This window comes from Oncorhynchus masou, chromosome 29 (assembly GCF_036934945.1).
Source record: "Oncorhynchus masou masou isolate Uvic2021 chromosome 29, UVic_Omas_1.1, whole genome shotgun sequence".
NCBI classification, from domain to species: Eukaryota; Metazoa; Chordata; class Actinopteri; order Salmoniformes; family Salmonidae; genus Oncorhynchus; species Oncorhynchus masou.
The window spans coordinates 47,008,484-47,080,572 of record NC_088240.1 but is presented as its reverse complement, the minus strand read 5'-3'; the positions used below and the strand labels follow the sequence as shown (position 1 = coordinate 47,080,572).

General features: G+C 42.7%; 1 protein-coding gene across 1 annotated transcript; it reads right to left on the bottom strand.

The window, feature by feature from the left end:
- Positions 1-38,423: 38,423 nt before the first annotated feature.
- Positions 38,424-70,098, bottom strand: ppp2r3b (protein phosphatase 2, regulatory subunit B'', beta). The gene is made up of 4 exons (XM_064945133.1): positions 69,189-70,098; positions 65,018-65,118; positions 64,333-64,435; positions 38,424-42,506 (listed from the first exon to the last, which is right to left on the bottom strand). Exons 1-4 carry the CDS (start codon positions 69,201-69,203, stop codon positions 42,468-42,470), a joined length of 258 nt encoding a protein of 85 aa, XP_064801205.1. The 5' UTR covers positions 69,204-70,098; the 3' UTR covers positions 38,424-42,467.
- Between the last annotated feature and the right edge of the window lie 1,991 nt (positions 70,099-72,089).

The window sequence follows — 72,089 nt, the reverse complement described above, 5'->3', positions numbered from 1 at the left end:
ACAGGATGTCCTCGCAGGGGCAAACCACGTGTAACATCTGCACAGGATCAGTACATCCAAACAAAACACCTGCGGTACAGGTACAGGATGGCAACAACTGCCCAAGTTACACCAGGAATGCACAATCCCTCCATCAGTGCTTACACTGTCCGCAATGCACTCTGGAGCGGGATCGATTTGGAGGTGGAGGGTCCGTCATGGTCTGGGGCGGTGTGTCACAGCATCATCGGACTGAGCTTGATGTCATTGCAGGTAATCTAAACGCTGTGTGATTTCCTTCAAGACAGGAATGTCAGTGTTCTGCCATGGCCAGCGAAGAGCCCGGATCTAAATTCCATTGAGCACGTCTGGGACCTGTTGGATCAGAGGGTGAGGGCTAGGGAAATGTCCGGGAACATGCAGGTGCCTTGGTGGAAGAGTGGGGTAACATCTCACAGCAGAAACTGGTAATTCTGGTGCAGTCCATGAGGAGGAGAAGCACTGCAGTACTAATGCAGCTGGTGAGAGAATTATGTCATAGCTTTAGAAGCTTCTGATAGGCTAATTGACATCATTTGACTCACTTGGAGGTGTACCTGTGGATATATTTCAAGGTCTACCTTCAGACTCAGTGCCTCTTTGCTTGACATCATGGGAAAATCAAAAGAAGTCAGCCAAGACCTCAGTAAAAAGTTGTAGACCTCCACAAGTCTGGTTCATCCTTGGGAGCAGTTTCCAAACGCCTGAAGGCAATACGTTCATCTGTACAAACAATAGTACGCAACTACAAACACCATGGGACCAAGCAGCTGTCATACCTCTCAGGAAGGAGACGCTTTCTGTCTCCTAGAGATTAAAGTACTTTGGTGTGAAGAGTGCAAATCAATCCCAGAACAACAGCAAAGGACCCTGTGAAGATCCTGGATGAAACAGGTACAAAATAATCTATATCCACAGTAAAATAAGTCCTATATCGACATAACCTGAAAGGCCGTTCAGCAAGGAAGAAGCCACTGCTCCAAAAAAAACATAATAAAGCCAGACTACAGTTTGCTACTGCACATGTGGACAAAGATCACACTTTTTGGAGAATTGTCCTCTGGTCTGATGAAACAAAAATAGAACAGTTTGGCCATAATGACCATCGTATTGTTTGGAGGAAAAAGGGGGAGGTTTGCAAGCCGAAGAACACCATCCCAACTGTGAAGCACGGGGGCGGCAGCATCATGTTGTGGGCGTGCTTTGTTGCAGGAGGGACTAGTGCACTTCACAAAATAGATGGTTTCATGAGGGAGGGAAATTATGTGGATATATTGAAGCAACATCTCAAGACATCATTCAGGCAGTTAAAGCTTGGTTGCAAATGGGTCTTCAAAAATGGTCAATGACCCCATGCATACTTCCAAAGTTGTGGCAAAATGGCTTAAGGACAACAAAGTTAAGGTATTGGAGTGGCAATCACATAGCCCTGACCTCAATCCTATATAAAATTTGTGTGCAGAAAATGTTTAAAATATTAAAAAGCGTGTGCAAGCAAGGAGGCCAACAATCCTGACTCAGTTACACCAGCTCTGTCAGGAGGAATGGGCAAACATTCACCCAACTTATTGTGGGAAGCTTTTCGAAGGCTACCCCAAATGTTTGACCCAAGTTAAACAATTTAAAGGCAATGCCTCCAAATACTAAATGATTGTAGGTTAACTTCTGACCCACTGGGAATGTGATGAAAGAAATAAAAGCTGAAATTAAATCAGTCTCTCTACCATTATTCTGACATTTCACATTCTTAAAATAAAGTGGTGATCCTAACTGACCTAAGAAAGAGAATGTTTACTGTGATTAAATGTCAGGAATTGTGAAAAACAGAGTTTAAATATATTTGGCCAAATTGTATGTAAACCTCCGACCTCGACTGTACATATTTTGTTTACACATATATGCATATATATGTATATGTATATAAACTGTCCACTTTGGAAGCAACACTGATTGACAATAAATTTCACATGCTGTTGTGTAAATGGAATAGACAACAGGTGGAAATTATAGGCAATTAGCAAGACACCCACAATAAACAAGTGGTTCTGCAAGTGGTGACCACAGACTTCTCAGTTCCTATGCTTCCTGGCTGATGTTTTGGTCAATTTTGAATGCTGGCGGTACTTTCACTCTAGTGTTAGCATGAGACGGAGTCTACAACCCACACAAGTGGCTCAGGTAGTGCAGCTCATCCAGGATGGAACATCAATGCGAGCTGTGGCAAGAAGGTTTGCTGTGTCTGTCAGCGTAGTGTCCAGATCATGAAGGCACTACCAGGAGACAGGGCAGTACATCTGGAAAGTGGAGGAGACCGTAGGAGGGCAACAACCCAGCATCAGGACCGCTACCTCCCCCTTTGTGCAAGGAGGAGCTGGAGGAGCACTACCAGAGCCCTGCAAAATGACCTCCAGCAGACCACAAATGTGCATGTGTCTGCTCAAACGGTCAGAAACAGACTCTATGAGGGTGGTTTGAGGGCCCGACGTCCACAGGTGGGGTTTGTGCTTACAGCCCAACACCTTGCAGGACGTTTGGCATTTGCCAGAGAACACCAAGATTGGCAAATTCGCCACTGGTGCCCTGTGCTCTTCACAGATGAAAGCAGGTTCACACTGAGCACGTGACAGACGTGACAGAGTCTGGAGACGCCGTGGAGAACGTTCTGCTGCCTGCAACATCCTCCAGCATGACCAGTTTGGCGGTGGGTCAGTCATGGTGTGGGTTGGCATTTCTTTGGGGGGCCACACAGCCCTCCATGTGCATGCCAGAGGTAGCCTGACTGCCATTAGGTACCGAGATGAGATCCTCAAACCTCTTGTGAGACCATATGCTGGTGCGATTGGCCCTGGGTTCCTCCAAATGCAAGACAATGCTTGACCTTATGTGGCTGGACTGTGTCAGCAGTTCCTGCAAGAGGAAGGCATTGATGCTATGGACTGGCCCGCCCGTTCCTCAGACCTGAATCCAATTGAGCACATCTGGGACATCTTTTTCTTGCTCCATCCAGCAACACTACGTTGCACCACAGACTGTTCAGGAGTTGGCAGATGCTTTAGTCCAGGTCTGGGAGGAAGTCCCTCAGGAGACCATCTGCCACCTCATCAGGAGCATGCCTAGGCATTGTAGGAAAGGTCAAACTCCCTAGAAATGCCAAAACCTAGGAAGAAACCGAGAGAGGAACCAGGCTATGAGGGGTGGCCAGTCCTCTTCTGGCTGTGCCAGGTGGAGATTATAACAGAACATGGCCAAGATGTTCAAATGTTCATAAATGACCAGTATGGTCAAATAATAATAATCACAATAGTTGTCGAGGGTGCAGCAAGTCAGCACCTCAGGAGTAAATGTCAGTTGGCTTTTCATAGCCGAACATTAAGAGTATCTCTTCCGCTCTTGCTGTCTCTAGAGAGTTAAACAGCAGGTCTTGGACAGGCAGCACGTCTGGTGAACAGGTCAGAGTTCCATAGCCGAACAGTTGAAACTGGAGCAGCAGCACGGCCAGGTGGACTGGGGACAGCAAGGAGTCAAAATGCCAGGTAGTCCTGAGGCATGGTCCGAGGGCTCAGGTCCACCGAGAAAGAGATAATTAGAGAGAGCTTACTTAAATTCATACAGGACACCGGATAAGACAGGAGAAGTACTCCAGATATAACAAACTGACCCTAGCCCCCCGACACAAACTACTGCAGCATAATACTCGAGGCTGAGACAAGAGGGGTCAGGAGACACTGTGGCCCCTTCCGATGATACCCCTGGACAGGACCAAACAGGAAGGATATAGCCCCACCCACTTTGCCAAAGCACAGCCCCCACACCACTAGAGGGATACCTTCAACCACCAACTTACCATCCTGAGACAAGGCCGAGTACAGCTTACAAAGATCTCCGCCACTGCACAACCCAAGGTGGGGGCGCCAACCCAGACAGGAAGATCACGTCAGTGACTCAACCCACTCAAGTGACGCACTCCTCCTACGGACGGCATGAAAGAGCACCAGTAAGCAAGTGACTCAGGCCCTGTATTTGGGTTAGAGGCAGAGAATCCCAGTGGAGAGAGGTGAACCGGCCAAGCAGACAGCAAGGGCGGTTCGTTGCTCCAGAGCCTTTCCGTTCACCTTCACACTCCTGGGCCAGACTACACTCAATCATATGACCCACGGAAGAGATGAGTCTTCAGTAAAGACAAAAGTTGAGACTGAGTCTGCTTCTCTCACATGGGTAGGCAGACCATTCCATAAAAATGGAGCTCTATAGGAGAAAGCCCTGCCTCCAGCTGTTTGCTTAGAAATTCTAGGGACAATTAGGAGGCCTGCGTCTTGTGACCGTAGCGTACATGTAGGTATGTACGGCAGGACCAAATCAGAGAGATAAGTAGGAGCAAGCCCATGTAATGTTTTGTAGGTTAGCAGTAAAACCTTGAAACCAGCCTTGTCTTAACAGGAAGACAGTGTAGCCGGAAAGTAAAGTGCTAGCACTGGAGTAATATGATCAAATTTATTGGTTCTGGTCAGGATTCTAGTAGCCGTATTTAGCACTAACTGAAGTTTATTTAGTGCTTTTTCCGGGTAGCCGGAAAGTAAAGCATTGCAGTAGTCTAACCTAGAAGTAACAAAAGCATGGATAAATTCTTCTGAATAATTTTTGGACAGAAAGTTTCAGATTTTTGCAATGTTACGTAGATGGAAAAAAGCTGTCCTTGAAACAGTCCTGATATGTTCGTCAAAGAGAGATTAGGGTCCAGAGTAACGCCGAGGTCCTTCACAGTTTTATTTGAGACGACTGAACAAACATTAAGATTAATTCTCAGATTCAACAGAAGATCTCTTTGTTTTTTGGGACCTAAAACAAGCATCTCTGTTTTGTCCGAGTTTAAAAGTAGAAAGATTGCAGCCATCCACTTCCTTATGTCTGAAACACAGGCTTCTAGCGAGGGCAATTTTGGGGCTTCACCATGTTTCATTGAAATGTACAGCTGTGTGTCATCCACATAGCAGTGAAAGCTAACATTATGTTTTCGAATTACATCCCCAAGAGGTAAAATATATAGTGGTCCTAAAATGGAACCTTGAGGAACACCGAAATGTACAGTTGATTTGCCAGAGGACAAACATTTCAGAGACAAATTGATATCTTTCCGACAGTTAAGATCTAAACCAGGCCAGAACTTGTCCGTGTAGACCTATTTGGGTTTCCAATCTCTCCAAAAGAATGTGGTGATCGATGGTATCAAAAGCAGCACTATAAGGTCTAGGAGCATGAGAACAGATGCAGAGCCTTGGTCTGACGCCATTAAAAGGTAATTTACCACCTTCACAAGTGCAGTCTCAGTGCTATGATGGTGTCTAAAAGCAAACTGAAGCATTTCGTATACATTGTTTGTCTTCAGGAAGGCAGTGAGTTGCTGCACAATAGCTTTTTCAAAATCATTTGAGAGGAATGGGAGATTCAATATAGGCCGATAGTTTTTTATATATTTCTGAGCTTTTTCAAGAGAGGCTTTATTACTGCCACTTTTAGTGTGTTTGGTACACATCCGGTGGATAGAGAGCAGTTTATTATATTCAACATAGGAGGGCCTTGAACAGGAAGCAGCTCTTTCAGTATTTTAGTTGGAATAGGGTCCAGTATACAGCTTGACGGTTTAGAGGCCATGATTATTTTATCACTGTGTCAAGAGATATCATACTAAAACACTTGAGTGTCTCTCTTGATCCTAGGTCCTGGCAGAGTTGTGCAGTCTCAGGACAACTGAGCTTTGGAGGAATACGCAGATTTTTAGATTTGTTATCTTGTTGTTATTAGTTTTTATTATTCCCATCCTTCAACACCATTCAAACTCTCCCATCTATCTCTTAACACCATCCATATTGGATTTTTATCATTTGACTAGTTTCTACGACCTGTAACGGAACCTTTTTTGTTTTTGTTTGGAGGAATTGCTCGTGCTTTTTGAGGATTGAATGCTGGGCTGAACAAGCTAACAACAAGTGACAAAATGATGGGCTTTATGGAACTTTATGGAACAAAGCAGTCATTTATTGTCAACCTGGGATTCTTGGACCTGCCTTCTGATGAAGATATTCAAAGGTAAGTGAATATTTAGTGTTTTTTGGAGCTTCTGTTGACGCCAAAATGGCGGCTATTTCTTTGGGTTCTGAGCGCCGTTCTCAGATTATTATTTTACCGTAAAGTTTTTTTGAAATCTGACACAGCGGTTGCACAGAGGATACATGTATCTTTAATTTTGTGAATAACACTTGCATCTTTTATCAATGTTTATTGTGAGTATTTCTGCCAAATCATCGGATGTTTTGGAATCAAAACATTACTGCACATAACGCGCCAATGTAATTGAGATTTTATATATATATATATATATATATATATATATATATGCACATTATTGAACAAAACACACAATACATGTATATCATGATGTCCTATGAGTGTCATCTGATGGAGATAATCAAAGGTTAGTGTCACGACTTCTACCGAAGTCGTTGCCTCTCCTTGTTCGGGCGGTGCTTGGCGTTCGACGTCACCGGTCTTCTAGCCATCATTGATCCTTTTTTCATTTTCCATTGGTTTTGTCTTGTCTTCCCACACACCTGTTTTCAATCCCATTCATTACCTGTTGTGTATTTAACCCTCTGTTTCCCCTCATGTCTTTGTCAGAGATTGTTTTATTGTCAGTATAGTGTGATTGTTGTATAGGTGCGCGTCGGGTCCTCGTACCCATGTTTGGTTTGTTTGTACATTTAGTGTTATGGAGCATACTCTTGGAACTTTATTAAAAGACTCCATTTTACACTCAGTTTGACTTTCCTACGCCTGACTTCCCTGCCACCTATTACACCTATGCTAGACAGAATCTCTGACCAATATATATGAAGTCAGCAGGAGAGGACACTATGCCCATGGACCTGGAGGAACGCGTTCAGGAACAAGCGAGGGAGCTTGACTGTATCAGCTCCGTCATGGAGCACATTGTCCAGAAAATGGATCGCTGGGAGAGACAGGGAGTTTCTCCAGCGCCACCACCACCACAACCGGAATCTCCCGTCAACGTTTTTTCCTCTCCGGAATCAAGGATCCATTTATCTCTACCCACGGGATACAACGGAGATACTGCCGGCTGCCAGGGTTTCCTCCTCAAACTGAACTTATATCTAGCCATGGCCTCCCCAGTACCATCTGACCGTGAGAAGAGTTATGCCCCCGTCTCATGCCTCACCGGGAAAGCCCTGGAATGGGCCAGCGCTGTGTGTAGAGGGGAGGATGCGGCGTTGGACCATTTTGAGTTCACCCGCCAATTCCGGATAGTATTCGATCACCCACCTGAAGGCAAAGCAGCGGGTGAGCTCCTCTATCATCTGAGGCAGGAGACGAGGAGTGCCCAGGATTTTGCTTTGGAGTTTAGGACCTTGGCTGCCGACGCTGGATGGAGCGACAGGGCCCTGATCGACCATTACCGTTGTAGTCTACGCGAGGACGTCCGTTGGGAGCTGGCCTGTAGAGACACCACCCTCACCTTCGACCAGCTGGTGGACATGTCCATCAAGCTGGACAACATGCTGGCTACTCGTGGACGTCTAGATCAGGGTCTGGTTGTTCCATCCTCCCGCACCCTCTCTGGTGCGCAGGGAGACCGGAGGGGGTTCCCGCTCGAGCACCATTCATGGTCGCAGAGGGCACACTGCTGATCGGTGCCGGGTTGGTTCCTCTGGGAATAGAGAGGGCAGGCAGGGCATTCTGGCGTCACCCCAGGTGAGTAGGCACCATTCTCATCCAGAGCCCTCTGCTGCACTAATGTTTGTCTCTGTCTCTTTTCCTGATTTTTCACTGCATTCCCAGTATAAGGCACTAGTAGATTCAGGTGCGGCTGGGAATTTCATTAATAAAAGTCTAGCTCATAGTTTAGGGATCCCTATTGTTCCTGTGGATATGCCTTTCCCTATTCATGCCTTAGATAGTCGACCATTAGGGTCAGGGTTTATCACGGAGGTAACCGCACCTTTGTGTATGATAACGCAGGAGGGTCACAAGGAGAAGATTAGTCTTTTCCTTATTGATTCTCCTGTGTATTCTGTGGTGCTAGGCCTACCCTGGTTAGTTTGTCATAACCCCACTGTTTCTTGGCCACAGAGGGCTCTCACGGGGTGGTCACGAGAATGCTCAGGTAGGTGTTTAGGGGTTTCCGTTGGTGCTACTACGGTGGAAAGTCCAGACCAGGTCTCCACCGTGCGCATTCCCCCGGAATATGCCGATTTGGCTCTCGCCTTCTGTAAAAAGAAGGCGACTCAATTACCACCCCATCGACGGGGGGATTGGGCGATAGATCTCCTGGTAGACGCTGCATATCCCAAGAGTCACGTGTATCCCCTGTCGCAAGCGGAGACGGAGGCTATGGAGACATATGTCTCTGAATCCCTGCATCAGGGGTTCATTCAGCCATCCATTTCATCCGTCTCTTCGAGTTTCTTTTTTGTGAAAAAAAAGGATGGCGGTTTACGCCCGTGCATTGATTATCGAGGTCTCAGTGAAATATAGTTACCCGCTACCTCTGATCAATACGGTTATTGAGTTAATGCACGGGGCACGTTTTTTCACAAAATTGGATCTCAGGAGTGCGTACAATCTGGTGTGTATTAAGAAGGGTGATGAGTGGAAGACGGCATTTAGCACTACCTCAGGTCATTATGAGTACCTGGTCATGCCATATGGGTTGATGAATGCTCCATCAGTTTTCCAATCATTTGTAGATGAGATCTTCAGGGACCTGCACGGGCAGGGTGTAGTGGTGTATATCGATGATATTCTGATATACTCTGCTACACGCGCCGAGCATGTGTCCCTGGTGTGCAGGGTGCTTGGTCGCCTGTTGGAGCATGATCTATATGTCAAGGCTGAGAAATGCTTGTTTTTCCAACAATCCATCTCCTTCCTAGGGCATCGGATTTCCACTTCAGGAGTGGAGATGGAGAGTGACTGCATTACAGCCGTGCGTAATTGACCGACTCCAACCACGGTAAAGGAGTTGCAGCGTTTTAAGGGGTTTTCCAATTACTACCGGAGGTTTATCCGGGGTTTTGGTCAGGTGGCAGCTCCCATTACCTCACTGCTAAAGGGGGGCCCGGTGCGCTTGCAGTGGTCGGCTGAGGCGAACAGGGCTTTTGAGCACCTGAAGACTCTGTTTACCTCGGTGCCTGTGCTGGCTCATCCGGATTCATCATTCCAAATGAACTCCATAATATTGACAGAAACATGGCAAATGTTGTTTAGAATCAATCCTCAATGTGTTTTTCACATATCTTTTCGATGATATATAATTCGTGGCAGTTGCCTTTCTCTTCTGAACCAAATGAAAACGTGCATGCAGCTGGAGATTACGCAATAATTTCGACGGAGGACACCAGGCGGACACCTGGTGAATGTAGTCTCTTATGGTCAATCTTCCAATGATATGCCTACAAATACGTCACAATGCTGCAGACACCTTGGGGAAACGACAGAAAGTGTAGGCTCATTCCTTGCACAATCACAGCCATATAAGGAGACATTTGAACACAGCGCATTCAAAATCTGGGGCATTTCCTGTATGAATTTTCATCTTGGTTTCGCCTGTAGCATTAGTTCTGGGGCACTCACAGACAATATCTTTGCAGTTTTGGAAACGTCAGAGTGTTTTCTTTCCAAATCTGTCAATTATATGCATAGTCGAGCATCTTTTCGTGACAAAATATCTTGTTTAAAACTGGAACGTTTTTTTATCCAAAAATTAAAAGAGCGCCCCCTATATCGAAGAAGTAAAAAATGCTGAGCTAACTAACGTTAGCTAGACTAGTTAGCGCTAGCTAACTAACTAACACCTGTGCACTTGTTACGACTTACTGAAGCTAAGCTCAAAATAGGAATTGGCTGAACAAACCATAGTTCACATTAGCTAGCTAATTAATTTATCTTTAGCACGCTTGCATTCGCTGACCTTATCTAACTAGCTAAGTTAGCTGTCTGGTCGCTATTCGCTACTAGGTTGACGATTCTCAGTAAACATGGCTATAGTACAACTTCAAATCACAAAATATTTTACTCATGAACTAATGAATAGCCTCCATTTCATTGTAAGAATACTCACATTTCCCTCACCGCTACCACTTTCTCAATGTGAGGGTGGAAAAATGGTGCCCAAAATAATTTCAACAGGTCTTTATCAAAATATCCCAGATTATCCAATTAACACTGCTGGGAGCTGACCAACTTGAACTGTGATTGAATACCAGACTCTATTGTTAATTTATCCTGTAAAAACACCGGAATCTCAACTCTTGGACTCCAAATTAATTAACACCATAATTTTAACACTGACGATTTTGCTGTGCAGGTTGGGTTCCATGTAGAACCGTTTCCACAGAGGATTTTACCTGGAACCAAAAAGGGTTATCCTATGGGGACAGACGAATAACCTCTTTGGAACCCTTGTTTCTCAGAATGTAGTGTTTGGACTACTCAGAGTGTAAGAGAAATACAGTAAAACACGAAGAAGTTTGTTCAACACTCCATTACACTAATCTACCAATGAGCAACTGAACTTTCACAATATTAATTTTTCATGTTAATTTCACAGCAGCTGAATCTTGCATGTATTTACATATGAGTAAGCAATGGCATAAAGTGTATTTCTCAACCTGTCAGAGCCTGTCGTAAAATGCAAGCTAAGCATTTAAACACTCACAAAGCAGCACAAAACACACCACCGAGCCTTCTGGTATTATAGACAGACACGCACGCACACACACACTCAGAAACCTCCCATCGATGGCTAGCTAACTTTTTCTTTTGTCCGATTGAGGATCACACACATTGTTATGTGTACCGTCACATGCTTTCACGTTTGGCCCCATCTGTTTTTGCCTAGGTCTCTCCTTCCAGTGGCCCTCTCTTATCTCATTACACACTGTTCAAGCTTTGTGTTAAATTATGTATTAAGGTCAATGTCAAAACATGGAAGATGTGTAATCTGAAGGGAGTTCCCTTTTATTCATTATTACAGTGAAGGCTGAGCACAACTGTCAGCCAGCCGCTTGTGGGCTCAGCAGGGCCCATCAAAGCCCTTCTATCTCTTTCTCTCCTTCTCTCCTCCTCTCCCTCGGCTCCCTCCTTCCCTCCCACCTCCTGGTCGGACCCCTGATAGATTTACCCAGCTAACCCGTCTCTCTTCTACTGCACCAATCTGAGAGCTGTCAAGTGCACCTTTAAGCCCATGTCATAAATCTGAGGGAAAACGTGTACCCCCAAGACCAAGGGGGAAAAATAGGAGGGAGGGATGGAAAACGAGAGAGACAGGTTAGGAGAGGGAGATGTCATGCCATGAGCTTGTAGTTTGGGGAATTTATCTAATGGGAATGTTATCAGAAAACAGGTAGGCTAAACTGAACTGTAGGCACTCACAAAATGTTGTGTGAGTGTGTGTGTGTGAGTGTGTGTGTGAGTGTGAGTGTGTGTGTGTGTGTGAGATTGTGAGAGAGAGTTACGTTCCTCATTTTATTAAATTAAATTAACGATAAACAGACGTTCAAAGCTTGTGTGTTGATGAGACAACATATTGTCTCTTTTTAGACTTCAGTCTGATGTCCAGAGGAATTTGGCGGCAGTGGTTGGATCCTCCCTCAGCACAGGGTTTCCCAAACTTGGTCCACTGTTGAAATAATCAACTAATCATCAAGCTTTGATGATTTGAATCAGCTGTGTACTGTAAGGGTAAAAACAAAAGTGCAGCCCTTGGCGTCCCAAGGACCAAGTTTGGGAAACGCTGGCTTAGCAACATCTCAACTAAAATGCAATGCTTGCATGTTTCTCAATAGCTGCCAATCAAAGTCATAGTCCCTGAAACAGATCATATACAGTACTTACTGACAGACAGCTGGTAAACCAATATTTGAAGTGTGTAGAGTGGCTTTAACGTTATAGGAGACTTTTATTCCCCTCAATAATCACACATGGAGCTGGGTAACAGTTTAATAAATCATCCATTGCCTGTTGTCAGGCCAGTTATTATTTTCTGATGAAATTAATGCAGTTATACTGCAACCCTTTACCATGCCACCAGCACACCTGAGAGACACTCAATCATGTTAACAATGTATACAATTACCTGATCTCTGCCTATAGTCACAGAATATAAATGTGGTGAAAAATATATATTTAGTATACTTAGTGTATTTAGTACACAGACAAACACAAATGCACACACACCGCTCTTATTGCTTGCAGGAAATGAATGTATTGGTCATCTAAAAATGATATCACAATCAAATAGCCATTGTTCAGATGTGATATTTCTCATTAAAACACAACACAACCTAAATACTTCATAAGTGAGACATGTCAATGAATGTTCCCCATCAAATATACAGTAATTATTCCACTCGTGGCATGCAAATCACAGAGTAAATTAAAAACGCTGCTGTGAAAAGCTGTCCAATCCATTTGTATTTCCAGTTTGTGTGAAGTGTCCATCCAGTGTTACTATCTAAAATTTCAAAGCACTAGCTTCATGTTCTTGGAGCGGTCAGGCCAAGGACATTTTCATGCTGTTCCTAGTTCATAACCCACAAAAAAATTACTATAGAAGTGAGGGGAATTTTTGTTTGGGTAAGCGCAAGGGACAAGGCCTAGCTCCAGATCTCAATCTCAATATTGCTTGTCCAAATCAATGAGGAGAAAATCATCTGGGTTGTCATCGATGACCACAGAGACCCTCATGCACTCTGGAGCTTGTACAACTGTTGTACCACACATTTCCTCGGTAGGCCGTCATTGTATATAAAAATGTGTTCTTGCCTAGTTAAATAAAGGTTACATTTAAATTAAATATAATGTACGCCCACACAGTCCTAAGGGAAAACCGACATATCTTAAACATATCTTAAACAATAGACACAGGATTACTGTAAAAATGTATAAAATTGGTTGGTAGGACGCCTTCAGTCCCGCAAAGATCCCACAAAGATCATAGATTACTGTTTTGAAATATGTCACTCAAATTGAGATGAGATTAAAAAGAAGTGACATACAGAGACAGAGAGAGAGAAAGTTGACAAAGCCAACAAGCAATAATACAAAACATTTTGACACAGAATTATGGGAAAACCAAACATTTTGTCCACCTATGACAAAACTCAAAACTGCCTGTGATCAACTGCATTCAAGAGCATCCTACTTTGTCCATCTCCGTCCTACATATTTATTTGTTTTCTTAAAATTCTTTATTAGTTGTAAAAAAATGTATTGATTCACACTCAGTAGAAGGGACAGGAATTACAGGAGAGGACATTCTCAAATAAGCAGTAGGAGAGATTCAAACATCTAATTATGCTTAGTAAATCAAATACAATTTTATCTCATGCGCCGAATACAACAGTGAAATGCTTACTTACAAGCCCTTAACCAACAACACTTTAAGAAGGTATGAAAAAAATAGTATTAAGTAAAAAATAGAAAATAAAAGCAGCAAATAATTAAACAGCAGCAGTAAAATAACAAGTGAGGCTATACACAGGGGGTACCGGTAGAGAGTCAATGTGTGGGGGGCACTGGTTAGTTGAGGTAATTGAGGCAACATGTACATGTACATGTAGGTAGAGTTAAAATGATTATGCATAGATTGTAAACAGAGTAGCAAATAAATCAAAGGAGGACATGGTTGTGTTTTGATTTAGAAGGTGAGGCAGATTGAATAAGTGTGAAGGAGAAACAGAGAGAGAAGTTGAGAGCATTGTAGACTGAAGAGAGATAGAAGGGCAAGGTTGTGTTGTCCTCATTCACAACATTTCCCCTTCTCTTGCCCTCTCTCAGTGGTAGCATCGCCACACTCTTGACCTCACGTGTTCACGGTGGGGAAATCAGTCTTGACTGGTGGGCCTAATTACCGCTTCATCCCAGCCTCGTCAGAGCATTCTCGCTGGAGCTGATTCAACATGAGTCTGGCTGCTCCCACTCTGTCCAGTACCTCTGCCTAATGAATACTAATGTGACTCATTATGTCGTTTCTCTGGCATCACGTCCAACCACTGGAACACATGCTAATCTGGCCTTCATACCATCATGGCCACCTAATCATCCCCAGCTTACAATTGACTCATTCATCCCCCCTCCTCTCCCCTGTAACTATTCCCCAGGTTGTTGCTGAAAATGAGAATTTGTTCTCAGTCAACTTACCTGGTAAAATAAAAATACAGGCCCCTGTACACATGGATAACTAACTTCCGTAGCTTAACTCCGACTCAGCAAGGCAGTATGGGGATAGAGATCTACAGCCACCGGGGCCAAAGAGGGGGATTCAAGGTTAAGGAGAACATGTATACTGTGGCAAGCACAATGTTAAGAAAAAAAGAAGGTTTGAAACCTGCACTTTAAACCCGTTTCAGTTAATATATCCGAGAACAGTTAGCTAAGTGATTTTTAAGTCATTACTCAAAATGGATAGAGTCACTGTGACACTGTAGGAGGTCCAGATTTGAGTTGTATCAGTTTGAACATTTTGATTTACGGCATACCTCCAATATAATTCCCCAGTGTTCTTTGCCTTTTCGGGTGAATTGTAGAGTTACCATCCATAACTGTTAGTGACAGAAACATTGTTGAATTAATTCATTTTCAGTCATGTGGCCTTCACCAAGTGAGTTCCTAGTTGAACCTACTTATTTTAATTAAACTCTTTATGCCATTACATATCTCAAAATGCCTTATTTTGAGGCCGAGCAGAATTCTTGTAACTTTACCAAAATGTCCAGATTTTCAAAAAATCTTTGTTGAAGGATCTCCAGGAATCTTCCAACCGGGACTCGTGGAAAAACGTTGCAATCATACCTGCAAGTCACCTTATGCTGGTATGTGTAATATGTATGTAATTCTTAGAATAAACTGAGTGGTTCGAGCCCTGAATTCTGATTGGCTGACAGCCGTTGTATATCAGACTGTATACCACGTGCATGACAAAACATGTATTTTTTACTCTTCTAATTACATTGATAACCAGTTCATAATAACAATAAGACACCCCATGGTTTTGTGGTGTATTGCTAATATACCACAGCTAAGGGCTGAATACAAGTACTGTGCGTTGTGTGTACGAACAACCCTTAGCCATGGTATATTGGCCATATACCACACCCCCTCGGTCCTTATTGCTTAATTATAATCCATCTAGAGTTAATTTTTATTCACCCACAACCTGCATTCATAATAAGTATTAGGAAGCTAAATGATTGGATTAGTTTATAAAACAATTACGTTATTTATCTTTGTGTAGCATAAGATTAACCAATCTTGCAAAAACCCAGATATTAAAAACGATTTTTAAAAAAAAACTGCAGTAGAGGATGCTGGGAAAAAAGTGAATTTGTTATCATAACTTAAAACGGTTTTAGCTGATGTGACTTCCCATTTATTTTTGAGTCAGTAACATAAAAATGTTAAGTCATAATGACTTTCATTTACTTTGAGTTCAACTAGAAGTATTTGAGTTAAAAATGCCTTGAGGTTTACAATGTGCAGGAAGAGATATGTAACACTGCCATATCCCAAGACAGTCCCACTTTAAATGATTAACTTTAAAGGCTTTTTGAAGCCTTCATAAACCCTGTAGAATACCGGAATAGATGCTTCAAAAGTCATTCATAAGTGAATTACATGCAATAAAGGATGGAGAGAAGGCTAATTCTATATTAGGCAAAGCACCAGATGTAAACACCTTTCAAATCACCCTTTATGTTGGTAGACTTGGCTTAGAAATTATTTGAATTCACTTAAATGTATGGCACTCGAGGTGGGGCAGCCCCTGTACCAAATTTCGCTTTGGGCCCAAAATTCTGGAAAAGTGCCTATGAAGACATTATGAAAGCCCTATAAAGCTGCGGCATAAGTTTAAGTTTTTGTTATCCCTAATGCCAAATACATGCCTTCGCCTCAATCCAACATCTGCTCCTGTCCACACAGGTTTCCGCAGAGATTTGCAGGCATGAGTGGAAGTTCAATATAATTTTTTTTAGCAAACCTAGCAGACAGCGTAGAAGTGGAAGGTGTAAATTAGGCTGAGGACTGATGTGGTGTTATAAAACGATATATCCAACAACATTTCACAAGTGTTTTTCATCAGAATTGATTGCTAATGTGTGTGTAAAATACCACTGTTATGAGATGTTTTTTATTCATAGATTTTAGATATGTAAGAAAATGTTTTTTTGTTGAAAAACATTACTATACACAGTTAAAGACTGAATTTCATATACACTTAGGTTGGAGTCATTGAAACTCGCTGTTCAACCACTCCACAAATTTCTTGTTAACAAACTATAGTTTTGGCAAGTCGGTTAGGACATCTGCTTTGTGCATGACACAAGTCATTTTTCACTTACACATTATTTCACTTATAATTCACTGTTTCACAATTCCAGTGGGCCAGAAGTTTACAAACACTAAGTTGATTGTGTCTTTAAACAGCTGGGAAAATTCCAGAAAATTATGTTGTGGCTTTCGAAGCTTATGATAGGCTAATTGGCATAATTTTAGTCAATTGTTGTTGTACTTGTGGATGTATTTCAAGGCCTACATTCTAACTCAGTGCCTCTTGCTTGACATCGTGGGAAAATCAAAGTAATCAGCCAGCACCTCGGAAAAAAATTGTAGAACTCCACAAGTCTGGTTCATCCTTGGGAGCAATTTCCAAACGACTATAGGTACCACATGCATCTGTACAAACAATAGTACGCAACTATAAACACCATGGGACAACGCAGCCATCATACCGCTCAGGAAGGAGGCGCATCCTGTATCCTAGAGATTAATGTAATTTGTTGAGAAAAGTGCATATCAATCCCAGAACAACAGCAAATGACCTTGTGAAGATGCTGGAGGAAACAGGTACAAAAGTATCTATACCCACAGTAAAACGAGTCCATAACCTGAAAGGCCGCTCAGCAAGGAAGAAGCCACTGCTCCAAAACCGTCGTAAAAAAGCCATACTACGGTTTGCAACTGCATATGGGGACAAAGATCATACTTTTTGGAAATGTCCTCTGGTCTGATGAAACAAAAATATAGCTGTTTGGCCATAATGACCATTGTTATGTTTGGAGGAAAAGGGGTGAGGATTGCAAGCTGAAGAACACCATCTCAACCTTGAAGCACAGGGGTGGCAGCATCATGTTGTGGGGTTGCTTTGCTGCAGGAGGGACTGGTGCACTTCACAAAATAGATGGCTTCATGAGGAATGAAAATTATTTGGATATATTGAAGCAACATCTCAAGACATCAGTCAGGAAGTTAAAGCTTGGTCGCAAATGGGTCTTCCAAGTGGACAATGACCACAATCATACATCCCAAAGTTGTGGCAAAATGGCTTAAGAACAACCACGTCAAGGTATTGGAGTGGCCATCCCAAAGCCCTGACCTCAATCCCATAGAAAATGTGTAGGCAGAACTGAAAAAGCGTGTGCGAGCAAGGAGGCCTACAAACCTGACTCAGTTACACCAACTCTGTCAAGAGGACTGGGCCAAAATTCACCAAACGTATTGTGGGAAGCTTTTGGAAGGCTACCTGAAACATTTGACCCAAGTTAAACAATTTAAAAGCAATGCTACCAAATGCTATTTGAGTGCAGGTAAACTTCTGACCCAATGGGAATGTGATGAAGAAAATAAAAGCTGAAATAAAGCATTCTCTCTACTATTATTATTTCACATTCTTAAAATAAAGTGGTGATCCTAACTGACCTAAAACAGGGATTTTTTACTGGGATTAAATTTCAGGAATTGTGAAAACTGAGTTTAAATGAATTTGGCTAAGGTGTATGTAATCCTCCAACCTCAACTGTATATGTTATATTTGATATTCTTCAAAGTAGCCACCCTTTGCCTTAATGACAGCTTTGCACACACTTGGCATTCTTTCAACCAGCTTCATGTGTCAGTCACCTGAAATGTATGTAACAGGTGTGCCTTATTAAAAGTTTGAATTTTTTTCCTTAACCTCTAGCGACGAGCAATCCCGTATCCGGGAGCGTAATCATAGCCTCAAGCTCATTACCATAACGCAACGTTTCCTATTCATGAAAATCGCAAATGAAATGAAATAAATATATTCAAACACAAGCTTAGCCTTTTGTTAACAACACTGTCATCTCGGATTTTCAAAATATGGTTTTCAACCAAAGCTACACAAGCATTTGTGTAAGAGTATTGATAGCCTAGCATAGCATTAAGCCTAGCATTCAGCAGGCAACATTTTCACAAACAAGAGAAGCATTCAAATAAAATCATTTACCTTTGAAGAACTTCGGAAGTTTTCAATGACGAGACTCTTAGTTAGATAGCAAATGTTCATTTTATCCAAAAATATTATTTGTGTAGACGAAATAGCTCCGTTTTGTTCATCACGTTTGGCTAAGGAAAAGACCGGAAAATGCAGTCACTTACTTTTTCCAAATTAGCTCCATAATATCGACAGAAACATGGCAAACGTTGTTTAGAATCAATCCTCAAGGTGTTTTTCACATATCTATTCGATGATCTATCAGTGGTGGCAGTTGGCTTCTCATCAGAAGCAAACGGAAAAATACTGCATCTGGAGATTACGCAATAATTGCGACGGAGGACACCAAGCGACGACCTGGTAGATGTAGTCTCTTATGGTCAATCTTCCAATGATATGCCTACAAATACGTCACAATGCTGTCGACACCTTGGGGAGCGACAGAAAGCCTAAGCTCATTCGTGGCCCATTCACAGCCATATAAGGAGTCATTGGCATGAGGCAGTTTCAAAAAATGCGGCACTTCCTGATTGGATTTTTATCTGTTTTTTTCTGTAACATCAGTTCTGTGATACTCACAGACAATATCTTTGCAGTTTTGGAAACATCAGAGTGTTTTCTTTCCAAAGCTGTCAATTATATGCATAGTCGAGCATCTTTTCATGACCAAATATATTGTTTAAAACGGAAACGTTTTTCATCCAAAAATTAAAATAGCGCCCCCTAGTTATAGAAGGTTAACCACAATATTTGTTGTATTATTTGTTCTGGCTTTTCAGGTGGATTAAAACCTGTTAGAGATTGTGCTACTTTTTTCAAAATTCTGTTAAAAATCGCGCAACATTTCAACGTCCTGCTACTCATGCCAGGAATATAGTATATGCATACGATTAGTATGTGTGCATAGAAAACAATCTGAAGTTTCTAGAACTGGTTCAATGGTGTCTGTGACTATAACAGAACGAGTTCCGTTGTCAAAATCGCAAGAAAACCTCATCACAAAATCTACAAAGAAAAAATCAATCCGCCAGTGTTTGTATTGTCTAAGGCTTGTCATAAATGATGGAACTGTGTTTGCAATTCCTACAGATTCCACACGATGTCGCCAGTGTTGTGATTACCAGGGCACTTTATCCTTGGTTAGATTGGTCAATAACACAGCCAGTCTTCAGGTGCGCAACACAAAAAAAAAAATGTCCGTGAGGAACTGGAATTCGTTTTGTAAACTTCTAGCTATTGAATACAGATCTCTCCGTGATCAATTTGATCGTTTATTAACGTTTACTAATACCTAAACTTGGATTACAGAAGTAGGTTGAAGTGTTTTGTCAAAGTTTATAGGCATCTTTATGAATTAAAAAAAATTACGTTGCGTTGGGAAAGGTGCCTTTTTACATGGATTTCACGGTGTTCATAAATGGACATTTTGGGTATATATGGACCGATTTAATCGAAAGAAAGACCCAATTGTGATGTTTATGGGACATATAGGAGTGCCAACAAAGAATCTCGTCAAAGGTAATGATTGTTTTATATTTTATTTCTGCGTTTTGGGTAGCGCCGGCTACGCTAATTTTTTTTTTACGTCCCCTTTGTGTGTTTCTGGGGGCTGCATGCTATTGGATAATAGCTTCTCATGCTTTCGCCGAAAAGCATTTTACAAATCTGACATGTTGGCTATATTCACAACGAGTGTGGCTTGAATTGAGTACCCTGCCTGTGAATTTTGATGAAATTTGAGTTTTAACGAGTACAATTAGTTGGCGCTCTGGAATTTCCGCTGATTTGGTTCCTGTACAGGAACAAACTCCTGAAGTTGTTTAAACTGAAATTGCAACCAACTTTCTAAGTCTTGTTTAAAAAAGAAAGATATTTTGGAGATTATTTCCTTTTCAAACAATCAAAAGTGGGCCGGTGTCATCTGACTAAAGGGAAAAAGGCCCTTCCTGAATATAGAATGAGACATTCGTACCAATTTACTAGAGAACCAGTTTGGATTTAAGTATAACTTTTGTATGACTGATGCCTTTAGTGAGAGGTAAATAGGCCCTTTTAATATTATCTGGCTTGCCGTTCCAAATAAAATTGAATATTTTATGTTCATATAATCTAAAAAGTACATCTGTAGTTTAATAAAGCCACAGTACTCTAGCACTAGTCAAGTTTTTTAGTGGATGTCAAATTAGCTTTTGAATTTCCTGTCTTTTTCGGCTTCAGACACAAGCTAATATTTCACAAAATACTTTTTTTTGTTTGTTTTAATGTACAGTATACACATGTATAGCACATTATAATGCAGTCATAATGTATTGTAAGACTTGCCATACAGAAATAGGATCTTAATTTGAGGCAGTTTGCTACATTAGGAAAATAATAATAATAAATGTGAATTTATATGTGGATTATAATTCATTAAATGTTTTGTAGGGTGGGGGGGGCTCCCTAGTGGCGCAGTCTGGAGCCCCAAGCAAAAATATAGTTTGGATTTCAGAGCTCTACGCAATGACATTGTTGGTTCTCAAAATCCATTCCTGGAGAGCAACCTTTCCTTCTGTAACACACCCGATTACAATGGCCTCCAAAGTGGCGCAGTGGTATAAGGCACTGCATTTTAGTGATTCAGCCATCACTACAGACCTTGGTTCGCTTCCGGGCTGTATCACAAACGGCCGTGTTCGGGAGCCCCAGCATCATCCGGGTTAGGGGAGGGTTTGGCCAGGGGCTTTACTTGGCTCATCACGCTCTTGCGACTCCTTGTAGCGGGCCGGGCTACTGCAGGATGACCTTGGTCGTCAGGTGAACAATGTTTTCTTTGACACATTTGTGCAGCTGGTTTCTGGGTTAAGTGGTCGGGTGTTAAGAAGTGCAGAGTTGCAGCGATGAGACAAGATCGAATTTGGGTATAATAATATTTTGTAGTGGTTGATACATTTTCCCAGGTCCTGTTACCCTCAAACAACAGCATATCCCTCTTAATTATCAGAATGAATTCTACTGGTACTGGATTTTCTTTTTGTGTGTGGATGGGGGGGGGTCTGTTGGTGGGCGGTGTACAGTGCACTCTTTCTCAATGCTTTTTTATGCATCCTCCTTGTGAGGAAATGTAAAACTTCTGGGTGTGTAATTTTCTTTCTGCTGTTTGTTCTTTTGATGTGTTGTGTACATTATCTCCAGCTCTTGAATTTAAATTTTACTGTCATGTAAGCTCTTTTCATCACTGCCGACGGTTGCAGCTCTAGTACTATTAAACATTTAAGTCACTGTGGAATGCTAATTTAATTTCTATTTCAATTAATATGTCCTACAGGTTTGCATATCAAATTAGTTGCACTTTGATTAAATAAATTACAAAAAAGCTCCAAAATAAAATCACTTCAAAAAAGGGAGAGATTTGGAAGACAGGAGTAGAGTGCATTTGAACTGTGTTTACACAAACTGCTTATTAATCAACTGAATGACATTTAGCACATTGTGGTGGTTTTGAAGCTTGTTATCAGGCTTGTTTATATGTTTGTGTTGTTATTAAAGGTCCAATGCAGCAATTATTTAAAAATCTCAATATCGAATCATTTATGTGTATCAATGAAGTACCTTACTGTGAATGTTTTAAATTAAAATAGTCAAAAAGAAACAAAAATAGTTCTTCGCAAAGAGCAATTCCTCAAGCAATAATTTTTATAGGACTGTCTGGGAGTGGTCTGAGCAGGGAGGGGAAATAGAAAACTAGCTGTTATTGTCAGAGATGTTTGGAACACTCTTATTGGTCTATGAACTCAGCCAGACCAAAACTCACCACACCAGCTGAAAATTTCAGGCAGTCTTTTCAAACAACTCTTACACTAAAAGGGCGTTGTCATAATATTCACAATTTCAGTGTATTATTCAAACCTCAAAGAGGGGAAATATATATAAAACACAAGAAAATCTAGTTATTGACTGCACTGGGCCTTTAATATATCCACACATGCTAGCTACAAAAAAGCCTGCTTGGCTAATTATTGTCAGGGACAGAGTTAAACGCTATAAAATGCTGTGACATAAGCACTTGTGTGTATTAATAGTTGAGTGTGTGTGAATGTGGTGGCATCACTGAGCTCATGTTTACAAGTGCTTATGCAGTATGTTGTAGTATCATAAGTAATACAGCATATCACGTGATGGTGTGTGTGTGTGTGTGTGTGTGTGTGTGTGTGTGTGTGTGTGTGTGTGTGTGTGTGTGTGTGTGTGTGTGTGTGTGTGTGTGTGTGTGTGTGTGTGTGTGTGTGTGTGTTGGCCTGCCCCCTCAAATGCTTGTTTTGTCCGGCAGCTCTCTGTGTGCCGTTCATCATGTTGAGTGGGAAGCAGTGCACCATGGGATATGAGCACCTCTGTATTCCTCTCGTATAATCAAAGGTCACACTGGGGGCCGGGTATTGAGATAGTTTTACTTCACAGCAACACACACACACACACACACACACACACACACACACACACACACACACACACACACACACACACCTGGTGCCATGCCAAAAGGAACTGACTAAAGCTGTAATTTAACCTAGATATTATTTTTCTCAGTAAATTGTTGCTCTTTGTCTTTTGGTTGGCATGGTTCCAGGTGTGAAATAATGATAATTTTTCAGTTTAATTTTAAACATATTATAAATAATGAAAATAATTGTCCAATGTCATTTCAAAGGTACTTCAGTATAATTGTTAAATAATCATCTATCATCAATATCGTTTAAACTACTAATGATAAGCTTAATGAAACTCATGTGATCCCTTCTGAAACACTTTCCACTTCATTGGGAAATGCGTCACCCTCCTTGCTTAACTTAATTGATTCAATATAATTTTCTCAGTAAACTGTGGATCACAGAGACGAACACTGAGTGGACAAAACATTAAGAACACATTTCTGTTTTTGAGTTGCACCCCCCCCCCGCCTTTTTTAAAACAACGGCACAATAATATACCTTTTTTAACAGCCCAGATTTACAAACCGAACATTTGGAATAGTTGCTCACCTACTTTTAGGCCTACATGAGGAAAACTGATATTAATGGACAGATTAAGAAATATTTGGGTGTTTAATATACTTTAAAAAGAAGTGATGTGCATCTCACTGCGAGGTAATTAATATGGGGAAAATCTTGAATAAAAGATGTAAATCATGACACTTTGGCAAGGGGGCCAGTAAGGGACAGTGGTCTCTAAGGTCTGGATTATTCTTAGAGTATACCAATTAACTCCATGTATCTTCTTTTATCTTAACTTAAATTAAGGCCCTTTACAGTTCAATGCATTTTTTTCTCTGTAATTAAAGAATGATGCAGATGCAGATCAAAGCAGTGAGCTGCCGTCCATGCACCATAGTTAACGCTGTTTTGCACACAGAAATCTGCATTTTGCTGTGAACATTTTCATTTAGTTTCACATGAATTACAATGCAGGATGGGTTGTTGGTAGCCTGAGAATGGGAGCGGAGTGTGCACATATGCATATTTGATTTATTCTACTTTTTGTTTGGGAGGGAATGAGTCTCGTCTGTTCTGTCAAGTCTACACCAATACAAAGATTAATGTAAAAGTCAGTATGGAAATAATCTTTCCATAAACCCGTAAAACATTGGAAATAACTTCAAAGCAACTGCTCTTTTGCGTTGGTTGAATTACCTAAAATAAATGATCACACAGATAATAATATAACAAACAATGAGCTTTGGTTTCAAGAAAAATACCGTACCTCAGGCTTTAAAAAAAGTGTCCAGCCCTGTAAATGAGTGCAGTGAACTCAAGTGACCTTAGCCACATAATGTTTGTCCGTTATAAAGTGTAGCATAAACCCAGTCTCTATCATACAATCAAAATATCAAACTCTTTTACCACACAACCATAAAGGAGTATCAAATCTAAGGTGTCTTCAACTACAACTGACCACGTAAGTCAACACGGTATAAATCTCACTAAAACAATTAAATACCGTGTGCAAAAAAGTTGTAGTCAGACAATCTGCCAACAGATCTCCAGCAGAGATAGGCCATGAAGAAACAGCTGAGACTAACTGAGATGTGTAGTCCAAAGGAAGAAGCGAGTGGATCCATCCTGGTTTAAACTTAAGATAAGGCTACACAGCAAAACAAATGGAGTAAAGAAGCTTCGGAACCGAGGGTTGAACACATCCTCATTCGCACCATCATCACAACTCACTTTTGTGCAGCTGATGCTGGCTATTTAATATGGAATTGAAATGGGAAGCACCCTATTGTAAGGAGAAGCACTGAGACGGTTCAGACAAATTCAGGGCCGTCACACACCCCCTCCCCTGGAAAAAGCCAACCATTGCCCTGGAATGCACATCTTGTTCTGGGAAGATTTCCTCTACCAAAATATTCATGACTTTGTGGGCGCTCACGCTCTTCAGCTGTGCTGTAACAGGCCTTAAGGCGTGAGACTTCTAGGTTTGGGAATCCGAGAAAAGTCTCATCACTTTCCTCTTCAAAGATATCCAAGACCTTGCGACGCTCAATCTCCTCCAATTCTTCAGCCGAGGGTTAATAGGCCTTAAGGCGTGAGACATGGACAACGTGGATATCTACACCTGTGTCCTCTTTCACCACTCTGTAGTTTAGAGGGCCCATCTGCTTTACAATCCTATATGGTCCTTGCCATTTAGTCTCCAGCTTGGCTGAGAATAATTGTTCAGCTTTTGAGGATGGATGAGCCACACCCAATCACTAACCTGAAACTGGATGTCTCATCTCTTATTATCATAATTTCTCTTCGGTTTAAGACAGGCCTTGATCATGTTCTTTGAGACAAGAGCACTCTAGTCATGAAGATGGCCTACCTGGTCATAGCATGCAGAGTCTGGAGTAACCTGCTGGGGCTGTAGCACCATATCAAAGGGTCCTCGGAGGGGACGACTCAGGTTCAGCTCTGCAGGGGTGACTCCAGTGGACGCTTGCACAGCAGAATTCAGGGCAAATCGAAAATTGTGAAGGTGCTTGTCCCAGTGTTTGTGATGGGTCCCTACATAGGAAGCAACCATTGTCTTCAAGGTTTCATTAAATCCACTCCCAACATTTCCCAAGGTTGGGTAACAGTTTGCTGCAACATGCCAGCAGTCTCTTTGCCTTCTGGTTTGTACATTTGACAAACTTGACAGTTTCGTATGTGTGACTTCACATTCATGCTCAGATGTGACCAGTAAAGGAATACTTGCAACCGCTTGGTTTTGAACCTGCCCAAATGACCAGCTAAAGGGTCTTCATGGAAATGTTGCAGCAGTTGAAGGCTTAGAGATTCAGGTATGTACATTTGGTAGAGTGTTCTGTGAGGTAGTTCTACAACTCGATAAAATGTGTCTTCAATGATGATCAGGTTTGTGGTAGGATTGACCATCTTTTCTCCATCTTCCAGGATAGTCTGGAACAAAGCCTATACTTCTGGTTCATCCGGTTTGGACTTCCATATGGCCTCAGAGATGGGAAAGTCAGTTTTGGGTGAGTCGACTGCTAGACAGGACAGTAGCCCATGTAATATGAGGGCCACTGTTACCATCAGCAGGAGCTCTGGATACGGCATCTGGAACAGTGTTGTACTTTCCTTTCCTGTATTCTACAGCAAAGGTGAACTTACAACTGTAGAGCCCATCTGACGAGTCTGGTGCTTGATTTGTTTGTCTTGAAAATCCACACAAGGGAGGAATGGTCAGTGACCACAGTGAAGTATCATCCCTCCAGGTAATACCTCCACTTTTCCAAAGCCTAGAGAACTGCAAGAAACTCTTGCTCGATTGTGGAATAGTTTCCGTTCCGGTCCATTCAATGTCCGACTGTCGAACGCTAGCACATCTTCATTGCCAAGTCCAGTCTGTTGGACTAGGACAGCACCAAGTCCAACATTACTTGCATCAGTGTAAACAACAAAAGGGCAGTCAAAGTTGGGATGACCCAAAATGGGAGGTGTGACAAGGTGTCATTTTAGGGTTTCAAAGGAGGTCTGGCACTCTGCTCTCCATTGGAATTTCGCTCCTTTTCGCTTCAATGCGTTGAGTGGTTCTGCGACCTGGGAGAAGTTCAACACAAACCGATGGTACCATGCAGCCATCCCAAGAAACCGTTGAAGGGCCTTGAGGTTGGTTGGCACAGGGAAGTCTTGTATAGCCATGGTCTTGTCGTGGTAATTTCCTGTATTACTAAATGATGAGAGTTACAAACCACACACCGGTCAGAGTTATGCTTAACTTGTTATGGCTGCAATCCCACTAATGGTATAAGTGTCATCAACAACCGCTGAATAGCATAGCGCTACATTCAATAAATATAACTATAAATATTTATATTCATAAAATCACAAGTGCAATATAGGAAAACACAGTTTAGCCTTTTGTTAATCCACCTGTCGTGTCAGATTTTGAAATTATGCTTTACAGCGAAAGCAATCCAAGCATTTGTGTAAATTTATTGATCGCACGACAAAACATTAAGTACACTTAGCATCAGGTAGCTTGTTCACAAAAATCAGAAAAGCAATCAAATTAATCGTTTACTTTGATCTTAGGATGTTTTCACTCACGAGACTCCCAGTTACACAACAAATGTTCCTTTTGTTCCATAAAGATTATTTTTATATTCAAAATACCTCCGTTTGTTTGCCGCATTATGTTCAGAAATCCACAGGAAAGAGCGGTCACGACAACGCAGACAAAAATCCCAAAAAGTTTCCATAATGTCCACAGACATTTTTATAATCATTCCTCAGGTTGTTTTCAAAATATATAAATCGATAATATATCAACCGCAAATGTCTTTCACAGTAGGAGAGGGAAAACAATACCTATCCAAACCCTGTTGCGCGAGCAAAACTCATGTGACCACTTGACGCAATGTTATCGTTCTGGCACATTTTTCAAAATAAAAGCCTGAAACTGTCTGAGCTCTGTTGACACCTTGAGGACGCGATAGGAAAAGGAATCTGGTTCATATCCCTTTAAATCCAGCAAAGGGAGGCTATGGAACATGGAGTTTTCTAAATAGAAAACTGGTACTTCATATTACCAAAACATTACCTCATCCAATGGCATATATCAATTGTCAATTCTAGATACTCCAATATCAAATACACCCCCTCCTGGACAAGCTCACAGAGGAGAGTGAGCCTCTAGGTCATATACTAGGTCAAGAGAAGGGCAACATCAGAGGGGACATACAATGGTTCCAGACACTGGCAAACTCCTCCCCCCAATGAGAAAAGGAGGGAATGACTGGAGTACAGACATAGTGGAGCCCTTCACATGGTTTCACAGATATATATTCATTATGAAGACAATGTTCAAACCTGACTTCTCCCTTTCTGATATGCTGCCTTATTACCAGACTTGTAAAAGACAAGCCTGACCTCTCCCCACTCTGGGCCCCAAGTGACTTTTCCCTAGAGAGAAAGGAAAATGCACCTGCCAACAGTATAGTCCAAAAGAAGACATTCTAATGACAAGTATAAAAATAAATAAAACATCTAATTCATCTATGTTACCTAACTAATTCTGATTCAGCTACGACAGTCTTTACAAGATCCACATGGATGCCGTCAGAAGACAATATGGCCAAGAAACATCAGGGAGGTTTAGCAGAAGTTGCTCTTCTTTATGTTCAATGTCAGACCAGTTTCTCTTAGCTTGTTCAACACTGCTTGAAGATCTTGAAGGTGTTGGTCTGGGAGTTGATAATTATATTGTCCAGGTAGACAACAGATTTTCCCATAGAGCTCACCTAATGCAATATCCATCATTCTTTGGAAAGTGGCTTTATTCCAAAAGGCATCACTTTAAAAGGAAAACAGGACCACAGCACAGACAAAAACAGTATTGTCCTTGCTTTCCTGGTCCATCTCAACCTCAAAATAGCCAATATTGAGGTCAAGGTCAGTGAACACAACAGCGCCTTGATCTCTTGGATGGTGGGAAGAGGATAGGCATCAGTCTGGGAGACGTTGTTGGTCTTCCTATAGTCCAGAATTTAACACCACCGGTATTTTTTGGTATGAGGACAACAGGATAGGCCCAATGAGAGAAGGAACATTCAATAATACAGTATCTTGTGTCAACATATTATCAATCAGTCCCTTTTGGATAATTAGATTCACTGGAGACAAACGATATGGCTTCTGCTTGATCGGCATTTCCTGTGTAAGGAATATTTTGTGCTTCAGGAGCCCTGTGCGCCCCAGCTTTGAAGTGCATACCTCATAGTTATTCTGCAGCTATTCCAACAGCCTTAACTCCTCTGGCTGTTCCAGCTGAGCTCTTCTCGCAGCCTGTAAAAGGAGATCATTGGAAGGATTACCAAGGGTTAGCTGTACCAGAAAAAACTGCCACACTTGATTGTTCTGAGGTGCCAGTTTGGCCCTCAGTGGTCTGACCAGAAGTGGACACCAAAGAAGCTCTGTGCAAGGAGCTGTGCCTAATGGAGGCCATGTCAACAGACACGTCATTCCAACATTTTACCACATTTAGAGAGCTCTGTCTGCTAGTGGTCTACAGTGTTAACCAGAGGAGAAAAAGCATAATTAACGTATTTGAGCATCTCAGTGTGGTGATCAAAACTGCCTGTTCATGGCACCAGTAACTTCCTGTCTTTCACTCTCCCTGAGCTCTGTCAACGTGTGGGTTAGAGTGTTCAGCGAGTCTCTGAATTCTGTTGCACTCTGTTGCTCTTTACTCAGACATTAGAATTTATGGGGGATTAGGAGGTTTGGAGATGTTGTTGAGTCCAACGAATATCAAGTCTGTCACCTTGAAGTTGTAAGACAACAACCAGCAATGGAGGAAGGTTGGGTGTCAGAGGGAGGGCTAGCTCAGAACTTCCACACAGGTACATGTCAATAAGTGAGAAACTAGTTTGACCTCCTGTGGCCTGTGGTCCAGACCAAGCATTCAGCTTACCAGGGCTCTGTCCCAAATCAACTCCATTCACATCATCAGTATTCACTTTGATTTGCTTTGTCAGCTCCATTGTCAGAATGACCCTGTGTATTCTTATTGACAGGTATGATATGGATAAGCACATTTTCCTGGGGGGAATCCATTGTTTAAATTCTGCACAAAAGATTTGCTTCGGCTATTTTTCAATGTTCAGGAGGTTGCATCTGGGGTGCCATTTTTCATGTAACGGAAGTTGTTTGTTTGTAGGGGTGCCAGGAAAGTTTTGCCTACTAGAGAAAATATATATTTTTCCTTTTTGTTTGGGAGGGAATGAGTCCTGTCTGGCCTGTCAAGTCTACACCAATACAAAGTCAGTATGGAAATACTATTTTAACAAACCCTTAAAACATTAAAAATAACTTCAAAACAACTGTTCTTTTGCATTGGTTCTATTACCCAACATGAATGATCACACATATAATAATATACCAAACAATGAGCTTAAGATCCTAAAGAAAAGTCCCATGCCTCGGGCATAAGCAAAGTGTCCTTCCCCAGTAAATGAGTGCAGTGAACTCAAGTGACCTTAATCATGCAATGTGTTTCCGTTCATAAAGTGTAGCTAAACCCAGTCTCAATCGTACAATCAAAATATCAAACTCTTTTACCAGTCTGTCACCAGACGTACCGGGCTGGGGAGACGCACTGGAGGCCTGATGCGTGGAGCCGGCACAGGTGGCACCGGACTGGTGACACGCACTTCAGGGAGAGTGCGGGGAGCTGGCACAGGACATACCGGACTGGGGAGGCGGACTGGAGGCCTGGTGTGTGGAGCCGGCACAGGGTGGCACCAGACTGGTGACACACACTTCAGGGAGAGTGCGGGGAGCTGGCACAGGACCTTGCCGGACTGGGGAGGCGCACTGGAGGCCTGGTGCGTGGAGCCGGCACAGATGGCACCGGACTGGTGACACGCACTTCAGGGAGAGTGCGGGGAGCTGGCACAGGACGTACCGGGCTGGGGAGGAGCACTGGAGGCCTGGTATGTGGAGCCGGCACAGGTGGCACCGAACTGGTAACACGCACTTCGGGGAGAGTGCGGGGAACTGGCACAGGACGTACCGGACTGTTGACACGCACTTCAGGAAGGGTGCGGAGAGCTGGCACAGGACTCACCAGACTGCTGACAGGCTCTTCAAGTCGGATGTCGTGCAGAACATTTCTTTCATATCTCTCTCTCCCATCTTCTCCATCGCCTCCCTGACGGTCTCTGGCTCTTCAGGGTGAGTACAGGGAGCTGGCACAGATTGCACCACACTGAAGGCACCGCACCGCCCGCTCTTCCATTCTTCGCTGCTCCGCCGACAACCCCTCATGCCCCCCCCCCCAAATAAAATCTTGGGGTTTCGGTCCCCGGCATCGTCGCTGTCATTCCATCTTCCTTGGTGTCCCCTTCCAAGGAAGGGTCTCACAACCTCCCATAATTTCTTCCCAGGTCCAAAACTACTTTACCTCCGTCACACGCTGCTTGGTGCTTGCTTGTTTGGATATTCTGTCACGATCGTTGTAATGAACAGACCAAGGCGCAGCGTTATTGAAGTACCACATCTTTATTACGGTGAAACTTTTAACAAAAACAATAAACCAATAACGAAATGTGAAAGTAGTGGTGCACATGCACAAACAGAAAACATTATCCCACAAACATAGGTGGGAAAAATGGCTACCTAAGGGCTCTCTATGGTCATGGCGTGACAGAAACAGCGCCCCTCTGTCTCTCTATGTGTAGGCCATCTATCTGAAGCTGTCTTGTCCAAACGAGTATGACATTGTTGCCGTGCGTAGCATTGAAGCCAAGGGAAGTCAGCGAGCATCTGGCTTCCCATGATAAAAAATTTTTGAGCAGAACTGTGTCCTGGCGCACCAAAACAAAGTGTGAAGGGAAGCTAGCTTGGATTTGACATCACTGCTATCAAATCCCATTGAGAGCATAAGTCATTGACAGAAAAACTTGAATTGTCACATCTCATTGTGTTGTCCTAGTAGCCAATGATTACAATGGCGATTTTGATCCAACCTTTATTTCATACATTGTTGTACCCTGTTACGACAAATGAGTGAGGAGGTGTGGAGTCAGGCGCAGAGAGCAAAAGATGTGGGAAAAAACACGCTTAAATGTCCAGGAAAAATAACATGAACAAAAGTAGGAAAACAATTGATCAGAAATAATAATGGACAGCGCGAAACCCAAAATACAAACAAAATACACTCAAACACAGAACAGACGAACAAGCCCGCATGAAAAAGAAGCGGGCTGAACAAACTATATATAACCCCACCCTAACAACCAAACAAGAAACAGGTGATACCAATCAGGCAAAACCAAAGGAACACAGAACAACGGATCGGTGATAGCTAGTAGACCGGCGACGACGACCGCCGAGCGCCACCCGAACAAGAAGGGGAGTCACCTTCGGTAATATTCGTGACAGTACCCCCCCCCTGACGCGCATCTCCCGCAGCGCGCCGACGCTGTCCTCGGGGACGACCCGGGGGCCGAGGCGCCGGGCAATCCAGACGGAGGCGATGGAACTCTCTCAACATAGATGGATCTAGAATATCCCTCACCGGAACCCAGCACCTCTCCTCCGGACCGTACCCCTCCCAGTGAACGACGTACTGCAAGCCCCTCACCCGGCGTCTCGAGTCCAGAATAGCTCGTATCGTGTACGCCGGGGACCCCTCGATGTCCATGAACCTCCGGAACCTCACCTTCCTGCATGGGACCAGGTACCACCGGCCTGAGAAGAGACACATGAAACGATGGGTTAATACGATAATACGAAGGAAGTAATAATCGATAACAAACCTTGTTTATTCTCCTCAGGACTTTAAATTGCCCTTATACACTGCGGACCCAGCTTCCGGCAGGGCAAGCGGAGGGGCAGGTTTCGGGTCGAGAGCCAGACCCTGTCCCCAGGTGCAAACACGGGGCCTCACTGCGGTGACGGTCAGCGCTCTTCTTCTGCCTTACACTCGCTTGGCGTAATGACTCTTGGACAGCCCTCCAGGTCTCCTTAGAGCGCTGCACCCACTCCTCCACCACAGGAGCCTCAGTCTGGCTCTGATGCCACGGTGCCAGGACTGGCTGGTACCCCAACACGCACTCAAATGTTGACATGTTGGTAGAGGAGTGGCTTAGTGAGTTCTGGGCTATTTCTGCCCAGGGAATATATCTCGCCCACTCCCCTGGCCGGTCCTGGCAATACGACCGCAGAAACCTACCCACCTCCTGGTTCACTCTCTCCACCTGCCCATTACTCTCCGGGTGATACCCAGAGGTCAGGCTGACCGAGACCCCCAGACGTTCCATAAATGCCCTCCATACACGGGAGATAAACTGGGGGCCCCGATCAGAAACTATATACTCAGGCACCCCGTAGTGCCGGAAGACATGGGTGAAAAGAGCTTCCGCAGTCTGTAGGGCCGTAGGGAGACCGGGCAATGGGATAAGACGGCAGGACTTAGAGAACCGATCCACAACGACCAGGATCGTTGTGTTACCCTGAGAGGGGGGAAGGTCAGTAAGAAAATCCATCGATAGATGGGTCCACGGCCGTTGTGGAACGGGAAGAGGTTGTAATTTACCTCGTGGCAGGTGTCTAGGAGCCTTACGCTGGGCGCACACCGAACAGGAGGAGACATAGAATTGCACATCCCACCTCTAAGTGGGCCACCAGTACTTCCTCTGAAGACCTCGCACTGTCCTAAAAATCCCTGGGTGACCCGACGAGGGTAGACAATGAGCCCATCGAATCAATTGATCACGAACAGCAAGCGGCACGTACCTACGACCCTCCGGACACTGTGGAGGCGCAGGTTCCTCCCTTAGCGCCCGCTCGATGTCCGCGTCCACATCCCATACTACTTGTGCCGCCAGCTTAGCTGCCGGAATGATGGGAGTAGGATCGATTGACCTGTCCTCAGTGTCATAGAGTCTTGACAGCGCGTCGGCCTTAGTGTTTTTGGGAACCTGGTCTATACGAGATAGTAAAACGAAATCTGGTGAAATACATGGCCCACCTTGCCTGATGAGGATTCAGTCTCCTAGCTGATCGGATATACTCCAGGTTACGGTGGTCAGTCCAGATAAGGAAAGGGTGCTTAGCCCCCTCAAGCCAGTGTCTCCACACCTTCAGGGCCTTAACCATAGCCAACAACTCCCTATCCCCCACATCATAATTCCGCTCCGCTGGCCTGAGTTTCTTCGAAAAAAAGGCACAGGGGTGGAGCTTCGGTGGCGCACCCGAACGCTGTGAGAGCACCGCTCCAACCCCAGCCTCGGATGCGTCCAAAGAAGGGTCTGGATGCGCCAACACCGGCGCCTCAGTGAACTTCGCCTTCAACTTACGAAAAGCTCCGTCCGCCTCTGCTGACCACTGTAAACGCACCAGCCCCCCCCTTCAGCAGTGAAGTAATAGGGGCAGCTACCTGACCAAAACCCCGGATAAACCTCCGGTAGTAATTGGCAAACCCCAAGAACCGCTGTACCTCCTTTACCGTGGTCGGAGTCGGCCAATTACGCACGGCCTTTACGCGGTCACCCTCCATTACCAACCCAGAGCTGGAAATGCGATAACCCAGGAAGGAAACTGATCGTTTAGAAAACTCATATTTCTCCGGCTTCACATACAGGTCATGCTCCAGCAGTCGTCTAAGAACCTTGCGCACCAGAGATACATGCGCAGTGCGGAGTAGATCAAAATATCGTCAATATACACCACTACACATGTCCGTGCAGGTCTCTGAGAATCTCATCCACGAAGGATTGAAATATAGCTGGAGCATTCTTTAAACCGTATGGCATGACGAGGTACTCATAATGGCCAGAAGTAGTGCTAAATGCAGTTTTCCACTCATCTCCATCCCGAATACGCACCAGATTATAAGCACTCCTGAGATCCAGTTTAGTGAAGAACTGCGCTCTGTGAAATGATTCCACTGCCGTAGCAATGAGAGGTAGTGGGTAACTAAAACCCACCGTGATGGAATTTAGACCTCTATAATCAATACACGGACGCAAACCACCATCTTTTTTCTTCACAAAAAAGAAACTCGAAGAGACAGGTGACATGGAGGACCGAATGTACCCCTGTCCCAGAGCCTCGGTGATATAAGTTTCCATAGCCACCGTCTCCTCCTGGGACAAAGGATACACATGACTCCTGGGGAGTGCAGCGTTTACCTGGAGGTTTATCACGCAATCCCCCTGCCTATGGGGTGGTAATTTGGTCGCCTTCTTTTTACTGAAAGCGATAGCCAAATCGTCATACTCAGCTGGAATGCGCACGGTGGAAACCTGGTCTGGACTCTCCACCGTTGTCGCACCGATGGAAACCCCTACACACCTGCCTGAACACTCATCAGACCACCCCTGGAGAGTTCCCTGTTTCCACAAAATCGTAGGATTATGAATAGCTAGCCAGGGAATCCCCAGCACCACTGGAAATGCAGGTGAATCGATAAGGAACAAACTAATTCGCTCCTTGTGATTCCCCTGCATAATCATCTCCAACGAAATTGTAGCTTTCCTCACCAGCCCTGACCCTAATGGTCGACTATCTAAAGAGTGAACGGGAAAAGGGGGGTCTACTTTTACTAACGGAATCCTCAACCTCTGAGCGAGTCCACGATCTAGAAAGTTTCCAGCTGCGCCTGAATCTACCAGTGCCTTATGCTGGAGAGAAGGAGAATAATTAAGGAAACAAATTAATAAGAACATGTGACCAACAGGAAACTCTGGGAGAGTGTGGTGCTTACTCACCTGGGGTGACCGAGGAGTGTTCTGCCTGCCTTCTCGATTCCCAGATGAATTCCTCCAGCACCGACCAGACGTGTGCCCTCTCCGGCCACAACTGGTACAGGAGGAGCTTCCTCCTCCGATCTCCCTAGACGCGGTCCCTCCTAGCTCCATCGGGATAGGAGCAGGAGGGTCAGGAGGTAGAACTGACAGGATCCTTTCAGAACGTCCGCGAGCAGCTAGCAGATGGTCCAACCGGATCGACAGGTCTATCAGTCCATCCAGGTTAAGTGTAGTGTCCCAACAGGCCAGCTCCCTGCGGACGTCCTATCTCAGGCTACACCTGTAATGGTCTATCAGGGCCCTGTCGTTCCACCCTGCTCCAGCGGCCAAGGTCCGGAACTCCAGCGCAAAGTCCTGCGCGCTCCTCGTCCCCTGTCTGAGATGGAACAATCTCTCACCCGTCGCTCGACCTTCTGGAGGGTGATCGAACACGGCCCTGAAACGGCGGGTGAACTCCGGGTAATTGTCCTTTGCTGAGTCGGGCCCGTTCCAGACCGCATTAGCCCACTCCAGGGCTCTACCCATAAGGCAAGTGATGAGGACCCACACTCTCTCCTCGTCCGAGGGAGCCGGCCGAACGGTGGCCAGGTAGAGGTCTAGTTGAAACAGGAATCCCTGGCACCCCGTCGCTGCTCCATCGTACTCCCTCGGAGGCGTAATGCGCAGAGCGCTGGAACCGGATCCAGATGGGGGAGATGGTAGAGTTGCTGGTGGAAGGGTCGGTGGGGTAGTAGGGAGACCATTCCTCTCCCAACGATCCATCCTCTCCATCATTTGATCCATCGCTGATCCTAGGCGATGGAGGATGGACGTGTGATGAAGGACTCTCTCCTCCATAGTGGGAAGAGTAGTGGTCGCTGCTCCTGCTGACTCCATATCGTGGTGCGGGCTTCTGTTACGACAAATGAGTGAGGAGGTGTGGAGTCAGGCGCAGAGAGCAAAAGATGTGGGAAAAAAACACGCTTAAATGTCCAGGAAAAATAACATGAACAAAAGTAGGAAAACAAATGATCAGAAATAATAACGGACAGCGCAAAACCCAAAATACAAACAAAATACACTCAAACACAGAACAGACGAACAAGCCCGCACGAAACAGAAGCGGGCTGAACAAACTATATATAACCCCACCCTAACAACCAAACAAGAAACAGGTGATACCAATCAGACAAAACCAAAGGCACACAGAACAACGGATCGGTGATAGGTAGTAGACCGGCGACGACGACCGCCGAGCGCCACCCGAACAAGAAGGGGAGTCGTGACATACCCCTTACGTTGATTGGACTAAATGTTTCTGGTATATTTTAGTTCTCACTGTATTAGACTAAGCAGAGGTGATTTGAAGATGTCAAAATGTTGAATATGAAATGGTGCTGGAATAGTGAAGGCAGCTTCTGTTTTCTTTGTAACTCTCTGTGGTTCTAAATCAATAGTTGTTTAGTGGTCCAAAAATGTTGGAAACATTAACTTGCTTGACCAAGTTGTGGGTCATGTCTGTTACTGTACATGCAATATGCTTTGTGGACTTCACTGGACAGAGATTGCTAGCCGGTTTTGTGATAAAACAAAGGTTTGGTTCAATTTATTCTGCCATTATGTCTTCTTATTGTCTGGGCCTTTAGGCCTATATATCACAGTCGCAAGGCATGTGAATTAACAGGTTATAGAGCAAACAACACATAGGTTGTAATTAAGCGTCCTGAGTCATTTTACCAAAGCACCACTACTGCTAATGACTAGCATAATGTGAAAGCTTGATCTCTTTCAGTATGCCTATTGTTATTAAGATATTAAGTGGTAGATCTCGTGTCCACATCTGGTCCATTGAACATATTAATGATGGTGTTTTGTTCTTAAAAACCTCCTTGGGCTAGAGGTTCGACAACATCCTGTGAAACTGCAGAGCGCAAAATTCATAATACGAAAATCACAATATTAAACATTCATGAAAATACAAGTGTCTTACATCGTTTAAAAGCTTAACTTCTTGTTAATCCAACCGCGTTGTCAGATTTCAAAAAGGCTTTACGGCAAAACAATACAATGCGATTATCTGAGGACAGCGCCCTGCATACACCATAATTTTAAAAAATGTTTCAAACCTGCAGAGTCGTCACAAAAATCAGAAATGCCTTTGAAGATCTTCCTCTGTTTGCAATCCTAAGTGTCCCAGCTACACAACAAATGGATGTTTTGTTCAATAAAGTCCTTCTTTATATCCCAAAAAAAGTCAGTTGAGTTAGCACCTTTGATTCAGTAAACCACCCGTTCCACTCTTTCAACATGCAGACAAAGGAATACCAAAAGTTACCGGTAACCTTCGTCCAAACAAGTTCAAACAACATTTCTAATCAATACTCAGGTACCCTAATATGTGGATAAACGATAACATTTAAGACGGAATGTAGTATGTTCAATACCGGAGATAAATAACAAAGTGCTCACTCTTATCCACGTGCACCACAAGACTGCAGTCCCAATGAAAGACACCTTGAAAAACGACAACTACTAGCTCATTTTTCAAAAAACATCTAGTGGAAGCCATAGGAACTGCAATCTGGGTGGAATTCCTTTGAATATCCCATAGACAAGCATTGGAATGGCCTTTGACCTCAAAATTATTCCGGGTTGATTCTACTCAGATTTTCGACCTGCCATATCAGTTCTGTTATACTCCCAGGCATTATTTTAACCATTTGAGACACTTCAGAGTTTTCTATCCAATACTATAATTACATGCATATCCTAGCTTCTGGGCCTGAGTAACAGGCACGTCAGGGGCACTTTGGGCACGTCAGTCATCTGAACTTCTGAATACTTCCCCCTAGCCTTAAGAGGTTTTAATATTGTACTTATTCACAGAGATTTCCTCCCATGCCTAGTTCATATTTTCTCACATGTACCGCGCAATTATTGGAAAATTGGTCCACCAAATGCAAGTCAAATAAAACCAAAAACAAACAAAAATGGGTTGTTGCATATTATCACCTTCAAACAAAGACACAAAGAGACTTAACCTGTTGGTGTCTACAGTGGTGGAAAAAGTACTAAATTGTCATACTTGAGTAAAAGTAAATATATCTTAATAAAGAAAATACTGAAGTAAAAGTGAGTCACCAAGGAAAATGCTACTTGACTAACAGTCTAAAAGTATCTGGTTTTAAATATACTTAAGTACTGTGGTGTAAAAAGTACTCAATCATCATTCTTGAGTAAAAGTCAAAAGTAAAAGTAAATGTTATACATTAAATTCCTTATATTAAGCAGTGGTGGATGTACTTAAGTTTCATAAGTAAAAGTATGAAATGTAAGAGCCATAAATCCAAAAAGCAAAACAGCCAGACCTTTTATTTGGTTTGAGCTTTTCTGAAAAGTAACTTATGTGGATTCTCAAATAGGCATCACTTCAAAATACATCTCTTACAGACAAAATACAGTTATGCCTTAATAATTAAACCTCTTGAAACTCTAGGGGCGCTATATCATTTTTGGATAAAAAGACGTGCCCGTTTTAAGCGCAATATTTTGTCACAAAAAGATGCTCGACTATGCATATAATTGGTAGCTTTGGAAAGAAAACACTCTGACGTTTCCAGAACTGCAAAGATATTTTCTGTGCGTGCCCTAGAACGTGAGCTTCAGGCAAAACCAAGATGAGACGGCATCCAGGACATGAGCAGGATTTTTGAGGCTCTGTTTTCCATTGTCTCCTTATATGGCTGTGAATGCGAGAGGAGTAAGTCTGCCCTTTCTGTCGTTTCCCCAAGGTGTCTGCAGCATTGTGACGTATTTGTAGGCATATCATTGGAAGATTGACCATAAGAGACCACATTTACCAGGTGTCCGACCGGTGTCCTGCGCCGAAATTGGTGCGCAAAAGTCAGCGGCAAGTATTTTTCCACAGAATTCAGAGAAGAATGCAGGCTTCCACGAACGATATATCAATGAAGAGATATGTGAAAAAACACCTTGAGGATTGATTCCAAACAACGTTTGCCATGTTTCGGTCGATATTATGGAGTTAATTCGGAAAAAGTTTGACGTTGTAGGTGACTGAATTTTCGGTTCGTTTTGGTAGCCAAATGTGATGTACAAAACGGAGCGATTTATCCTACACACAGACGCTTTCAGGAAAAACTGCGCATTTGCTATGTAACTGAGAGTCTCCTCATTGAAAACATCCGAAGCTCTTCAAAGGTAAATGATTTTATTTATTTGGTTATCTGGTTTTTGTGAAAATGTTGCGTGCTAAATGCTACTCAAAATGCTAAGCTAGCTTAGCATACTCTTACACAAATTAGTCAATTGCTATGGTTCAAAAGCATATTTTGAAAATCTGAGATGAAAGTGTTGTTAAGAAAAGGCTAAGCTTGAGAGTAGGCGCATTATTTTCATTTTATTTGCGATTTTCAGAAATCGTTAACGATGCGTTATGCTAATGAGCCTGAGGCTTTAGTCACGATCCCGGATCCGGGATGGGGAGTTTCAAGAGGTTTTAAGGAATATAGCCAGTAAACCTAAGCACTTACAAACACAGTCACTTTGCTTTGGAAAAAACATCCTAAAAATAGAACCCTATACATAGGGGAAAAAATTGAACTCATCAAAAGTACACACAACCTCACTGTAGGAATATGAGGACAGGACAACTGATGGAAATGTATCAGAAATGAGTGTGTCGGGTCAAGCCTTTTAACAAGGACAACTATAACTTGTGAATTTTACACATAAATTAACAAAATGCATGAGGCATCCATGTCCTTGTGCTTGCTAGCATTAAGCTGTCATTACTTGAAGTTGAAGAATGGAATGTTCGTCATCAGTAAAAATTGTTTTTCAAAGTTTCTGGAATCCAGCCTTGCACTCCTGGGACTGAAAACAAGTCCTGCAGTGCTGAACAGCTGATGCAGGTAAGGGTGTGTTTAACCTCAGAGACAGCTTACAGACTGCCGGGAAGGACTTGAGCAACTCAATTTGATCAGCTAAACAGGCCAGGTATCCGTCCAGCTGTTTGGAGCTTTCTTGTGCTTGAGACGTTTTCATGGCAGAGAAGAAGTCCTCCTCATCTGATGAACTGGTGCCATCACCTAGCTGCAGTGAGGGTTCTTCCAGGTGGTCCTTGATGTAGTCCATTTCTGAACTACAAGGAAGACGTCAATATAAATCATGCAGTTATGAGCCTACATTAATCCATCCCCATCCCATATCCTCTCACTGTCAACTGCGTTTATTTTCAGCAAACTTAACATGTGTAAATATTTCTATGAACATAAGATTCAACAACTGAGACATAAACTGAACAAGTCCAACAGACATGTGACTAAAATAAATGGAATAATGTGTCCCTGAACAAAGTGGGGTCAAAATCAAAAGTAACAGTCAGTATCTGGTGTGGCCACCAGCTGCATTAAGTACTGCAGTGAATCTCTTCCTCATGGACTGCACCATATTTGCCAGTTCTTGCTGTGAGATGTTACTCCACTCTTCCACCAAGGCACCTGCAAGTTTCTGGACATTTCTGGGGGGAATGGCCCTAGCCCTCATCCTCCGATCCAACAGGTTCAGACGTGCTCAATGGGATTGAGACCCGGGCTCTTCGCTGGCCGTGGCAGAACACTGACATTCCTATCTTGCAGGAAATCATGCACAGAACGAGCAGTATGGCTGGTGGCATTGTCTTGCTGCGGGGTCATGTCAGGATGAGCCTGCAGGAAGGGTACCACATGAGGGAGGAGGATGTCTCCCTGTAACACAGCATTGAGATTGCCTGCAATGACAACAAGCCCAGTCCGATGATGCTGTGGCACACCGCCCCAAAACATGACGGACCCTCCACCTCCAAATCGATCCCGCTCCAGAGTACAGGCCTCGGTGTAATCCTCATTCCTTCAACAATAAACGTGAATCCGACCATCACCCCTGGTGAGACAAAACCGCAACTCGCCAGTGAAGAGCACTTTTTGCCAGTCCCGTCTGGTCCAACGACGGTGGGTTTGTGCCCATAGGCGATGTTGTTGCCGGTGATGTTGCTGCCTTACAACATGCCTACAATCCCTCAGTCAAGCCTCTCTCAGCCTATAGTGGACAGTCTGAGCACTGATGGAAGGATTTTGTGTTCCTGGTGTAACTTGGGCAGTTGTTGTTGCCCTCCTGTACCTGTCACGCAGGTGTGATTTTCGGATGTACCGATCCTATGCAGGTGTTGTTACACGTGGTCTGCCACTGCGAGGGTGATCAGCTGTCCGTCCTGTTTCCCTGTAGCACTGTTTTAGGTGTCTCACAGTACGGACAGTGCCATTTATTGCCCTAGCCACATCTGCAGTCCTCATGCCTCCTTGCAGTATGCCTTAGGGACATTCACACAGATGAGCAAGGACCCTGGGAATCTTTCTTTTGGTGTTTTTCAGAGTCAGTAGAAAGGCCTCTTTAGTGTCCTATGTTTTCATAACTGTGACCTTAATTGCCTACCGTCTGTAAGCTGTTAGTATCTTAACGACCGTTCCACACAGGTGCATGTTCATTAATAGTTTATGGTTCATTGAACAAGCATGGGAAACAGTGTCTAAACCCTTTACAATGAGATCTGTGAAGTCATTTTGATTTTTACAAATTATCTTTGAAAGACAGGGTCCTGAAAAAGGAACATTTCTTTTTTACTGAGTTTATATAAACCAAGCAACATGGCGAAATAGGCTACCCATTGGACTGAACAACAAAGTCAGGAATGAGGTTTAAATGGGTGGTTCTCAAATCTATGAAGTGTCAAAATGTACACTATACACAGTTGTTGATGAATAATAAAATACTGTTAATTAACCACATGTTGTCTTACACAATCTGATGTTGCGTCATCCTTTGTCCACGTTGTTGGGAATTTGTGGTGAATTTGGGGAGGAGGATTGCAGCTCCTATCAGCTCAGGGTAGTGAAACATGTGGCTAAAGCGCTTCTTCAGTCCCAGTTGTAGCGCATCCATCAGATGCTGTAGAGCATCTTGTGAGACTGTCAGGGTCTATCCAGTGGACTGCGACACCAATGAAGCTCCGTCTTCTTACAGACCAGCAGTCAGTGGTGGTGGCGATGTGGTCAACTCTTCTCAAGGCCTCAGTCACCTTCTTCTTCATTTCCTCAGAGGCTTCATCAATCCTAGAGCACAGTGTGGGCCTTGATAAGATCTTTGAGTTCGGCTGCAGATCCTGGACAAACTCTCTGAACGGTTCTTATTTTACAACAGCAAATGGTTGGAGCCCTTGGACCACATACTTCACCACGGCTTTGTCAATGGATTTTTGAGTCTTCGGTAATGTGCTTTGCTTGATGGTGGAGGATGTCTTAGGGGCATGTTTTCTCTTCAATGTGTTTGCCGTCAGTTTTCAATACTTCTTAAAATTGTGTAAAGCTTTATCTGAAATAAGAAGAAAAGGAAAAGAGAAAGACAGTTACTTTGATAACTACCATCACCAAATAGTTAAAGTATAGGTTCCTAATTTTAAAGGTATAAACAACATTAGTTAAGTGAAAGATTGTGACCACCATTTAACTTTACAATGAGAAAAAAATGTGTTAATTACTCTAGCTAGTAGGTTACATCCATAAAAAGTCTACAGCAATTAGCAAGGTAAGAACACATTTATCAACTAACACAGGGAATAAAATAGCTAGCTAACTTGGTGTTAGCTAAAATTTGAAAGCTAACAGTAGTTAGCTAGCTAGTTTGACCAGGTTTTTAGAGAAAATATATTTGTCTAGACTAACATTAGCTGACTAAAATGTGCCCAGATTCAGAAACTACCAGTTAACTAGCTTGTTAACAAGGGCACATTTTAGCACCGAGGTAAAGTTGGTTTTATGTTCACACATTCGGACATTCATCAGACATTCGCCAAAAGCCATTTAAAATTGTAAAAATCAATAACTAATTCACCGTTTGTCAAATAAACATCAACTAGGTATGATTGAATCTATAAATGTTTTTACTTTTACAACCTTTGTTTTGAGGGGGAAAAAAATCCAGTTTTGACTTGATATAAATACACTACAGTTCAAAAGTTTAGGGTCACTTAGAAATAACCTTCGTTTTGAAAGAAAAACATTAAAATAACATCAAATTGATGACAAATAAGGTGTAGACATTGTTAATGTTGTAATTGACTATTGTAGCTGGAAACTGAACTTTTTACGGAATATCTACATAGGCGTACAGAGCCCCATTATCAGCAACCATCACTCCTGTGTTCCAATGGCACCTTGTGTTAGCTAATCCAAGTTTATAATTTTAAAAGGCTATAGAAACCCCTTTTGTAATTATGTTAGCACAGCTGAAAACCTTTGTCCTGATTAAAAAATTAAAAAAAATTGCCTTCTTTAGACCTGTTGAGTATCTGGAGCATCAGCATTTGTGGGTTTGGCTCAACATGGCCAGAAACAAAGTTTTTCTTCTGAAACTCATCAGTCTTTTCTTGTTCTGGGAAATGATGGCAATTTCTTGTGAGAAATTGCCAAGAAACTGAAGATCTCGTACAACTCTGTGTACTACTCCATTCACAGAACAGTGCAAACTGGCCCTAACCAGAATAGAAAGAGCATTGGGAGGTCCCGCAACACAACTGAGCAAGAGGACAAGTACATTAGAGCGTCTAGTTTGAGAAACAGACGACTCACAAGTCCTCAACTGGCAGCTTCATTAATTAGTACCCTAAAAACACCAGTCTCAATGTCAACAGTGAAGAGACGACTCCGGGATGCTGGCCTGCCTAGCAAAACAAGTTCCTCCATCAGCGTGCCAACTTGCCGATGTTGCTTGCATATTTTTTCCAACATAATTCGTTTTTCCTTCCAGCTTCAGATTGATTTGATTTCATAGCGAGTAACGAAGGTGTCAGAGGAAATGTATCGGAGGAAAGTATATTTTTTAAATTTTTGATGTAGTGAAGTAAAACTAAAAGTCAGCAGAAATATAAATAGAAAAGTAAAGTACCGATGACCCAAAAAACTACTTATGTACAGTAACAAAGTATTTCTACTTCATTACTTTACACAACTGGGTGTCTAAACCTCTTTTCCTTGGCTTGCAAACCTAGCTTGCTTAATGATAAGCCATAATTATGACAATAGATATTAGGAAAAACTAACCAATCACATTCTGTACATTCCTGCACATTGGAATACACTTAAATGGTATGTATAGGCACACATTCATAAATACACTAAAATACTATGCAAATACAGTGCATTCCAAAAGTATTTTGACCCATTAACTTTATCCACATTTTGTTATGTTACAGCATTATTCTAAAATTGATGAAACCATTTTTTTTCCATCGTCAATACCCCCTCACACAAAACCCCATAATGACAAAGCAAAAACAGGTTTTTAGAAATGTTTGCAAATTCTTATTTTTTTAACCACGGAAATATCACATTTACATAAGTCTTCAGGCCTTTTACTCTGTACATTGTTGAAGCACCTTTGGCAGCGTTTACATCCTTGAGTCTTCTTGGGTATGAAGCTACACGCTTGGCACACCTGTATTTGGGGAGTTTCTCCCATTCAACTCTGCAGATACTCTTAAGATCTGTCAGGTTGGATGGGGAGTGTCCCTGCTCAGCTATTTTCAGGTCTCTCCAGAGATGTTCGATGGGGTTCAAGTCTGGGCTCTGGCTGGATCACTCAAGGACATTCAGAGACTTGTCCCGGAGCCACTCCTGCATTGCCTTGGCTGTGTGCCTAGGGTCGTTGTCCTGTTGGAAGGTGAACCCTCGCCCCATTCTGAGGTCCTGAGCTCTCTGGAGCAGGTTTTCATCAAGGACCTCTATGTCTTTTGCTCCGTTCATCTTTCCCTCGATCCTGACTAGTCTCCCAGTCCCTGTCGCTGAAAAACATCCCCAGAGTATGATGCTGCCACCCCCATGCTTCACTGTAGGGATTGTGCCAGGTTTCCTCCAGACGTGACGCTTGGCATTCAGGCCAAAGAGTTCAATCTTGGTTTCATTCCTTTCCTCTTGGCAAACTCCAAGCTGGCTGTTGTGCCTTTTACTGGGGAGTGGCTTTGGTCTGGCCACTCTACCGTAAAGGCCTGATTGGTGGAGTTCTGCAGAGATGGTTTTCCTTCTGGAAGTTTCTCCCATCTCAACAGAGGAACTCTGGACCTCAGTCAGAGTGACCATCGGGTTCTTGGTGGAAACAGGATGCACCTGAGCTCAATATCGAGTCTTGTAACAAAGGGTCTAAATACTTATGTAAGCGTGATATTTCTGTTTTTTTTGTGGGAGGTTTTGCCAAAAAATCTAAAAACCTATATTTTTACCTTGTCATTTTGGCGTATTATGTTTGATTGCTGAGGGAAAATAATATTTAATCAATTTTAGGAGAAGGCTGTAAAGTAACAAAATGTGGAAAATGTCAAGGGGTCTGATTACTTTCTGAATGCACTGTACATGCACACAAGACACACACATACGTACAAACAAACACACACCTTTCCATGAGATGCCAAGACCTAGGCCTGGTTATTGTAATTGCTTTTTTTTACCTTTATTTTTACTAGGCAAGTCAGTTAAGGACAAATTCTTATTTTCAATGACGGCCTAGGAACAGTGGGTTAACTGCCTGTTCAGGGGCAGAACGACAGATTTGTACCTTGTCAGCTTGGGGATTCGAACTTGCAACCTTTCGATTACTAGTCCAATGCTCTAACCCCTAGGCTACCCTGCCTCCCCATTGATCCCTCATTGATCCTGTCTGATCAGGTGACTACTGTTCATCATTTTACAGGAAGCCAATGCCAAGCTCCTCTGCCTGTGGGGACGTGAGACTGTGCTGACCTCTGTCTCCCATTCCACATACCAGAATGATACCATTGGGCATTCAAACCTTCACTGTTAAGGCAAGGCTACAAGCTCTTCCCGACAAATATAACCTAGCTCTCTGGTACCCTGCAAATCATGTCCCATTTTGTATTCTACAAGAGTCAAATGTCATGGAGTCTGTTGCCAATGTTGTTAATGATTGTATAAACAGCAATCATTTGTACATTGCTAGACATGACCGCCTTGTCAATCTGATAGCCAGCGAGGTGAAATAGGTAGTCTCACCAACAGCACACATCCCGAAACATTATTTTGTAAAAGGAAGCTGGTTTGAAGTTGATGATGTGTTTTCCCGTGTGCCAAGTACTCCAGATGTTGTTGTTGTGAGGGAAGGCCAGAGGGAAGTGCTCATTTTGGAAGTGGGCTGCTCATTTGATGGCTACATGGAGCATGCCTTTGCCGACAAGCTTCTTAAATAACAGCCCCTCGTGGCACTCTTGGACAGCCTCTGGTTTAGGTGCAAGCTGGTGGCACTGATATTTGGCAGTCTCGGCCACGTGCACAGGCTTGCAGTGCGTGTTCTCCAGATTGTGGGCCTGCCAAATACTAAGGCAAAGCTGTTGGCTAGGTACTCCTCTGTTTCAGCTGTCGTGGGCAGTTTAGCTGCGCTCTTAGAAAAAATGGTTCCAAAATAGTTCTTTGCCTGTCACCATAGAAGAACCCTGTGGAAAGGGTTCTATGTGGAACCAAGCTGTAGGTAGCACCTTTTTTTCTAAGAGTGTGTTTGGAGAAGGAGGTGCTTTCCGTACCCTTGAGAACCAGGCATACAGGGACCTTATTTTTTAGTGTAAATTTGATTGATGTATTCAAATAAAGTATGAGAGAGAGAGAGAGAGAGCTTGCATTTGTCAGTTCTCATTGACCTCATCAACCCACAAGGCCATGTTTGTGTGTATGTAGGGCTTCATGACTTTAAACTAAACATAGAGACACTTCATACTGTGGACAGACAGAGACTTTATTAAGCAAGAGGAAGAAAGAGGGTCTCTTTGTGTTTTAGATAAGAAACAATAAGAGGAGACTTTGTAAAAGCGTATCATGCAAGACCAAGGATTTGGGGCGATACTCAAAGCTCATCCCAGAGATCATGTGATGTCAGCATCTGAAGTGTGTGCCAGGCCAGTGTGTGTTTGCTGCCGCAGCGCAGCAGGCCGAGCTGGAAGAGTTTTAAGGACATTTCCGTTTGTTTGAATAACGCTGGCAAGTGCATACCTCCAGGAATATATCTGAAAGAGGGTTTTTAAACATACTCCTGAACCCAACTGGACTAGAGCCATTTGCCTGGAGTCTGGTACTGCCAAATGCATTTGCACACACACACACACACACACGCACACGCGCACGCGCGCGCACACACACACACACACACACACACACACACACACACACGCATACACTCTGCACTGTGTAGACTAGAGCTTGTACCATTAAGGGGGTTTGTTAATATGCAGTCCAATTTTTGGTGGTAGCATCTATCAGATCAGAGGTGAGGGTTTAAAATCAGACCAGGCTGCTGAGAGACTCTGAAGAGACATTCCCTGGCAGAGATTAGGATAACATTTCCCCCCTTAGAAGATCACAGTTTCCCGCTTTTGATGGAGCAATAAAATAAGGCCCAATTTTCTGTGATGCTCAAAGAAACATTGACTTTAAATGTGGGGAGAGTTTGTTTTAGCTGTAAATTGAGGGATAGAGTTCCTTTGAAAGTAATGGCATCATTATTGTAACTTAGTGTATTATTGTAGTGTAACCTTGACTACAATGTATTTACTATGTCAAGCTGTGAGGCGATTTCATAAAATAATAAAGCATGATTCGGCTGTTCAGTATTTCAGTCTTTACAAAGCGTTCATGGACACAGCACAGTATTCACAAAACAATTTGGCTCACCGATCACTTAGCCAGGCCTCTTGTGTGCTGAAGTATATCTTCCTGTGTGTCTAAAAGGTGTATTATGTCAGGCAGTATGAAAGGTAGTCATTTATAAACTCACTACATAGCAGAAACATCAATGTCACCCCTATTCCGATCAAATGCTGCAAGTTAGGATTAAGAGACTCATACACACTGTCACATCCTGACCTTAGTTCCTTTTGTATGTCTCTATTTTAGGTTGGTCAGGGCGTGAGTTGGGGTGGGCATTCAATGTTTTTGTTCTATGTTTGGTATTTCTATGTGTTTGGCCTGGTATGGTTCCCAATCAGAGGCAGCTGTCAATCGTTGTCTCTGATTGAGAACCATACTTAGGTAGCCTGTTTTCCAAACTCTTGTTTGTGGGGGTTTTTTTCTGTTTAGTGTACGTCACCTTACAGAACTGTTTTGTTTCGTCCATTTCACTTTGTTATTTTGTTTCGTACGTTCAGTCAATAAATTATGACGGACACTTACCACGCTGCATATTGGTCCGATCCTTCTTACTCTTCCTCAGACCAAGAGGAGATTCGTTACACACGCACCACTTACGTGAAACGTAAAAGAATATCAGACACTAGTGTGTGTGTGTTTGTGTGTGTGCATACAGTGATGCACATTGATCAATTATAACAATATTTCAAACTGTTTACTAATTTATTAGCTATGTAATATCAGTTTATAAGCAGTTAATTAATAAGCAGATCCTTATCTTGTGTGTTAACAATACCCTCTAATCCATTACCGAAGCAACATCAGCCTTCCTCAACAGCAAGCAGAGCAGAGCGGCCACCGAACAAGCCACAGATAATGTGATGTAAAATGTGTGTGTATGTGTGCGTGTTCAAAGGTGAGACCTTGGGTGATATCGTGGCATAGGCTTCCTTTACCTCCTATACGCACAGAGGAGGATTTTTTTTTTCACCTTTATTTATTTTAGCAGGTAGGCTTGTTGAGAACAAGTTCAACTGCGACCTGGCCAAGATAAAGCATAGCAGTGTGAACAGACAACACAGAGTTACACATGGAGTAAAAAATTAACAAGTCAATAACACAGTAAAAAAAGAGAGTCTATATACATTGTGTGCAAAATGCATGAGGAGGTAGGCGAATAATTACACTTTTGCAGATTAACACTGGAGTGATAAATGATCAGATGGTCATGTACCGTTAGAGATATTGGTGTGCAAAAGAGCAGAAAAGTAAATAAATATAAACAGTATGGGGATGAGGTAGGTAAAATTGGGTGGGCTATTTACCGATAGACTATGTACAGCTGCCGCGATCGGTTAGCTGCTCAGATAGCAGATGTTTGAAGTTGGTGAGGGAGATAAAAGTCTCCAACTTCAGCAATTTTTGTAATTCGTTCCAGTCACAGGCAGCAGAGAACTGGAACGAAAGGAGGCCAAATGAGGTGTTGGCTTTAGGAATGATCAGTGAGATACACCTGCTGGAGCGCGTGCTACGGGTGGGTGTTGCCATCGTGACCAGTGAACTGAGATAAGGGGGAGCTTTACCTAGCATGGACTTGTAGATGATGATGGGTCTGGCGATGAATATGTAGCGAGGGCCAGCCGACTAGAGCATACAGGTCGCAGTGGTGGGTGGTATAAGGTGCTTTAGTAACAAAACAGATGGCACTGTGATAAACTGCATACAGTTTACTGAGTAGAGTATTGGAAGCTATTTTGTAGATGAAATCGCCAAAGTCGAGGATCGGTAGGATAGTCAGTTTTACTAGGGTAAGTTTGGCGGCGTGAGTGAAGGAGGCTTTGTTGCGGAATAGAAAGCCGACTCCAGATTTGATTTTAGATTGGAGATGTTTGATATAAGTCTGGAAGGAGAGTTTACAGTCTAGCCAGACACCTGGGTTCTTATAGATGTCCACATATTCTAAACCATCCAGGGTGGTGATGCTAGTTGGGCGTGCGGGTGCAGGCAGTGAACGGTTGAAAAGCATGCATTTGGTTTTACTAGCGTTTAAGAGCAGTTGGAGGCCACGGAAGGAGTGTTGTATGGCATTGAAGCTCGTTTGGAGGTTAGATAGCACAGTGTCCAGGGATAAAAGATAACTAATATAATGACCATGGCATAATGAAGGCTTGCTGATGTCTATGATTTCCATGGTTTCCACTATCCATATGAGAGGCTAAAATAAGCTTTGTCTGGACAAACATTAGCAACCGACCGAAAGAAATTGCCCAAATACAACACAAACCCATATTCCCATGTTCAAGTTGATATGGACAAGATTATAATCTCCAGGCAAATTAATAGATGAAACACATTTTTCTCTTTTTTTAATGGCGACCAGTTTAGGAGCAATTTCCCTAATCCATGAAATGATTTAGAAAGTGATGTAACATCTATTTCTTTTTATGTTGAAAGCAAAAGCAACGTCTAGTCTTGGACCTTTCAGAGCTGCTAATGCAGCACAACAAAATCAAAGTCTTCAAAAGAGCTTTTCATTCCACTTAAAGTTGATGAAAACCTGCGACTGACCTCAGAATATGATTAGATTACATCAGCTAGTAGGCAACAAAAAAATAAAATAATACAAAACAACAATCAACGATAAATAATGAGTAGTTGTTGTGATCTTCCATGCCTGTTCCAATCTGTCCTGACTTGATATTTATAAATCAGAAATATATATTTGCCCATGTCATGCCCTTTGTAATATTGTGATGGGTAATACTTGCAAGGTACACAGCAATATGCCTAATTGTGCACATTTAAAAGAAAATTGGGCTGTACAGTGACCTCAAAGTGTTGGGACAACACACTTTTATGTCATTTTGGCTCTGCACTCTTGCACTTTGGATTTGATATGAGGGTAAAGTACAGACTGCCAGCTTTAATTTGAGGGTATTTTCATCCATATTGGGTCAACCGTTTAGAAATTACAGCAAAAGTATTGGGACAAATTCACTTATGTGCATTAAAGTAGTAAAAAGTTAAGTATTTGGTCCCATATTCATAGCACACAATGACTACACATTTGTTGGATGCATTTGCTGTTTGTTTTGGTTGTGTTTCAGATTATTTTGTGGCCAATAGAAATGGATGGTAAATAATGTATTGTGTAATTTTGGAGTGACACAACTTTTATTGTAAATAATAAAATAATATGTTTCAAAACACTTTTACATTAATGTGGATGCTACCATGATTACAGATAATCCTTAATGAGTCCTTAAAGAGAAAAAGTGAGAAAGTTACGGACGCATAAATATCATACCTCCAAGACATGCTAACCATTACATAAAAAAATGGGGAGGGGGGGTATGATTTTTGTGTGTCTGTAAATTTAAAATCCAAAGTGCTGTAGTACAGGGCCAAAACAACAAAATATGTGTCACTGTCCTTCACTGTATTGAGGAATTTCCATAATCTGTTACATTGTGTTTACTGATTGACCTGCAATCAGTGATTGTTGTGAGATGAGCGTGGTCTATTTTCACTGCTGTGGTACATTCCATAGACACTCAAACCCACTCCTCATCCACTCACTCTCAGTAAATGAAATAACATTTTCACATGCTTCGTAAACAAGAGTGAAATGCTTACTTACGGGCCATTCCTAACAATGGAGAGAAAAATAATATTGAGAAATAATAGAAAAATAAAAATGTAATAATAACAGTCATAATAGATACATAATGAGTAATGATAACTTATCTACTATATACAAGGGGTACCAGTACCGAGTTGATGTGCAGGGGTACGAGGTGATTGAAGTAGATATGTACATATAACTAGGAATAAAGTGACAGATAGTAAATAGTAGCAGCAGCATATGTGTTGAGTAAAAAAGGTTACTGCAAAAAGGGTCAATGCAGATAGTGCAGGTACCTATTTGGTTCACTATTTAACTAACTATACTGAACAAAAATATAAAGCAGCATGCAACAATTTCAAAGATTTTACTGAGTTACACAGTTCATATAAGGAAATAAGGAAATTAAAAGAAATTCATTAGGCCCTAATCTATGGATTTCACATGACTGGGCAGGGGTGCAGTCATGGGTAGGCCTGGGAGGGCATATGAATATTGTCCCCAGCAATATTCTTGATATGCCACACCTGTCGGGTGAAATGCTCACTAACAGGGATGTAAACGTGTGTGCGAACACTTCTGGGATTTTTTATTTCAGCCAGCTCATGAAACATAGGACCAACAATTTACATGTTGCAATTATATTTTTGCCATAAGATAGCAGAGTGAACAGTCTATGACTTGGATGGCTAGAGTCGTTGACAATTTTTAGGGCCTTCCTCTGACACCGCCTGGTACAGAGGTCCTGGATGGCAGGGACCTCTGCCCCATTAATGTACTGGGCCGTAACCACTACCCTGTAGCTCCTTGTGGTGATGCAGCCAGTCAAGATGCTCTCAATGATTCTGCTGAATAACTTTTTGAGGATCTGATGACCAATGCCAAATCTTTTCAGCCTCCTGAGGCTTTGGCGTGCCCTCTTCACAACTTCACAACCTGTCAAGTCATCGTCGGTAATCAGGCCTACCAACTGACGGTGTTGGAGTCATGCGCGGCCATGCATTCGTGGGTAAACAGACAGGGTCAGCGCGAGGGTCAGCGCGGCGGATGTTTTGTTGCCTACCCTCATCACCTGGGGGCATCCTGTCAGGAAGTCCAGGATCCAGTTGCAGGGGAGATGTCCAGTCCCAAGGTCCTTAGCTTAGTGATGAGCTTGGAGGGCACTTTGGTGTTGAATGCTGAGCTGTAGTCAATGAACAGTATTCTCAATTAGGTGTTCCTTTTATCCAAGTTGGAAAGGGCAATGTGGAGTGCAATAGAGATTGCATCATCTGTGGATCTGTTGGGGCGGTATGCAAATTGGAGTGGGTCAAGGGTGGGTCAAGGGTGTCTGAGATGATGGTGTTGATGTTAGCCAACCTTTCAAAATATTTAATGGCTACAGATGTGAGTGCTATGAGGCGATAGTAATTAAGACTGGTTATCTTGGTGTTCGTGGGCAAAGGGACTATGGTGGTCTGCTTGAAACATGAAGGTATTACAGACTTGGTCAGGGAGAGGTTGAAAATGTCAGTGAAAACACTTGCCAACTTGTCAGCACATGCTCTGAGTACGTGTCCTGGTAATCCATCTGGCCCTGCAGCCTTATGAATGTTAACCTGTTTAATTAAAGGTCTTACTCACATCATCGTCTGGAACAGCTCGTGCTCTCATGCAATATTCAGTGTTGCTTGCCTTGAAGCGAGCATAAAAAGCATTTAGCTCATCTGGTAGGCTCGCGCCACTGGGCAGCTCATGGCTGGGTTTCCCATTGTAATCTGTGATAGTTTGCAAGCCCTGCCACATCTGATGAGCATCAGAGCCAGTTTAGTAGGATTCGAGCTTAGTCCTGTATTATTGTTTAGCCGTTTTGATGGTTTGTCAGGGGGCATAGTGTGATTTCTTATAAGCGTCCGGGTTAGTGTCTCACTCCTTGAAATTAGCAGCTCTAGCCTTTAGCTAAGTGTGTATGTTGCCCGTAATCCATGGCATCTGGTTGGGAAATGTACCGTGCATTCGTGTTTCCAGGTTTTAGAAATACCTTATTTACATAATTATTCAGACCCTTTCCTATGAGACTCGAATTTGAGCTCAGGTGCATCCTGTTTGCATTGATTATCCTTGAGATGTGTCTAAATCTTTATTGGAGTCCACCTGTGATAAATTCAATTGATTGGACATGATTTAGAAAGGCAAACGCCTGTCTGTATATAAGGTCCCACAGTTGACAGTGCATGTCAGGGCAAAAACCAAGCAATGAGTTCGAAGTAATTGTCCTTAGAGCTTTGAGACAGGATTTTGTTGGCACAGAATTGGGGAAGGGTCCCAAAGAATGTCTGCAGCTTTGAAGGTCCCCAAGTCTTAGTGCCAGCATCGGTTTGTGGTGGTAAATGGACAGCTACTCAAATACTCTCTTGGTAAATAGTAGTCTACCATGAGGTATTCTAACTCAGTGGATCAGAACCTTGAGACTTCCTTAATATTGCACACCAGCTGTTGTTAACAAATAGGTACACAACATGTCAGAGCCGGTGTTGTAGGATTTGAACTTACCAAATGCTGCTTTTCTGTCCTGCCAAATGCATAGAAAAACCAGCTAGATGTGTATTATGCAGGTCCTTGTTCAGGCAAGTTTCTAACAAACATAGGATATTACAGTTCTTCAGGTCCCATTGACAAGATACTCTTGAACATAGCTCGTCCAGTTTGTTCTCCAGTGAATGTACATATGCCAATAGACAGAGGCTAGAGGTGGTTTATTTACTTGCCGCCTTAGTTTCATCAGGGTGCCTGAATGTCGGCCTCTATAAATGCTGTCTCTTTCTCTTCCGAGTGTCGGGGATTAGTGCCTGGTCCAGGGTAAGCATTATGTCCTGCACCGCCGACTCGTTGAAGTACAAATCTTCATCCAAATCGAGGTTAGTGATCGTTGTACTGATGTCCAGAAGTTCTTTTCGGTCATAGGTACCGATGGCAGAAATATTTATGTGCAACAAAATTGAAGACCAGATCGAAGAAACCTTAATCCTTGCCTTAACTATTTCAAATTACAATTTCAATGGGGTGATGATTTTGGGAAGTGCCAAGGATTCCGTTTCAATTTTTTTCCCTTTTAGTAAGAGACCACTGTACGGATGACGGTAAGGACCATTTCAATGTAAGATTTTTTATATGTACATTATGTTAGCTCTTTTGTCAACATTGTTATTGGAGTTATTTACAGTGAGGCAAAGATGTTTTTAATCTATTTTTTAATTGAACCTTTATTTAATCAGTTAGTCTCACTGAGATCAAAATACCTCTTTCTGTAACGGATGTCGTCGGGAGAAAGAGAGGAGGAACAAAGCGTAGCGTGATAAGTGTTCATGATGATGTTTAATTAAAACTCAGAACACTAAACAATAAATGACAACGTGAATTTACAAAACCGAAACAGTACCGTGTGGCAACAAACACTCACACGGAAACAAACACCCACAAACCAAAAGTGAAACCCAGGCTACCAAAGTATAATTCTCAATCAGGGACAACAATTGACAGCTGCCTCTGATTGAGAACCATACTAGGCCGAAATCAAAAACCCACATAGAAAAACAAACAGACTGTCCACCCCAACTCACGCCCTGACCATACTAAAACACAGACAAACAAAGGAACTAAGGTCAGAACATGACACTTTCCCAAGGGAGTGTGTGCATATGTTTGTGTGAGCGAAAGACAGAGAATGACAGAATGTATGTGAGTTGAGCAGCCGAGTTCATCAGAGCCTTGACCAGGTCAAGTTTGCCCTCTACAGGTCATTGTCTTGTGTTCCAATCAAGTCACTCACTCCATTCACTTGTTTTTCTCCACCGGTACAGTATATTGTGATGTTGAGGGGGTCAACATGTACAAATCGACCGCATGCTTTACATACAGAGATTGCTATACCCCAACATCGTAGGTTTAATTAAAACAACAAAACATTGCTCAAAGAAATTATACTTTAACTAGGTTGTGGGATATCAGACAAAGGACAGCGAGTGACCTCATTGCTAAATAAGAATGAACTGATGTTCTAAAACATGACACATTACATTATAATAAGGCCAAACTACCGTACACAGAAACGTGGGGTGATGTGGGGTGAATGTTGGAATAATGAACAGTGTTTTAAATATTATTACAGACATAATATACTTTTTAGTGTAAAAAAATTATTAAAGGAAAATGTATATTTCATGCCAATGGTTTATATTGGTGCAAAATACTCTATTTTTCAGTAAAGGGTAGGGGATGTCAATGTCAAGTTATAAAACACGTATGTGGCCAGTTGACCTAGCTTGGCTGATGTGCGACCCACGTCACTACGAGAGCCGGGGTCAGCCGGACTAAAGTAGACCTACTTAGTAGAACGTTTATTTGCTACAAAGAATTGTAAATGAATCTTATTTAAAGGCATGCATAGTAAAACTTTTGAGACATTATCCTATTTGCATTTTTTATACTGAACTGTAAGAATTGTCTATTTCCCCAGCAGTTGGTTCACATTAGCCGCCTGCACAACAATATGTCCTATTTAACAACAACCAAACCTTTATTAGAGCAGATTGCTTTCTAGCCTACTTCAGAAAGTCCATAGCTTGACAGCAGTAGGGGTAAGATAAACACATGAACCCCTCACTAACACGCTTCCACGTTAACCAGCTATACCCCTGCGGTTTCTGACTCGGCCAAACCTTTGAAATGTCTTTTCAATGCATGAAAACACATGTTCACAGCTTTGGTAAAAATCCTATTTGTGCACTCTAATTACACTTTGAGAAGTTGCAAAGTTTTGTGTTTTGAAACCTTTACTTTTTCTCCTCTCATTTCTGATATTGATTAGGGTGCAAATGAGGCTCTCTGTTGATAAGAACAAAGAGGTTTCTGATTATGTTGCTGCTGTTATCAAGGGAAGCAATCAGGAGACCTCAGTCAATCATTTTGACAAAAGTGAGACACATTTGCTCATAGCAAACAGGCCTGTGTATGTGTGTATCAAATCAAGTTTTATTTGTCACATACACATGGTTAAGCAGATGTTAATGCGAGTGTAGCGAAATGCTTGTGCTTCTAGTTCTGACAATGCAGTAATAACCAACGAGTAATCTAACCTAACAATTCCAAAACTACTACCTTTTACACACAAGTGTAAAGGGATAAAGAATATGTACATAAAGATATATGAATGAGTGATGGTACAGAACGGCATAGGCAAGATGCAGTAGATGGTATTGAGTACAGTATATACATATGATATGGGTAATGTAGGGTAAACAAAGTGGCATAGTTTAGTGGCTAGTGATACATGTATTACATAAAGATGCAGTAGATGATATAGAGTACAGTATATACAGTGGGGAGAACAAGTATTTGACACACTGGCGATTTTTCAGGTTTTCCTACTTACGAAGCATGTAGAGGTGTGTAATGTTTATCATAGGTACACTTCAACTGTGAGAGACGGAATCTAAAACAAAAATCCAGAAAATCACATTGTATGATTTTAAAGTAATTAATTTGCATTTTATGCGTGACATAAGTATTTGATACATCAGAAAAGCAGAACTTAATATTTGGTACAGAAACCAAATGATCAATTACAGAGATCATACGTTTCCTGTAGTTCTTGACCAGGTTTGCACACACTGCAGCAGGGATTTTGGCCCACTCCTCCATACAGACCTTCTCCTGATCCTTCAGGTTTCGGGGCTGTCGCTGGGCAATACAGACTTTCAGCTCCCTCCAAAGATTTTCTATTGGGTTCAGGTCTGGAGACTGGCTTGGCCACTCCAGGACCTTGAGATGCTTCTTACGGAGCCACTCCTTAGTTGCCCTGGCTGTGTGTTTCGGGTCATTGTCATGCTGGAAGACCCAGCCATGACCCATCTTCAATGCTCTTACTGAGGGAAGGAGGTCGTTGGCCAAGATCTCGCGATACATGGCCCCATCCACCCTCCCCTCAATACGGTGCAGTCATCCTGTCCCCAGAAAAGCATCCCCAAAGAATGATGTTTCCACCTCCATGCTTCACGGTTGGGATGGTGTTCTTGGGGTTGTACTCATCCTTCTTTTTCCTCTATACACGGCAAGTGGAGTTTAGATCAAAAAGCTCTATTTTTGTCTCATCGTTACTACTCTCCCATTCCTCCTCTGGATCATCCAGATGGTCATTGGCAAACTTCAGACAGTCCTGGACATGCGCTGGCTTGAGCAGGGGGACCTTGCGTGCGCTGCAGGATTTTAATCCATGATGGCGTAGTGTGTTACTAATGGTTTTCTTTGAGACTGTGGTCCCAGCTCTCTCCATTTTCTAATAGTTGCGCCAACAGTTGTTGCCTTCTCACCAAGCTGCTTGCCTATTGTCCTGTAGCCCATCACAGCCTTTTGCAGGTTTACAATTTTATCCCCGATGTCCTTACACAGCTGACAGGTCTGTGAGAGCCGGAATTCGTACTGGTTGGTTGGTGATCAAATACTTATGTCATGCAATAAAATGCAAATGAATTACTAATTAATTACTAATTAATTTTTGTTTTAGATTCCGTCACTCACAGTTGAAGTGTACCTATGATAAAAAATTACCGACCTCTACATGCTTTGTAAGTAGGAAAACCTGCAAAATCAGCAGTGTATCAAATACTTGTTCTCCCCACTGTACATATACATATGAGATGAGCAATGTAGGGTATGTAAACACTATATTAAGTGGCATTGTTTAAAGTGGCTAGTGATACATCAATTTCCATCAATTTCCATTATTAAAGTGGCTGGAGTTGAATCAGTGTGTTGGCAGCAGCCACTCAATGTTGGTGGTGGCTGTTTAACAGTCTGATGACCTTGAGATAGAAGCTGTTTTTCGTTCCCTGCTTTGATGCACCTGTACTGACCTCGCCTTCTGGATGATAGCGGGGTGAACAGGCAGTGGCTCGGGTGGTTGTTGTCCTTGATGATCTTTATGGCCTTCCTGTGACATCGGGTGGCATAGGTGTCCTGGAGGACAGGTTGTTTGCCCCTGGTGATGCGTTGTGCACACCTGACTACCCTCTGGAGAGCCTGACGGTTGTGAGCAGAGCAGTTGCCGTACCAGGCGGTGATAATCCCCGACAGGATGCTCTCGATTGTGCATCTGTAGAAGTTTGTGAGTGCTTTTGGTGACAAGCCGAATTTCTTCAGCCTCCTGAGATTGCCGAGGAACTTAAATCTTACAACCCTCTCCACTACTGTCCCGTCGATGTGGATAGGGGGGTGCTCTCTCTGCTGTTTCCTGAAGTCCGAGATTCTCTCCTTTGTTTTATTGACGTTGAGTGCGAGGTTATTTTCCTGACACCACACTCCGAGGGCCCTCACCTCCTCCCTGTAGGCGGTAGTTTCGCTGTTGGTAATCAAGCCTACCACTGTCGTGTTGTCCGCAAACTTGAAGACTGAGTTGGAGGCGTGCATGGCCAAACTACCGTACACATAGAAACACATAGAAACAAACTTGACCTCCACATCTGGCTTCTTCACCTGCAGGATCAACTGAGACCAGCCACCCGGACAGCCGATGAAACTGTGGGTTTGCACAACCAAAGAATTTCTGCAAAATTTGTCAGAAACCGTCTCAGAGAAGCTCATCTGTGTGCTCGTCGTTCTCACCAGGGTCTTAAACTGACTGCAGTTCTGCATCATAACCAACTTCAATGGGAAAATTCTCTGCCCTCAATTGCCATTGGCATGCTGGAGAAGTGTCCACTTCATGCTTGTCGTCCTCTCCAGGGTCTTGAACTGACTGCATGTCGGGCATAATAACCAACTTCAATTGGCAAATTCTCACCCTCGATTGCCACTGGCATGCTGGAGAAGTGTCCTCTTCATGGATAAATCCCGGTTTCAACTGTACCGGGCAGATGGAAGTAACTAAAATAAACTTTTATTGTTAAATAAAATGTACTTTTATTAATTCATTGTCCTCCTAGAGTTGCTGAATCTCCTCTCTACTTCAGTTTGCTCCTCAATTCATGCACCTTGGTAGGAAAGCAAGGCAGTGTCAATGATCCCTTCCCTTGGAAGTATGCTGCATCCAGACCATTCTGACCCATTTGTCAGAGACCATACTGTCATGAGTGAGAATGTGTTCAGTGTTTTAGTTACAGCATACTTCCAACCCATATTTCCTTCCTACTTCAGTCAGTGGATGTGAGGAAGCACAACGTGGTCTCAGAACATTTCGTATCATTCTGTACGTAAATCCTAGAAACTCCATTTAGTATAATACTCTATGTTACTTTCTTATGGTATGTATTAACTTTTTATGGCTGCAGAGGCAGTATTGAGTAGCTTGGATGAAAAGGTGCCCATTGTAAATGGCCAGCTCCTCAGTCTCAGTTGCTAATATACACATATTATTATTAGTATTGGATAGGAAACACTCTAAAGTTTCCAAATTGTCAAAATATTGTCTGTGAGTATAACAGAACTGATATTGCAGGCGAAACCATGAGGAAAATCAAAACAGGAAGTTGCTTCTATTTTGAAAACTCCATGTTCCATAGCCTCCCTTTGCTGGATTTAAAGGGATATGAACCAGATTCTGTTTCCTATCGCTTCCTCAAGGTGTCAACAGTCTTCAGACATAGTTTCAGGCTTTTAATTTGAAAATTGAGCCAGAACGATAACATCGCGTCAAGTGGTCACGTGAGTTTTGCTCGCCCAGCAGAATTTGGACAGCCATTGTTTTCCCCTCTCCTACTATGAAAGACATTTGCGGTTGATATATTATCGATTATATATTTTAAAAACAACCTGTGGATTGGTTATTAAAAGCGTTTGACATGTTTCTGTGGACATTATGGAAACTATTTGGAATTTTCGTCTGCGTTGTCATGACCGCTCTTTCCGGTGGATTTCTGAACATAACGCGTCAAACAAAAGGAGGTATTTTGGATCTAAAATAATCTTTATGGAACAAAAGGAACATTTGTTGTTTAACTGGGAGTCTCGTGAGTGAAAACATCCGAAGATCATCAAAGGTAAATTATTAATTTGATTGGTTTTCTGATTGTCGTGACCTGATGCTAAGTGTACTTAATGTTTTATCGTGCGATCGATAAACTTACACAAACGCTTGGATTGCTTTCGCTGTAAAGCATCATTTCAAAATCTGAGATGACAGGTGGATTAACAAAAGGCGAAGCTGTGTTTTCCTATATTGCACTAGTGATTTCATGAATACAAATATTTATTGTATGTAGCGCTATGCTATTCAGCGGGATTGCAGCCATAACAAGTTAACAGCACGGTGCCCACAAAACTCATCAGTAAGCTAAGGACCCTGGGACTAAACACCTCCGTCTGCAAACGGATCCTGGACTTCCTGACGGGCCACCCCCAGGTGGTAAGGGTAACCAACAACACATGTGCCACGCTGATCCTCAACACAGGTGTCCCTCAGTGGTGCGTGCTTAGTCCCCTCCTGTACTCCCTGTTCACCAGCGTGGCCAAGCATGACTCCAACACCATCATTAAGTTTGCCGACGACACAACTTTGGTCATTCACATCGACAGGGCTGTAGTACTTGGTCCAAACACACCAAGACAGTCGTGAAGAGGGCACAACAATGCCTATTACCCCCCAAGAGACTGAAAAGATTTGGCATGGGTCCCCGGATCCTCAAAAAGTTCTACAGCTGCACCATCGAGAGCATCCTGACCGGTTGCATCACCGCCTGGTATGGCAACTGCTCTGCATCTGACCATAAGGCGCTACACAGGATAGTGCATACGGCCCAGTATATCACTGGGGCCAAGGTTCCTGCCATCCTCGACCTCTATACTTGACGGTGTCAGAGGAAGACCCATAATATTGTCAAATACTTCAGCCACCCAAGTCACACACAGTTCTCTCTGCTACGACACGGCAAGTGGTGCTGGAGCGTGAAGTCTAGGTCCAAAAGGCTCCAGCTTCTACCCACAAGCCATAAGACTGCTGAACAATTAATCAAATGGCTACCCGGACTATTTGACTTGCCTAGTTAAATAAAGGTTAAATAAAAAATATATATATTTAAAAAATTGCACTGCTGTTTATTATTGATGCACAGTAACTTTATTCCCCTATGTCTTCACTGTCATTTTCAATCTCTCCCTGGCCGTTTATTGGATATTTCAAACTTTTTTAACAAATCAAAAACGAAAAAATTGGGCGTGCAAAATTATTCAGCCCCTTTACTTTCAGTGCAGCAAACTCTCTCCAGAAGTTCAGTGAGGATCTCTGAATGATCCAATGTTGACCTAAATGACTAATGATGATAAATACAATCCACCTGTGTGTAATCAAGTCTCTATATAAATGCACCTGCACTGTGATAGTCTCAGAGGTCCGTTAAAAGCGCAGAGAGCATCATGAAGAACAAGGAACACACCAGGCAGGTCTGAGATACTGTTGTGAAGAAGTTTAAAGCCGGATTTGGATACAAAAAGATTTCCCAAACTTTAAACATCCCAAGGAGCACTGTGCAAGCGATAATATTGAAATTGAAGGAGTATCAGACCACTGCAAATCTACCAAGACCTGGCCGTCTCTCTAAACTTTCAGCTCATACAAGGAGAAGACTGATCAGAGATGCAGCCAAGAGGCCCATGATCACTCTGGATGAACTGCAGAGATCTACAGCTGAGGTGGGAGACTCTGTCCATAGGACAACAATCAGTCGTATATTGCACAAATCTGGCCTTTATGGAAGAGTGGCAAGAAGAAAGCCATTTCTTAAAGATATCCATAAAAAGTGTCATTTAAAGTTTGCCACAAGCCACCTGGGAGACACACCAAACATGTGGAAGAAGGTGCTCTGGTCAGATGAAACCAAAATTGAACTTTTTGGCAACAATGCAAAACGTTATGTTTTGGCGTAAAAGCAACACAGCTCATCACCCTGAATACACCATACCCACTGTCAAACATGGTGGTGGCAGCATCATGGTTTGGGCCTGCTTTTCTTCAGCAGGGACAGGGAAGATGGTTAAAATTGATGGGAAGATGGATGGAGCCAAATACAGGACCATTCTGGAAGAAAACCTGATGGAGTCTGCAAAAGACCTGAGACTGGGACGGAGATTTGTCTTCCAACAAGACAATGATCCAAAACATAAAGCAAAATCTACAATGGAATGGTTCAAAAATAAACATATCCAGGTGTTAGAATGTCAAAGTCCAGACCTGAATCCAATCGAGAATCTGTGGAAAGAACTGAAAACTGCTGTTCACAAATGCTCTCCATCCAACCTCACTGAGCTCGAGCTGTTTTGCAAGGAGGAATGGGAAAAAATTTCAGTCTCTCGATGTGCAAAACTGATAGAGACATACCCCAAGCGACTTACAGCTGTAATCGCAGCAAAAGGTGGCACTACAAAGTATTAACTTAAGGGGGCTGAATAATTTTGCACGCCCAATTTTTCCGTTTTTGATTTGTTAAAAAAGATTGAAATATCGAATAAATGTCATTCCACTTCATGATTGTGTCCCACTTGTTGTTGATTCTTCACAGAAAATACAGTTTTATATCTTTATGTTTGAAGCCTGAAATGTGGCAAAAGGTCGCAAAGTTCAAGGGGGCCGAATACTTTCGCAAGGCACTGTAACTTTAGTTTATATTGTAAATATTTTATTAACTCTATTAATTGAATTGCATTGTTTGTTAGGGGCTTGTAAAGTAAACATTTCACGGTAAGGCCTAGACAAAAGTTTGGATTCACCTACTCATTGCAGGGTTTTTCTTTAATTTGACTATTAATAAGTGTGCCTTGTTAATTTATGGAATTTCTTTCATTCTTAATGCATTTGAGCCCATATGTTTTGTTGTGACAAGGTAGGGGTGGTATACAGAAGCCCTATTTGGTAAAAGACCAAGTCCATATTATGGCAAAACAGCTTAAGCAAAGAGAAAGGGCAGTCCATCATTACTTTGAGACATGAAGGTCAGTCAATCTGCAATTGCAGTCGCAAAAACCATCAACCGCTATGATGAAACTGACTTTCATGAGGACAGCCACAGGAAAGGAAGAACCAGAGGTACCTCTGGTGCAGAGGATAAGTTCATTAGAGTTACAGCCTTAGAAATTGCATCTCAAATAAAGGCTTCACAGAATCAGAACCGGCCGTGATTGGGAGTCCCATAGTACAACGCACATTTTGCCCAGCGTCGTCCAGGTTTGGGCGGTGTAGGCTGGTATTGTAAATAAGAATTTGTTCTTAACTGACTTGTCTAGTTAAATAAAGGTTAAATAAAAATAATTAAATAAAATCAACTGTTCAGAGGAGACTGCGTGAATCAGGCCTTCATGGTCGAATTCCTGCAAAGAAACTACTACTAAAGGTTTACCAATAAGAAGAAGAAACTTGCTTGGGCCAAGAAACACAAGCAATGGACATTAGACTGGTGGAAGTCTGTCGTTTGGTCGTTTGGTCTGATGAGTCGAAATTTGTCTTTGTGAGATGCAGAGTAGGATGATCTCAGCATGTGTGGTTCCCACCATGAAGCATGGAGGAGGTGGTGTGATGGTGTGGGGTAGCTTTGCTGGTGACACTGTCTGTGATTTATTTAGAACTCAAGGTACATTTAACGAGCATGGCTACCATAGCATTCTGTAGCGAGTTTTTAGGAGCAATAGATGTTACGGTCACCACAATTGTTGACATTCCATCAATTTTGAAATGTTAAATTAAAAACCCCACTGAATGGAATGAAGTCCTCAAGTCCTCATAATTACTTTGTCCTGCCCCAAAATACCTATTTCCCACCTGCCCAGCCACAAACAAACCTTTCCCTCTTTTCTGCTTTTCCCAGTAATTCTGCCCATCCCCTCTCCCCAAGCTAGAATCCCTCTTTTCCCAGGTGGCTGTGTGGTGTTGTACCTGCGGGAATGGAATTAAGTCCTCTTGTTCCAGGAAATTACAGCCAGGTTTGGCCAAGAGGTCCAAAATCGTAGACACATCACCGTGACAGGTCTGCAGCGTTCTGGGAAGGAAAGAGTGAACAGATGGTTTCAGGGTTTCTCTCGTTCAGAGGACATTTCAGACCGAGTTTGAAATCATTCACATTTGGCGTGGCAGTGCAGGTTAATACATTCTGACATTAGGATTTTGAATTGATTCTGCAACATTCTCAGTGTGACAGCAATGACGATGACATAATGGATCTTTCCAGTTTAAACCCCCTCAGAGCCACGAGGTAACGTCAGAGGCCATTTGACAAATTCTCCAGAGGCTTTACAAGTTATTATAACAGTACATTTACAACAACGCACAACCAAGAGCACAGTCCAGTAGAGTATAGTACACGCCCTGTGGTCCTTACTTTAGTGTCCAAGAGAAACACAGAATAGGACAATACATCAATTCATACATGCAACCATTCTCACTGTTTGTTTTTCAAACTGTTTTCTTAAATAAAAAAATAAAAAGGCAAAACATTAGAGAAAGACACCTGTGTAGGCTTTGCCTTAGCTTTGACCATCACATGTGGCTATTCGTAGTTGTTAACAAGATAATATGGGACTATGGGGTGGCTGGTTGGGTACAAGAAGCACCATTGTCTTACTTTCTCCACTTGGCCACAAACTTGTGAACAGAAATGAAGCCAGTCCTGTCACCTCCAGAACTGAACAATGGAGCTTTCCAGGAGAGAGGACACTTGCACACCTGGAGAAAGAGAGATGAGAAGGTGTACGTGTTTTAGATAAGGATCCTCTTCTGGGATGTCAGATCACTTTACTATCCTTGACAGGTCACATGTAATAGAAATGTGTCAAACAAAATATGGTCCAGCTACCCTCTTCAGTGCTCTATATTATCCTTCAATAGGGTGAGCAAAATCAGATTATTTCTCTCTCTCTCTTTCTTAAACAAACAGCTGTCCGTCATTGCTCTGATCCCACCTAAAGAGCTTAATGGAGTCCAGGAAGATTGTTAAACATGGTCAAAATGTGACACAGCATTTCCCTGGGCTGTGAGTGATATAGCAGCGAGTCCAGTTGAGCTACCCGGGATGACTGGCTTTGTGAAAGGCCCATCTCCCACTGATAATTGCTGTGTTTCCCTCAAAGAACTCCCTGACAAAACCTGGCTGACGTTTCTTTCTCAACTCGGGTTCCACTCAGGTCAGCGGGGGTTAAGAGGTTAAGAGGGGGGACAGAGATAATATTTTCAAGGGTTAAGAGAAAAAACATCTTTGGTAAAACCAGGGGCTAATTGAGCTAATGAAATACATTTTTCTGGGTGGCTGTGGAGCTCCGGCGATACAAATCACCATCTGACCTTGGCAACCTGCTCCATCTCCTCAAAAGTGTCCCTTTCACTGGGGAATTTGGAAAACATTTTTTAGATCTGCACCAACTGTCAGAGCAGCTCACAGATTACTGCACCTGTACATAGCCCACCTATAATTTAGCCCAAACAACTACCTCTTTCCCTACTGTATTAAATTTATTTATTTATTTTGCTCCTTTGCACCCCATTATTTTTATTTCTACTTTGCACATTCTTCCACTGCAAATCTACCATTCCAGTGTTTTACTTGCTATATTGTATTTACTTTGCCACCATGGCCTTTTTTTGCCTTTACCTCCCTTATCTCACCTCATTTGCTCACATTGTATATAGACTTGTTTATACTGTATTATTGACTGTATGTTTGTTTTACTCCATGTGTAACTCTGTTTCGTTGTATGTGTCGAACTGCTTTGCTTTATCTTGGCCAGGTCGCAATTGTAAATGAGAACTTGTTCTCAACTTGCCTACCTGGTTAAATAAAGGTGAAATAAATAAATAAATAAAAATGTTAACATTGGCTTTGGGCCGACGCCTTGGGAAGTAGATAACTTTAGAAGGCTTTCACTCAGTGCCGTGGCAACGGACTGCTCGATTTTCACTTGGGCCTGAAGAGAGATAGACCGGACAGAAATACAGCCGCCGATGCTAACACAGCACCCACTAACACTAGCGCCTTCTAAAGTAAACAAAGCCTAACTAGACCTTATAAATACTCAAACGCTGGCCTTGTCTCCCATTAGGTAAGAGATATGGTTGCTCAGCAAATTACGCCATCCATCTACCAGTTAACTGTAATGGTTTTCAATAAAGATGTGTCAAGTTATGTTGGAATGTTCAAAACACACCATTTACACAAAGAGTCATTCTGGCAGGCAGGCGCAATTCACCAGGATAGACTCCTACAGACATACAGTACCAGTCAAAAGTTTGGACACTCATTCAAGGGTTTTTCTATACTTGTACTATTTTCTACATTGTAGAATAATAGTGAAGACATCAAAACTATGAAATAACACATGGAATCATGTAATAAACCAAAATGTGTTAAACAAATCCACCCTTTGCCTTGATGACAGCTTTGCACACTCTTTGCATTCTTTCAACAAGCTTTATGAGGTAGTCACCTGGAATGCATTTCAATTAACAGGTGTGCCTTGTTAAAAGTTCATTTGTGGAATTTATTTCCTTCTTAATGCATTTGAGCCAATCACTTGTGTTGTAACAAGGTCTATTTTCTGTATACGATATATATCTTCTGTATTCCCTATTTGGTAAAAGACCAAGTCCATACTAAGACATGAAGGTCAGTCAATCCGGAAGATTTCAAGAACTTTGAAAGTTTCTTCGAGTGCAGTCGCAAAAACCATTAAGCACTATGATGAAACTGGCTCTCATGAGGACCGCAACAGGAAAGAAAGACCCAAAATTACATCTGATGCAGAGGAGAAGTTCCTTGGAGTTACCAGCCTCAGAAATTGCATCCCAATTAATTGCTTCACAGAGTTCAAGTAACAGACACATCTCACCATCAACTGTTCAGAGGAGACTGCGTGAATCAGGCCTTCATGATCAAATTGCTGCAAAGAAACCACTACTAAAGAACACCAAAAAGAAGAAGAGACTTGTTTGGGGCAAGAAACATGAGCAATGGACATTATACCGGTGGAAAACTGTCCTTTGGTCTGAAGAGTCCAAATTTGAGATATTTGCTTCCAATCACCTTGTCTTTGTGAGCCGCAGAGTAGGTGAACGGATGATCCCCGCATGTGTGGTTCCCACCATGAAGCATGGAGGAGGTGTGATGGTGTGGGGATGCTTTTCTGGTGACACTGTGATTTATTTAGAATTCAGGGCACACTTAACCAGCATGTCTGCCACAGCATTCTGCTGCGATACACCATCCCATCTGGTTTGCGCCTAGTGGGACAATCATTAGTTTTTCAACAGGACAATGACCTAAAACACACCGCCAGGCTGTGTAATGGCTATTTGACCAAGAAGAAGAGTGATGGAGTGCTGCATCAGATGACTGCCTCCACAATCACCCGACCTCAACCCAATTGAAATGGTTTGAGATGAGTTGGACCGCAGAGTGAAGGAAAAGCAGCCAACAAGTGCTCATCATGTGTGTGAATTCCTTCAAGACTGTTGACAAAGAATTCCTCATGAAGATAAGGGTAGCCACTGTGGGTAGCCACTGTGAAGAATCATTTTTTGTTACCACATGATTACATGTGTTATTTCATAGTTTTGACATCTTTACTATTATTCTACAATGTAGAAAATAGTAAAAAAATAAGGAAAAACCCTTAAATGAGTAGGTGTCCAAACGTTTGACTGATACTGTATGGTCAACCCATTTTACTACACTCTTCAGCACCATACAAATTGATGCAAACACAGAACAATGCCAAATTTATGAGAAGTTGAATGGATTAGAAAAAGCTATAAAAGGACAATTACTGAACAGAAAAATAAACTTCATGCTCTCAAATTTGAAAAAGCATGCGGACCTGATGGAATCCTAAATGAGATGTACATATTCACTAGTAGAACATTTCATTTGGCTATATTAAAACTGTTTAATTTGATCCTGAGTGTAGGTTATTTCCCTGACATCTGAAATAATGGACTCATTACCCCAATCTTTCAGAACGAAGACACATTTCACCCTAACAATTAATGAGGCATGTGTGAACAGTAACCTGGAGAAGGTTTTCTGTAGTATTATAAATGTAAGATTTCCAAACTTCCTTCAGAGAAGAAACAACTTCATTGTGTATTTTATCCCCTTGATTAAAAAAGAAATTGTGACGATCACATCCCTGAGTGAGTATTACTGTGCTGGCCATTTGTATAGCCTGTCGGGTGTGTAGCGTATGTGCCCCACATTCAACTGATTCATATTCCTTCTGGCAGAACCGTCAGGGTCTCGGCAAAATACTCGTTATCATACCAGGAGGAGATGCCTTCTGGCATCCGCCTTTTAATTTGTATTGCGTGCCGAGCGAATGGGCTCTGACCGTTGTGATGAATGAAGAAGGGTTTGGCGCCAAGTAGATGTGACTGTCCTGGGCCGTTTCCTCACACCTGGTGATTTATGGGTTTTTCTAGAATTTAATTTCTCATGGGAAGGGTCAAGGGCGGCGCACTACCATCCGCCCCAAAATGAAGCTGTTTTGATTTCACTGCCCCCTTCGCATTTAGATCAACATTTAGTATCCTTTACTCCTCCAGCAGAGAGGGGGTCCAGTGTCGTGACTTGACTTGAACATTAACCTGAGGACTGTTATTTATCTAATCAACTAACTGTTTAACTGTTACCCGATTTAAATTAATAATGTAACGAGTAACTCGTTAGGATCTAGGGCACTCCCGAATTAAACTCTAAAAGGTCTCTACTTATCACATCTATAAATAGTCAACTTATTAATCATAACCTCATATGATATCATCCTTCTGAACAGTCGTAACCTCCTTGCATCTGCAAAAAACAGAGCCTTACTTAAGATTCAGTACAACACAAATTGGTTTAATTATATACTGTATTTACTAGCTAATTAAATGGTACCACAGAATAAACATACACATTTAATTCATTAAAAACAGGTCTTTAGAGGACTGACAACAATATGGCTACTTGCTACAAAAGACATGGAGAGGGAGAGAGGGACAGAGACACTTAACGTTGGTACATTTAGAAACTCCTCTCACTTACAGTACTCCTATACTTTGCACACAACCGCCGCCCGCTTGGATTTAGAAATTGTGAATGTATTTACGTGAAATGCCTTGGTTCGCCATGTATCACTCTCGGAACCGAGCTGCCTTGGAAAGGGGGTTGGGCCTTTTCGTGGCATGCTTGTTAGGCTCTGATTGTCCAAAAATGTTTCCAACAAGTCTTCTACTGTTGTTCTTCTCTGTAGTTGTCCGCTATCCCGTGACTTGTCGTGTAGTCCTGAACAGAACTACAGAGTTGATTTTCCTTCCATTCGCTCCTGAAGATAGGCTAGCCAGCCGTATCGATGGTTCCCAGTGGGGTGATGAAAGTAGCATAATACGATGGTTTTAATATAGTAGTAGAATGGTTGAGATTCAGAGTTCAGACCCCTTTAAATGTAAGCTGCAGCTCTAAGTCTCTGGGCTGATATGTTAATTCATTTGTTCTGACACGCTCTCAGACCTCACACAGGGGCGTGACTTGTCACTTTTCTAAGTTTATGTAAAACAATTATCTTATGGCTCCTAAAATGACATCCCTCTCTTAACAAAAACACTCATAATTTGTCATATTTCATGCACAAAGCATAGGATGGACACTTCATGTGTGTAGTGGGCATACTTTCCAAGTTACAGTATTTCCTTTATATTATTTTTAATAACATCACAAAATAACAATCTAAATGACATTAGTGTTCTATAGATCGCCTCTGACCATTCCTCACGTTCTATGTTAGAAATATTGTTCCAGTATTCACTTTAGAACGTGTTAGAGTTTCAGCGGGAAAAGGTCTATTGAAACAAAAGACATTCCTCTGGTGAACATTGGAGAGGGAGTGCTGAATGTTCTGTCAACATAAAAAAAATCATATGACCTTCCATAATGTTTATGACCACAAATAAGAATAACTGCAGCAACCCTGTGTTTATAAACGTGGGTATAAACTTTTCCACTTCAGCATGCTTTTGTGGCACTGTCGATGCCACACGGCAAGAAGGTTGAGGGTTTGCCGACTACGACAGACAAAGCATACTGATTTCGGGCACTTCAATATCATGGTTTACGTTTTCAACACCGCAGTAAAGACTGTCAATCTCAACCAACAGAAAATACATCCCTCCCTGGAGTTTTGTAACAGATGTCTCTTTCCAATCATCAAATAGCTGCTGCACAGATTGTTGTTAACATCCTGTGTGTGTGCTGTTCAGGATGTGGTGAACTCTCACACATGCCTGGCCTTCTTGAAGGAGACGACTGACTTTCACTCACGCTACATCATCACAGAAAGTCAAAATACATACCTGTCACGCCCTGGTCGAAATATATTATGTTTATTCTTCATTTATTCGGTCAGGCCAGGGTGTGACATGGGTTATTGTGGTGTGTTTTTGTCTTGGGGTTTTGTGGGATGTCTAACGTTAGTCTATGGCTGCCTGTGGCGGTTCTTAATCAGAGTCAGGTGATTATCGTTGTCTCTGATTGGGAACCATATTTAGGCAGCCATATTCTTTGTGTGTTTCGTGGGTGATTGTCCTTAGTGTCCTTGTTCCTGTCGCTGTGTTAGCCTATACATATGTATAGGCTGTTTCGGTTTTCGTTACGTTCATTACGTTCTTGTTTTTGTATTATTTTGTATTGATTCGTGTTTACGTTTTTTGATTAAACATGGATCGCAATCTACACGCTGCATTTTGGTCCAACTCTCCTTCGCCTACAAAACCGTTACAGAATCACCCACCTTAAACGGACCAAGCAACGTGTCAACAGGCAGGAGCCACAGGAGAAACAGCGTAAAAAGGACTTTTGGACTTGGGAGGAAATCCTCGACGGGAGAGGACTCTGGGCTAAACCAGGAGAATATCGCTGCCCCAAAGAAGAACTGGAGGCGGCGAGAGCTGAGAGGCTTTGGTATGAGGAGAAGCAACAGCAGCAGCAGGAGCAACAATATCGGGACTACTCTACTTGGGAGGAAATAGACAGGTGGGCGGTCGACCCAGGGAGAGTGCCGGAGCCCGCCTGGGATTCACTGGAGCAGTGCGAAGAGGGTTATAGGAGAATGGAGATGGCGAAGCAAGCACGGCGGCGCGGAAGGAAGCCCGAGAGTTAGCCCCAAAATTTCTTGGGGGGGGCTCACAAGGAGTATGGCTACGCCAGGTAGGAGACCTGCGCAAACTTCCTGTGCTTACCGGGGGGCTAAAGAGGCCGGGCAGGCACCGTGTTATGCTGTGGAGCGCACAGTGTCTCCAGTGCGGGTGCATAGCCCGGTGCGGTATATACCAGCTCCTCGTATTGGCCGGGCTAGAGTGGGCATCGAGCCAGGTAATGTTGGGCAGGCTCGGTGCTCAAGAGCTCCAGTGCGCCTGCACGGTCCGGTCTACCCAGTACCACCTCAACACCCCAGCCCTCCGGTGGCAGCTCCCCGCACCAGGCTTCCTGTGCGTGTCCTCGGCCCAGTACCACCAGTGCCAGCACCACGCATCAGAACTACTGTGCGCCTCGCTTCTCCTGCGCTGCTGGAGTCTCCCGTCTGTTTAGCGCAGCCAGAGCCTTCCTCCTTTCCTGCGCTGCCGGAGCCTCCCGCCTGTTCAGCGCTACCGGAGCCTTTCTCCTCTCCAGCGCT

Coding starts and splice junctions, on each gene's coding strand:
- ppp2r3b (XM_064945133.1), bottom strand. Junction 64,436..65,017: donor TTTGTGGCCAAGTGGAGAAA/GTAAGACAATGG, acceptor TTTCCTTCCCAG/AACGCTGCAGACCTGTCACG. Junction 42,507..64,332: donor ACTTAATTCCATTCCCGCAG/GTACAACACCAC, acceptor TTCTTATTTCAG/ATAAAGCTTTACACAATTTT.